Consider the following 71,474-nt stretch of genomic DNA (forward strand, 5'->3'; position numbering starts at 1 on the left):
TAAATTAAAAAAATGGGGGTGTTCTGAGGATGCTGTCCATATTGTTCTTTGGCAAGTTGAATGTGTTCTAAGAACACTCGCGGTGTCCTGAAATGTTCGTAAATAAACAAAAAGGGGGAGTCCTGAGAACGCTGTCCATATTGTTCGATGGCAAGTTGAAGGTGTTCTAAGAACACTCGCGGTGTCCGGAAATGTTCGTAAATAAACAAAATGGGGGTGTTCTGAGGACGCTGTCCATATTGTTCTTTGGCAAGTTGAATGTGTTATAAGAACACTCGCGGTGTCCTGAAATGTTCGTAAATAAACAAAAAGGGGGTGTCCTGAGGACGCTGTCCATATTGTTCGATGGCAAGTTGAAGGTGTTCTAAGAACACTCACGGTGTCCTGAAATGTTCGTAAATAAACAAAAAGGGGGTGTCCTGAGGACGCTGTCCGTATTGTTCGGTGGCAAGTTGAAGGTGTTCTAAGAACACTCACGGTGTCTTGAAATGTTCGTAAATAAACAAAATGGGGGTGTCCCGAGGAGGCTGTCCGTATTGTTCGGTGGCAAGTTGAATGTGCTCTAAGAACACTCGCAGTGTCCTGAAATGTTCGTAAATAAACAAAATGGGGGTGTCCTGAGGACGCTGTCCGCATTGTTCGCTGGCAAGTTGAATGTGTTCTAAGAACACTTGCGGTGTACTGAAATGTTCGTAAATGAACAAAAAGGGGGTGTCCTGAGGACGCAGTCCATATTGTTCGATGGCAAGTTGAAGGTGTTCTAAGAACACTCACGGTGTCCTGAAATGTTCGTAAATAAACAAAAAGGGGGTGTCCTGAGGACGCTGTCCGTATTGTTCGGTGGCAAGTTGAAGGTGTTCTAAGAACACTCACGGTGTCTTGAAATGTTCGTAAATAAACAAAATGGGGGTGTCCCGAGGAGGCTGTCCGTATTGTTCGGTGGCAAGTTGAATGTGCTCTAAGAACACTCGCAGTGTCCTGAAATGTTCGTAAATAAACAAAATGGGGGTGTCCTGAGGACGCTGTCCGCATTGTTCGCTGGCAAGTTGAATGTGTTCTAAGAACACTTGCGGTGTACTGAAATGTTCGTAAATGAACAAAAAGGGGGTGCCCTGAGAACGCTGTCCATATTGTTCGATGGCAAGTTGAAGGTGTTCTAAGAACACTCGCGGTGTCCGGAAATGTTCGTAAATAAACAAAATGGGGGTGTCCCGAGGAGGCTGTCCGTATTGTTCGGTGGCAAGTTGAATGTGCTCTAAGAACACTCGCAGTGTCCTGCAATGTTCGTAAATAAACAAAATGGGGGTGTTCTGAGGACGCTGTCCATATTGTTCTTTGGCAAGTTGAATGTGTTCTAAGAACACTCGCGGTGTCCTGAAATGTTCGTAAATAAACAAAAAGGGGGTGTCCTGAGAACGCTGTCCATATTGTTCGATGGCAAGTTGAAGGTGTTCTAAGAACACTCACGGTGTCCTGAAATGTTCGTAAATAAACAAAAAGGGGGTGTCCTGAGGACGCTGTCCGTATTGTTCGGTGGCAAGTTGAAGGTGTTCTAAGAACACTCACGGTGTCTTGAAATGTTCGTAAATAAACAAAATGGGGGTGTCCTGAGGACGCTGTCCGTATTGTTCTCTGGCAAGTTGAAGGTGTTCTAAGAACACTCGCGTTGTCCTGAAATGTTCGTAAATAAACAAAATGGGGGTGTCCTGAGGACGCTGTCCGTATTGTTCTCTGGCAAGTTGAATATGTTCTAAGAACACTCACGGTGTCCTGAAATGTTCGTAAATAAACAAAATGGGCGTGTCCCGAGGAGGCGGTCCGTATTGTTTGGTGGCAAGTTGAATGTGCTCTAAGAACACTCGCAGTGTCCTGAAATGTTTGTAAATAAACAAAATGGAGGTGTCCTGAGGACGCTGTCCGCATTGTTCGCTGGCAAGTTGAATTTGTTCTAAGAACACTCGCGGTGTCCTGAAATGTTCGTAAATAAACAAAATGGGGGTGTCCTGAGGACGCTGTCCGTATTGGTCTCTGGCAAGTTCAATGTGTTCTAAGAACACTTGCGGTGTCCTGAAATGTTCGTAAATAAACAAAATGGGGGTGTCCTGAGGACGCTGTCCGTATTGTTCGATGGCAGTTGAATGTGTTCTAAGAACACTCGCGGTGTCCTGAAATGTTCGCAAATAAACAAAATGGTGGTGTCCTGAGGACGCTGTCCATATTGTTTGATGGTAAGTTCAATGTGTTCTAAGAACACTTGCGGTGTCCTGAAATGTTCGTAAATAAACAAAATGGGGGTGTCCTAAGGACGCTGTCCGTATTGTTCGATGGCACGTTGAATGTGTTCTAAGAACACTTGCAGGGTTTTGAAATGTCTGTAAATAAACAAAATGGGGGTGTCCTGAGGACGATTTCCGTATTGTTCGCACGAAAGCTGAGACTGTTCTAAGAACACTCGCGGTGTCCTGAAATGTACGCAAATAAACAAAATGGGGGTGTTCTGAGGATGGTGTCCGTATTGTTCGCTGGCAAGTTGAATGTGATCTAAGAACACTCGCGGTGTCCTAAAATGTTCGTAAATAAACAAAATGGGTTGTTCTGAGGACGCTGTCCGGATTGTTCGCTGGCAAGTTGAATGTGTTCTAAGAACACTTGCGGTGTCCTGAAATGTTCGTAAATAAACAAAATGGGGGTGTTCTGAGGATGCTGTGCGTATTGTTCTCTGGCAAGTTGAATGTGTTCTAAGAACACTTGCGGTGTCCTGAAATGTTCGTAAATGAACAAAATCGGGGTGTCCTGAAGACGCTGTCCGTATTGTTCTCTGGCAAGTTGAATGTGTTCTAAGAACACTCGCGTTGTCCTGAAATGTTCGTAAATAAACAAAATGGGGGTGTCCTGAGGACGCTGTCCGTATTGTTCTCTGGCAAGTTGAATATGTTCTAAGAACACTCATGGTGTCCTTAAATGTTCGTAAATAAACAAAATGGTGGTGTCCTGAGGACGCTGTCCGTATTGTTCGATGGCAAGTTGAATGTGTTCTAAGAACACTCGCTGTGTCCTGAAATGTTCGTAAATAAACAAAATAGGGGTGTTCTGAGGACGCTGTCCGTATTGTTCTTTGGCAAGTTGAATGTGTTATAAGAACACTTGCAGTGTCCTGAAATGTTCGTAAATAAACAAAATGGGGGTGTCCCAAGGAGGCTGTCCGTATTGTTCGCTGGCAAGTTGAATGTGTTCTAAGAACACTTGCGGAGTCCGTTAAATGTTTGTAAATTAAAAAAATGGGGGTGTTCTGAGGATGCTGTCCATATTGTTCTTTGGCAAGTTGAATTTGTTCTAAGAACACTCGCGGTGTCCTGAAATGTTCGTAAATAAACAAAAAGGGGGTGTCCTGAGAACGCTGTCCATATTGTTCGATGGCAAGTTGAAGGTGTTCTAAGAACACTCGCGGTGTCCGGAAATGTTCGTAAATAAACAAAATGGGGGTGTCCCGAGGAGTCTGTCCGTATTGTTCGGTGGCAAGTTGAATGTGCTCTAAGAACACTCGCAGTGTCCTGAAATGTTCGTAAATAAACAAAATGGGGGTGTTCTCAGGACGCTGTCCATATTGTTCTTCGGCAAGTTGAATGTGTTCTAAGAACACTCGCGGTGTCCTGAAATGTTCGTAAATAAACAAAAAGGGGGTGTCCTGAGGACGCTGTCCATATTGTTCGATGGCAAGTTGAAGGTGTTCTAAGAACACTCACAGTGTCCTGAAATGTTCGTAAATAAACAAAAAGGGGGTGTCCTGAGGACGCTGTCCGTATTGTTCGGTGGCAAGTTGAAGGTGTTCTAAGAACACTCACGGTGTCTTGAAATGTTCGTAAATAAACAAAATGGGGGTGTCCCGAGCAGGCTGTCCATATTGTTCGGTGGCAAGTTGAATGTGCTCTAAGAACACTCGCAGTGTCCTGAAATGTTCGTAAATAAACAAAATGGGGGTGTCCTGAGGACGCTGTCCGCATTGTTCGCTGGCAAGTTGAATGTGTTCTAAGAACACTTGCGGTGTCCTGAAATGTTCGTAAATAAACAAAATGGGGGTGTCCTGAGGACGCTGTCCATATTGTTCGATGGCAAGTTGAATGTGTTCTAAGAACACTCGTGGTGTCCTGAAATGTTCGTAAATAAACAAAATGGGGGTGTTTTGAGGACGCTGTCTGTATTGTTCTATGGCAAGTTCAATGTCTTCTAAGAACACTCGCGGTGTCCTGAAATGTTCGTAAATAAACAAAATGGGGGTGTCCTAAGGATGCTGTCCGTATTGTTCGATGGCACGTTGAATGTGTTCTAAGAACATTCGCAGTGTTTTGAAATGTTTGTAAATAAACAAAATGGGGGTGTCCAAGGACGCTGTCCGTATTGTTCTCTGGCAAGTTGAATGTGTTCTAAGAACACTCGTGGTGTCCTGAAATGTCCGTAAATAAACAAAATGGGGGTGTCCTGAGGACGCTGTCCGTATTGTTCGATGGCAAGTTGAATGTGTTCTAAGAACACTCGCTGTGTCCTGAAATGTTCGTAAATAAACAAAATAGGGGTGTTCTGAGGACGCTGTCCGTATTGTTCTTTGGCAAGTTGAATGTGTTATAAGAACACTTGCAGTGTCCTGAAATGTTCGTAAATAAACAAAATGGGGGTGTCCCAAGGAGGCTGTCCGTATTGTTCGCTGGCAAGTTGAATGTGTTCTAAGAACACTTGCGGAGTCCGTTAAATATTTGTAAATTAAAAAAATGGGGGTGTTCTGAGGATGCTGTCCATATTGTTCTTTGGCAAGTTGAATGTGTTCTAAGAACACTCGCGGTGTCCTGAAATGTTCGTAAATAAACAAAAAGGGGGTGTCCTGAGGACGCTGTCCATATTGTTCGATGGCAAGTTGAAGGTGTTCTAAGAACACTCACGGTGTCCTGAAATGTTCGTAAATAAACAAAAAGGGGGTGTCCTGAGGACGCTGTCCGTATTGTTCAGTGGCAAGTTGAAGGTGTTCTAAGAACACTCACGGTGTCTTGAAATGTTCGTAAATAAACAAAATGGGGGTGTCCCGAGGAGGCTGTCCGTATTGTTCGGTGGCAAGTTGAATGTGCTCTAAGAACACTCGCAGTGTCCTGAAATGTTCGTAAATAAACAAAATGGGGGTGTCCTGAGGACGCTGTCCGCATTGTTCGCTGGCAAGTTGAATGTGTTCTAAGAACACTTGCGGTGTACTGAAATGTTCGTAAATGAACAAAAAGGGGGTGTCCTGAGGACGCAGTCCATATTGTTCGATGGCAAGTTGAAGGTGTTCTAAGAACACTCACGGTGTCCTGAAATGTTCGTAAATAAACAAAAAGGGGGTGTCCTGAGGACGCTGTCCGTATTGTTCGGTGGCAAGTTGAAGGTGTTCTAAGAACACTCACGGTGTCTTGAAATGTTCGTAAATAAACAAAATGGGGGTGTCCCGAGGAGGCTGTCCGTATTGTTCGGTGGCAAGTTGAATGTGCTCTAAGAACACTCGCAGTGTCCTGAAATGTTCGTAAATAAACAAAATGGGGGTGTCCTGAGGACGCTGTCCGCATTGTTCGCTGGCAAGTTGAATGTGTTCTAAGAACACTTGCGGTGTACTGAAATGTTCGTAAATGAACAAAAAGGGGGTGCCCTGAGAACGCTGTCCATATTGTTCGATGGCAAGTTGAAGGTGTTCTAAGAACACTCGCGGTGTCCGGAAATGTTCGTAAATAAACAAAATGGGGGTGTCCCGAGGAGGCTGTCCGTATTGTTCGGTGGCAAGTTGAATGTGCTCTAAGAACACTCGCAGTGTCCTGCAATGTTCGTAAATAAACAAAATGGGGGTGTTCTGAGGACGCTGTCCATATTGTTCTTTGGCAAGTTGAATGTGTTCTAAGAACACTCGCGGTGCCCTGAAATGTTCGTAAATAAACAAAAAGGGGGTGTCCTGAGAACGCTGTCCATATTGTTCGATGGCAAGTTGAAGGTGTTCTAAGAACACTCACGGTGTCCTGAAATGTTCGTAAATAAACAAAAAGGGGGTGTCCTGAGGACGCTGTCCGTATTGTTCGGTGGCAAGTTGAAGGTGTTCTAAGAACACTCACGGTGTCTTGAAATGTTCGTAAATAAACAAAATGGGGGTGTCCTGAGGACGCTGTCCGTATTGTTCTCTGGCAAGTTGAAGGTGTTCTAAGAACACTCGCGTTGTCCTGAAATGTTCGTAAATAAACAAAATGGGGGTGTCCTGAGGACGCTGTCCGTATTGTTCTCTGGCAAGTTGAATATGTTCTAAGAACACTCACGGTGTCCTGAAATGTTCGTAAATAAACAAAATGGGCGTGTCCCGAGGAGGCGGTCCGTATTGTTCGGTGGCAAGTTGAATGTGCTCTAAGAACACTCGCAGTGTCCTGAAATGTTTGTAAATAAACAAAATGGAGGTGTCCTGAGGACGCTGTCCGCATTGTTCGCTGGCAAGTTGAATTTGTTCTAAGAACACTCGCGGTGTCCTGAAATGTTCGTAAATAAACAAAATGGGGGTGTCCTGAGGACGCTGTCCGTATTGGTCTCTGGCAAGTTCAATGTGTTCTAAGAACACTTGCGGTGTCCTGAAATGTTCGTAAATAAACAAAATGGGGGTGTCCTGAGGACGCTGTCCGTATTGTTCGATGGCAGTTGAATGTGTTCTAAGAACACTCGCGGTGTCCTGAAATGTTCGCAAATAAACAAAATGGTGGTGTCCTGAGGACGCTGTCCATATTGTTTGATGGTAAGTTCAATGTGTTCTAAGAACACTTGCGGTGTCCTGAAATGTTCGTAAATAAACAAAATGGGGGTGTCCTAAGGACGCTGTCCGTATTGTTCGATGGCACGTTGAATGTGTTCTAAGAACACTTGCAGGGTTTTGAAATGTCTGTAAATAAACAAAATGGGGGTGTCCTGAGGACGATTTCCGTATTGTTCGCACGAAAGCTGAGACTGTTCTAAGAACACTCGCGGTGTCCTGAAATGTACGCAAATAAACAAAATGGGGGTGTTCTGAGGATGGTGTCCGTATTGTTCGCTGGCAAGTTGAATGTGATCTAAGAACACTCGCGGTGTCCTAAAATGTTCGTAAATAAACAAAATGGGTTGTTCTGAGGACGCTGTCCGGATTGTTCGCTGGCAAGTTGAATGTGTTCTAAGAACACTTGCGGTGTCCTGAAATGTTCGTAAATAAACAAAATGGGGGTGTTCTGAGGATGCTGTGCGTATTGTTCTCTGGCAAGTTGAATGTGTTCTAAGAACACTTGCGGTGTCCTGAAATGTTCGTAAATGAACAAAATCGGGGTGTCCTGAAGACGCTGTCCGTATTGTTCTCTGGCAAGTTGAATGTGTTCTAAGAACACTCGCGTTGTCCTGAAATGTTCGTAAATAAACAAAATGGGGGTGTCCTGAGGACGCTGTCCGTATTGTTCTCTGGCAAGTTGAATATGTTCTAAGAACACTCATGGTGTCCTTAAATGTTCGTAAATAAACAAAATGGTGGTGTCCTGAGGACGCTGTCCGTATTGTTCGATGGCAAGTTGAATGTGTTCTAAGAACACTCGCTGTGTCCTGAAATGTTCGTAAATAAACAAAATAGGGGTGTTCTGAGGACGCTGTCCGTATTGTTCTTTGGCAAGTTGAATGTGTTATAAGAACACTTGCAGTGTCCTGAAATGTTCGTAAATAAACAAAATGGGGGTGTCCCAAGGAGGCTGTCCGTATTGTTCGCTGGCAAGTTGAATGTGTTCTAAGAACACTTGCGGAGTCCGTTAAATGTTTGTAAATTAAAAAAATGGGGGTGTTCTGAGGATGCTGTCCATATTGTTCTTTGGCAAGTTGAATTTGTTCTAAGAACACTCGCGGTGTCCTGAAATGTTCGTAAATAAACAAAAAGGGGGTGTCCTGAGAACGCTGTCCATATTGTTCGATGGCAAGTTGAAGGTGTTCTAAGAACACTCGCGGTGTCCGGAAATGTTCGTAAATAAACAAAATGGGGGTGTCCCGAGGAGTCTGTCCGTATTGTTCGATGGCAAGTTGAAGGTGTTCTAAGAACACTCACGGTGTCCTGAAATGTTCGTAAATAAACAAAAAGGGGGTGTCCTGAGGACGCTGTCCATATTGTTCTTCGGCAAGTTGAATGTGTTCTAAGAACACTCGCGGTGTCCTGAAATGTTCGTAAATAAACAAAATGGGGGTGTCCTGAGGACGCTGTCCGTATTGTTCTCTGGCAAGTTGAAGGTGTTCTAAGAACACTCGCGTTGTCCTGAAATGTTCGTAAATAAACAAAATGGGGGTGTCCTGAGGACGCTGTCCGTATTGTTCTCTGGCAAGTTGAATATGTTCTAAGAACACTCACGGTGTCCTGAAATGTTCGTAAATAAACAAAATGGGCGTGTCCCGAGGAGGCGGTCCGTATTGTTCGGTGGCAAGTTGAATGTGCTCTAAGAACACTCGCAGTGTCCTGAAATGTTTGTAAATAAACAAAATGGAGGTGTCCTGAGGACGCTGTCCGCATTGTTCGCTGGCAAGTTGAATTTGTTCTAAGAACACTCGCGGTGTCCTGAAATGTTCGTAAATAAACAAAATGGGGGTGTCCTGAGGACGCTGTCCGTATTGGTCTCTGGCAAGTTCAATGTGTTCTAAGAACACTTGCGGTGTCCTGAAATGTTCGTAAATAAACAAAATGGGGGTGTCCTGAGGACGCTGTCCGTATTGTTCGATGGCAGTTGAATGTGTTCTAAGAACACTCGCGGTGTCCTGAAATGTTCGCAAATAAACAAAATGGTGGTGTCCTGAGGACGCTGTCCATATTGTTTGATGGTAAGTTCAATGTGTTCTAAGAACACTTGCGGTGTCCTGAAATGTTCGTAAATAAACAAAATGGGGGTGTCCTAAGGACGCTGTCCGTATTGTTCGATGGCACGTTGAATGTGTTCTAAGAACACTTGCAGGGTTTTGAAATGTCTGTAAATAAACAAAATGGGGGTGTCCTGAGGACGATTTCCGTATTGTTCGCACGAAAGCTGAGACTGTTCTAAGAACACTCGCGGTGTCCTGAAATGTACGCAAATAAACAAAATGGGGGTGTTCTGAGGATGGTGTCCGTATTGTTCGCTGGCAAGTTGAATGTGATCTAAGAACACTCGCGGTGTCCTAAAATGTTCGTAAATAAACAAAATGGGTTGTTCTGAGGACGCTGTCCGGATTGTTCGCTGGCAAGTTGAATGTGTTCTAAGAACACTTGCGGTGTCCTGAAATGTTCGTAAATAAACAAAATGGGGGTGTTCTGAGGATGCTGTGCGTATTGTTCTCTGGCAAGTTGAATGTGTTCTAAGAACACTTGCGGTGTCCTGAAATGTTCGTAAATGAACAAAATCGGGGTGTCCTGAAGACGCTGTCCGTATTGTTCTCTGGCAAGTTGAATGTGTTCTAAGAACACTCGCGTTGTCCTGAAATGTTCGTAAATAAACAAAATGGGGGTGTCCTGAGGACGCTGTCCGTATTGTTCTCTGGCAAGTTGAATATGTTCTAAGAACACTCATGGTGTCCTTAAATGTTCGTAAATAAACAAAATGGTGGTGTCCTGAGGACGCTGTCCGTATTGTTCGATGGCAAGTTGAATGTGTTCTAAGAACACTCGCTGTGTCCTGAAATGTTCGTAAATAAACAAAATAGGGGTGTTCTGAGGACGCTGTCCGTATTGTTCTTTGGCAAGTTGAATGTGTTATAAGAACACTTGCAGTGTCCTGAAATGTTCGTAAATAAACAAAATGGGGGTGTCCCAAGGAGGCTGTCCGTATTGTTCGCTGGCAAGTTGAATGTGTTCTAAGAACACTTGCGGAGTCCGTTAAATGTTTGTAAATTAAAAAAATGGGGGTGTTCTGAGGATGCTGTCCATATTGTTCTTTGGCAAGTTGAATTTGTTCTAAGAACACTCGCGGTGTCCTGAAATGTTCGTAAATAAACAAAAAGGGGGTGTCCTGAGAACGCTGTCCATATTGTTCGATGGCAAGTTGAAGGTGTTCTAAGAACACTCGCGGTGTCCGGAAATGTTCGTAAATAAACAAAATGGGGGTGTCCCGAGGAGTCTGTCCGTATTGTTCGGTGGCAAGTTGAATGTGCTCTAAGAACACTCGCAGTGTCCTGAAATGTTCGTAAATAAACAAAATGGGGGTGTTCTCAGGACGCTGTCCATATTGTTCTTCGGCAAGTTGAATGTGTTCTAAGAACACTCGCGGTGTCCTGAAATGTTCGTAAATAAACAAAAAGGGGGTGTCCTGAGGACGCTGTCCATATTGTTCGATGGCAAGTTGAAGGTGTTCTAAGAACACTCACAGTGTCCTGAAATGTTCGTAAATAAACAAAAAGGGGGTGTCCTGAGGACGCTGTCCGTATTGTTCGGTGGCAAGTTGAAGGTGTTCTAAGAACACTCACGGTGTCTTGAAATGTTCGTAAATAAACAAAATGGGGGTGTCCCGAGCAGGCTGTCCATATTGTTCGGTGGCAAGTTGAATGTGCTCTAAGAACACTCGCAGTGTCCTGAAATGTTCGTAAATAAACAAAATGGGGGTGTCCTGAGGACGCTGTCCGCATTGTTCGCTGGCAAGTTGAATGTGTTCTAAGAACACTTGCGGTGTCCTGAAATGTTCGTAAATAAACAAAATGGGGGTGTCCTGAGGACGCTGTCCATATTGTTCGATGGCAAGTTGAATGTGTTCTAAGAACACTCGTGGTGTCCTGAAATGTTCGTAAATAAACAAAATGGGGGTGTTTTGAGGACGCTGTCTGTATTGTTCTATGGCAAGTTCAATGTCTTCTAAGAACACTCGCGGTGTCCTGAAATGTTCGTAAATAAACAAAATGGGGGTGTCCTAAGGACGCTGTCCGTATTGTTCGATGGCACGTTGAATGTGTTCTAAGAACATTCGCAGTGTTTTGAAATGTTTGTAAATAAACAAAATGGGGGTGTCCAAGGACGCTGTCCGTATTGTTCTCTGGCAAGTTGAATGTGTTCTAAGAACACTCGTGGTGTCCTGAAATGTCCGTAAATAAACAAAATGGGGGTGTCCTGAGGACGCTGTCCGTATTGTTCGATGGCAAGTTGAATGTGTTCTAAGAACACTCGCTGTGTCCTGAAATGTTCGTAAATAAACAAAATAGGGGTGTTCTGAGGACGCTGTCCGTATTGTTCTTTGGCAAGTTGAATGTGTTATAAGAACACTTGCAGTGTCCTGAAATGTTCGTAAATAAACAAAATGGGGGTGTCCCAAGGAGGCTGTCCGTATTGTTCGCTGGCAAGTTGAATGTGTTCTAAGAACACTTGCGGAGTCCGTTAAATATTTGTAAATTAAAAAAATGGGGGTGTTCTGAGGATGCTGTCCATATTGTTCTTTGGCAAGTTGAATGTGTTCTAAGAACACTCGCGGTGTCCTGAAATGTTCGTAAATAAACAAAAAGGGGGTGTCCTGAGAACGCTGTCCATATTGTTCGATGGCAAGTTGAAGGTGTTCTAAGAACACTCGCGGTGTCCGGAAATGTTCGTAAATAAACAAAATGGGGGTGTCCCGAGGAGTCTGTCCGTATTGTTCGGTGGCAAGTTGAATGTGCTCTAAGAACACTCGCAGTGTCCTGAAATGTTCGTAAATAAACAAAATGGGGGTGTTCTGAGGACGCTGTCCATATTGTTCTTCGGCAAGTTGAATGTGTTCTAAGAAGACTCGCGGTGTCCTGAAATGTTCGTAAATAAACAAAAAGGGGGTGTCCTGAGGACGCTGTCCATATTGTTCGATGGCAAGTTGAAGGTGTTCTAAGAACACTCACAGTGTCCTGAAATGTTCGTAAATAAACAAAAAGGGGGTGTCCTGAGGACGCTGTCCGTATTGTTCGGTGGCAAGTTGAAGGTGTTCTAAGAACACTCACGGTGTCTTGAAATGTTCGTAAATAAACAAAATGGGGGTGTCCCGAGCAGGCTGTCCATATTGTTCGGTGACAAGTTGAATGTGCTCTAAGAACACTCGCAGTGTCCTGAAATGTTCGTAAATAAACAAAATGGGGGTGTCCTGAGGACGCTGTCCGCATTGTTCGCTGGCAAGTTGAATGTGTTCTAAGAACACTTGCGGTGTCCTGAAATGTTCGTAAATAAACAAAATGGGGGTGTCCTGAGGACGCTGTCCATATTGTTCGATGGCAAGTTGAATGTGTTCTAAGAACACTCGTGGTGTCCTGAAATGTTCGTAAATAAACAAAATGGGGGTGTTTTGAGGAGGCTGTCTGTATTGTTCTATGGCAAGTTCAATGTCTTCTAAGAACACTCGCGGTGTCCTGAAATGTTCGTAAATAAACAAAATGGGGGTGTCCTAAGGACGCTGTCCGTATTGTTCGATGGCACGTTGAATGTGTTCTAAGAACATTCGCAGTGTTTTGAAATGTTTGTAAATAAACAAAATGGGGGTGTCCAAGGACGCTGTCCGTATTGTTCTCTGGCAAGTTGAATGTGTTCTAAGAACACTCGTGGTGTCCTGAAATGTCCGTAAATAAACAAAATGGGGGTGTCCTGAGGACGCTGTCCGTATTGTTCGATGGGAAGTTGAATGTGTTCTAAGAACACTTGCGGTGCTCTGAAATGTTCGTAAATAAAAAAAATGGGGGTGTCCTAAGGACGCTGTCCGTATTGTTCGATGGCACGTTGAATGTGTTCTAAGAACACTTGCAGGGTTTTGAAATGTCTGTAAATAAACAAAATGGGGGTGTCCTGAGGACGATGTCCGTATTGTTCGCAAGAAAGCTGAGACTGTTCTAAGAACACTCGCGGTGTCCTGAAATGTACGTAAATAAACAAAATGGGGGTGTTCTGAGGATGGTGTCCGTATTGTTCGCTGGAAAGTTGAATGTGATCTAAGAACACTCGCGGTGTCCTAAAATGTTCGTAAATAAACAAAATGGGTTGTTCTGAGGACGCTGTCCGTATTGTTCGCTGGCAAGTTGAATGTGTTCTAAGAACACTTGCGGTGTCCTGAAATGTTCGTAAATAAACAAAATGGGGGTGTTCTGAGGATGCTGTGCGTATTGTTCTCTGGCAAGTTGAATGTGTTCTAAGAACACTTGCGGTGTCCTGAAATGTTCGTAAATGAACAAAATGGGGGTGTCCTGAAGACGCTGTCCGTATTGTTCTCTGGCAAGTTGAATGTGTTCTAAGAACACTCGCGTTGTCCTGAAATGTTCGTAAATAAACAAAATGGAGGTGTCCTGAGGACGCTGTCCGTATTGTTCTCTGGCAAGTTGAATATGTTCTAAGAACACTCATGGTGTCCTGAAATGTTCGTAAATAAACAAAATGGGGGTGTCCTGAGGACGCTGTCCGTATTGTTCGATGGCAAGTTGAATGTGTTCTAAGAACACTCGCTGTGTCCTGAAATGTTCGTGAATAAACAAAATAGGGGTGTTCTGAGGACGCTGTCCGTATTGTTCTTTGGCAAGTTGAATGTGTTATAAGAACACTTGCAGTGTCCTGAAATATTCGTAAATAAACAAAATGGGGGTGTCCCAAGGAGGCTGTCCGTATTGTTCGCTGGCAAGTTGAATGTGTTCTAAGAACACTTGCGGAGTCCGTTAAATGTTTGTAAATTAAAAAAATGGGGGTGTTCTGAGGATGCTGTCCATATTGTTCTTTGGCAAGTTGAATGTGTTCTAAGAACACTCGCGGTGTCCTGAAATGTTCGTAAATAAACAAAAAGGGGGAGTCCTGAGAACGCTGTCCATATTGTTCGATGGCAAGTTGAAGGTGTTCTAAGAACACTCGCGGTGTCCGGAAATGTTCGTAAATAAACAAAATGGGGGTGTTCTGAGGACGCTGTCCATATTGTTCTTTGGCAAGTTGAATGTGTTATAAGAACACTCGCGGTGTCCTGAAATGTTCGTAAATAAACAAAAAGGGGGTGTCCTGAGGACGCTGTCCATATTGTTCGATGGCAAGTTGAAGGTGTTCTAAGAACACTCACGGTGTCCTGAAATGTTCGTAAATAAACAAAAAGGGGGTGTCCTGAGGACGCTGTCCGTATTGTTCGGTGGCAAGTTGAAGGTGTTCTAAGAACACTCACGGTGTCTTGAAATGTTCGTAAATAAACAAAATGGGGGTGTCCCGAGGAGGCTGTCCGTATTGTTCGGTGGCAAGTTGAATGTGCTCTAAGAACACTCGCAGTGTCCTGAAATGTTCGTAAATAAACAAAATGGGGGTGTCCTGAGGACGCTGTCCGCATTGTTCGCTGGCAAGTTGAATGTGTTCTAAGAACACTTGCGGTGTACTGAAATGTTCGTAAATGAACAAAAAGGGGGTGCCCTGAGAACGCTGTCCATATTGTTCGATGGCAAGTTGAAGGTGTTCTAAGAACACTCGCGGTGTCCGGAAATGTTCGTAAATAAACAAAATGGGGGTGTCCCGAGGAGGCTGTCCGTATTGTTCGGTGGCAAGTTGAATGTGCTCTAAGAACACTCGCAGTGTCCTGCAATGTTCGTAAATAAACAAAATGGGGGTGTTCTGAGGACGCTGTCCATATTGTTCTTTGGCAAGTTGAATGTGTTCTAAGAACACTCGCGGTGTCCTGAAATGTTCGTAAATAAACAAAAAGGGGGTGTCCTGAGAACGCTGTCCATATTGTTCGATGGCAAGTTGAAGGTGTTCTAAGAACACTCACGGTGTCCTGAAATGTTCGTAAATAAACAAAAAGGGGGTGTCCTGAGGACGCTGTCCGTATTGTTCGGTGGCAAGTTGAAGGTGTTCTAAGAACACTCACGGTGTCTTGAAATGTTCGTAAATAAACAAAATGGGGGTGTCCCGAGGAGGCTGTCCGTATTGTTCGGTGGCAAGTTGAATGTGCTCTAAGAACACTCGCGGTGTCCTGAAATGTTCGTAAATAAACAAAATGGGGGTGTCCTGAGGACGCTGTCTGCATTGTTCGCTGGCAAGTTGAATGTGTTCTAAGAACACTTGCGGTGTCCTGAAATGTTCGTAAATAAACAAAATGGGGGTGTCCTGAGGACGCTGTCCGTATTGTTCGCTGGCAAGTTGAATGTGTTCTAAGAACACTTGCGGTGTCCTGAAATGTTCGTAAATAAACAAAATGGGGGTGTTTTGAGGACGCTGTCTGTATTGTTCTACGGCAAGTTGAATGTGTTCTAAGAACACTCGTGGTGTCCTGAAATGTTCGTAAATTAACAAAATGGGGGTGTTCTCAGGACGCTGTCCGTATTGTTCTTTGGCAAGTTGAATGTGTTCAAAGAACACTCGCGGTGTCCTGAAATGTTTGTAAATAAACAAAATGGGGGTGTCCTGAGGACGCTGTCCGTATTGTTCGATGGTAAGTTCAATGTCTTCTAAGAACACTCGCGGTGTCCTGAAATGTTCGTAAATAAACAAAATGGGGGTGTCCTAAGGACGCTGTCCGTATTGTTCGATGGCACGTTGAATGTGTTCTAAGAACATTCGCAGTGTTTTGAAATGTTTGTAAATAAACAAAATGGGAGTGTCCAAGGACGCTGTCCGTATTGTTCTCTGGCAAGTTGAATGTGTTCTAAGAACACTTGCGGTGCTCTGAAATGTTCGTAAATAAAAAAAATGGGGGTGTCCTAAGGACGCTGTCCGTATTGTTCGATGGCACGTTGAATGTGTTCTAAGAACACTTGCAGGGTTTTGAAATGTCTGTAAATAAACACAATGGGGGTCTCCTGAGGACGATGTCCGTATTGTTCGCAAGAAAGCTGAGACTGTTCTAAGAACACTCGCGGTGTCCTGAAATGTTCGTAAATAAACAAAATGGGGGTGTCCTGAGGACGCTGTCCGTATTGTTCTCTGGCAAGTTGAATATGTTCTAAGAACACTCATGGTGTCCTGAAATGTTCGTAAATAAACAAAATGGGGGTGTCCTGAGGACGCTGTCCGTATTGTTCTCTGGCAAGTTGAATATGTTCTAAGAACACTCATGGTGTCCTGAAATGTTCGTAAATAAACAAAATGGGGGTGTCCTGAGGACGCTGTCCGTATTGTTCGATGGCAAGTTGATGTGTTCTAAGAACACTCGCTGTGTCCTGAAATGTTCGTAAATAAACAAAATAGGGGTGTTCTGAGGACGCTGTCCGTATTGTTCTTTGGCAAGTTGAATGTGTTATAAGAACACTTGCAGTGTCCTGAAATATTCGTAAATAAACAAAATGGGGGTGTCCCAAGGAGGCTGTCCGTATTGTTCGCTGGCAAGTTGAATGTGTTCTAAGAACACTTGCGGAGTCCGTTAAATGTTTGTAAATTAAAAAAATGGGGGTGTTCTGAGGATGCTGTCCATATTGTTCTTTGGCAAGTTGAATGTGTTCTAAGAACACTCGCGGTGTCCTGAAATGTTCGTAAATAAACAAAAAGGGGGTGTCCTAAGAACGCTGTCCATATTGTTCGATGGCAAGTTGAAGGTGTTCTAAGAACACTCGCGGTGTCCGGAAATGTTCGTAAATAAACAAAATGGGGGTGTCCCGAGGAGGCTGTCCGTATTGTTCGGTGGCAAGTTGAATGTGCTCTAAGAACACTCGCAGTGTCCTGAAATGTTCGTAAATAAACAAAATGGGGGTGTTCTGAGGACGCTGTCCATATTGTTCTTGGGCAAGTTGAATGTGTTCTAAGAACACTCGCAGTGTCCTGAAATGTTCGTAAATAAACAAAAAGGGGGTGTCCTGAGGACGCTGTCCATATTGTTCGATGGCAAGTTGAAGGTGTTCTAAGAACACTCACGGTGTCTTGAAATGTTCGTAAATAAACAAAATGGGGGGTGTCCCGAGGAGGCTGTCCGTATTGTTCGGTGGCAAGTTGAATGTGCTCTAAGAACACTCGCAGTGTCCTGAAATGTTCGTAAATAAACAAAATGGGGGTGTCCTGAGGACGCTGTCCGCATTGTTCGCTGGCAAGTTTAATGTGTTCTAAGAACACTTGCGGTGTCCTGAAATGTTTGTAAATAAACAAAATGGGGGTGTCCTGAGGACGCTGTCCGTATTGTTCGATGGCAAGTTGAATGTGTTCTAAGAACACTCGTGGTGTCCTGAAATGTTCGTAAATAAACAAAATGGGGGTGTTTTGAGGACGCTGTCTGTATTGTTCTATGGCAAGTTGAATGTGTTCTAAGAACACTCGTGGTGTCCTGAAATGTTCGTAAATTAACAAAATGGGGGTGTTCTCAGGACGCTGTCCGTATTGTTCTTTGGCAAGTTGAATGTGTTCAAAGAACACTCGCGGTGTCCTGAAATGTTTGTAAATAAACAAAATGGGGGTGTCCTGAGGACGCTGTCCGTATTGTTCGATGGTAAGTTCAATGTCTTCTAAGAACACTCGCGGTGTCCTGAAATGTTTGTAAATAAACAAAATGGGGGTGTCCTGAGGACGCTGTCCGCATTGTTCGATGGCACATTGAATGTGTTCTAAGAACACTCGCGGTGTTTTCAAATGTTCGTAAATAAACAAAAAAAGAGGCTGTTCTGAGGACGCTGTCCGTATTGTTCTTTGGCAAGTTGAATGTGTTCTAAGAACACTTGCGGTGTCCTGAAATGTTGGTAAATAAAAAAAATGGGGTTGTTCTGAGGACGCTGTCCGTATTGTTCTTTGGCAAGTTGAATGTGTTCTAAGAACACTCACGGTGTCCTGAAATGTTCGTAAATAAACAAAATGGAGGTGTCCTGAGGATGCTGTCCATATTGTTCGATGGCAAGATGAATGTTTTCTAAGAAAACTCGCGGTGTCCTGAAATGTTCGTAAATAAACAAAAAACAGGCTGTTCTGAGGACGCTGTCCGTATTGTTCTTTGGCAAGTTGAATGTGTTCTAACAACACTCGCGGTGTCCTGAAATGTTGGTAAATAAAAAAAATGGGGGTGTCCTGAGGACACTGTCCGTATTGTTCGGTGGTAAGTTCAATGTGATCTAAGAACACTCGGGGTATCCTGAAATGTTCGTAAATAAACAAAATGGGGCTGTTCTGAGGACGCTGTCCGTATTGTTCTTTGGCAAGTTGAATGTGTTCTAAGAACACTCACGGTGTCCTGAAATGTTCGTAAATAAACAAAATTGGGGTGTCCTGAGGACGCTGTCCGTATTGTTCGATGGTAAGTTCAATGTGTTCTAAGAACACTTGCGGTATCCTGAAATGTTCGTAAATAAACAAAATGGGGGTGTCCCAAGGAGGCTGTCCGTATTGTTCGCTGGAAAGTTGAATGTGTTCTAAGAACACTTGCGGTGTCCGTTAAATGTTCGTAAATTAAAAAAATGGGGGTGTTCTGAGGATGCTGTCCATATTGTTCTTTGGCAAGTTGAATGTGTTCTAAGAACACTCGCGGTGTCCTGAAATGTTCGTAAATAAACAAAAAGGGGGTGTCCTGAGGATGCTGTCCATATTGTTCGATGGCAAGTTGAAGGTGTTCTAAGAACACTCGCGGTGTCCGGAAATGTTCGTAAATAAACAAAATGGGGGTGTCCCGAGGAGGCTGTCCGTATTGTTCGGTGGCAAGTTGAATGTGCTCTAAGAACACTCGCAATGTCCTGAAATGTTCGTAAATAAACAAAATGAGGGTGTTCTGAGTACGCTGTCCATATTGTTCTTTGGCAAGTTGAATGTGTTCTAAGAACACTCGCGGTGTCCTGAAATGTTCGTAAATAAACAAAAAGGGGGTGTCCTGAGGACGCTGTCCATATTGTTCGATGGCAAGTTGAAGGTGTTCTAAGAACACTCACGGTATCCTGAAATGTTCGTAAATAAACAAAAAGGGGGTGTACTGAGGACGCTGTCCGTATTGTTCGGTGGCAAGTTGAAGGTGTTCTAAGAACACTCACGGTGTCCTGAAATGTTCGTAAATAAACAAAATGAGGGTGTCCCGAGGAGGCTGTCCGTATTGTTCGGTGGCAAGTTGAATGTGCTCTAAGAACACTCGCAGTGTCCTGAAATGTTCGTAAATAAACAAAATGGAGGTGTCCTGACGACGCTGTCCGCATTGTTCGCTGGCAAGTTGAATTTGTTCTAAGAACACTCGCGGTGTCCTGAAATGTTTGTAAATAAACAAAATGGGGGTGTCCTGAGGACGCTGTCCATATTGTTCTCTGGCAAGTTCAATGTGTTCTAAGAACACTTGCGGTGTCCTGAAATGTTCGTAAATAAACAAAATGGGGGTGTCCTGAGGACGCTGTCTATATTGTTCGATGGCAAGTTGAAGGTGTTCTAAGAACACTCGCGGTGTCCTGAAATGTTCGTAAATAAACAAAATGGGGGTGTCCCGAGGAGGCTGTCCGTATTGTTCGGTGGCAAGTTGAATGTGCTCTAAGAACACTCGCAGTGTCGTGAAATGTTCGTAAATAAACAAAATGGGGGTGTTCTGAGGTCGCTGTCCATATTGTTCTTTGGCAAGTTGAATGTGTTCTAAGAACACTCGCGGTGTCCTGAAATGTTCGTAAATAAACAAAAAGGTGGTGTCCTGAGGACGCTGTCCATATTGTTCGATGGCAAGTTGAAGGTGTTCTAAGAACACTCGCGTTGTCCTGAAATGTTCGTAAATAAACAAAATGGGGGTGTCCTGAGAAAGCTGTCCGTATTGTTCGGTGGCAAGTTGAATGTGCTCTAAGAACACTCGCAGTGTCCTGAAATGTTCGTAAATAAACAAAATGGGGGTGTCCTGAGGACGCTGTCCGCATTGTTCGCTGGCAAGTTGAATGTGTTCTAAGAACACTCGCGGTGTCCTGAAATGTTCGTAAATAAACAAAATGGGGGCTGTCCTGAGTAAGCTGTCTGTATTTTTCTCTGGCAAGTTGAATGTGTTCTAAGAACACTTGCGGTGTCCTGAAATGTTCGTAAATAAACAAAATGGGGGTGTCCTGAGGACGCTGTCCGTATTGTTCGATGGCAAGTTGAATGTGTTCCAAGAACACTCGTGGTGTCCTGAAATGTTCATAACTAAACAAAATGGGGGTGTTTTGAGGACGCTGTCTGTATTGTTCGATGGCAAGTTGAATGTGTTCTAAGAACACTCGTGGTGTCCTGAAATGTCCGTAAATAAACAAAATGGGGGTGTCCTGAGGACGCTGTCCGTATTGTTCGATGGTAAGTTGAATGTGTTCTAAAAACACTCGCGGTGTCTGTTAAATGTTTGTAAATTAACAAAATGGGGGTGTTCTGAGGACGCTGTCCGTATTGTTCTTTGGCAAGTTGAATGTGTTCAAAGAACACTTGCGGTGTCCTGAAATGTTCGTAAATAAACAAAATGGGGGTGTCCTAAGGACGCTGTCCGTATTGTGCGATGGTAAGTTCAATGTGTTATAAGAACACTCACGGTGTCCTGAAATGTTCGTAAATAAACAAAATGGGGGTGTCCTAAGTACGCTGTCCGTATTGTTCGATGGCACTTTGAATGTGTTCTAAGAACACTCGCGGTGTTTTGAAATGTTCGTAAATAAACAAAATGGGGGTTTCCAAGGACGCTGTCCGTATTGTTCTCTGGCAAGTTGAATGTGTTCTAAGAACACTCGTGGTGTCCTGAAATGTCCGTAAATAAACAAAAAGGGGGTGTCCTGAGGACGCTGTCCGTATTGTTCGGTGGCAAGTTGAAGGTGTTCTAAGAACATTCACGGTGTCTTGAAATGTTCGTAAATAAACAAAATGGGGGTGTCCCGAGGAGGCTGTCCGTATTGTTCGGTGGCAAGTTGAATGTGCTCTAAGAACACTCGCAGTGTCCTGAAATGTTCGTAAATAAACAAAATGGGGGTGTCCTGAGGACGCTGTCCGTATTGTTCGATGGCAAGTTGAATGTGTTCTAAGAACACTCGTGGTGTCCTGAAATGTTCGTAAATAAACAAAATGGGTTGTTCTGAGGATGCTGTCCGTATTGTTCGCTGGCAAGTTGAATGTGTTCTAAGAACACTTGCGGTGTCCTGAAATGTTCGTAAATAAACACAATGGGGGTGTTCTGAGGATGCTGTGCGTATTGTTCTCTGGCAAGTTGAATGTGTTCTAAGAACACTCGCGTTGTCCTGAAATGTTCGTAAATAAACAAAATAGGGGTGTTCTGAGGACGCTGTCCGTATTGTTCTTTGGCAAGTTGAATGTGTTATAAGAACACTTGCAGTGTCCTGAAATATTCGTAAATAAACAAAATGGGGGTGTCCCAAGGAGGCTGTCCGTATTGTTCGCTGGCAAGTTGAATGTGTTCTAGGAACACTTGCGGAGTCCGTTAAATGTTTGTAAATAAACAAAATGGGGGTGTCCTGAGGACGCTGTCCGTATTGTTCTCTGGCAAGTTGAATATGTTCTAAGAACACTCATGGTGTCCTGAAATGTTCGTAAATAAACAAAATGGGGGTGTCCTGAGGACGCTGTCCGTATTGTTCGATGGCAAGTTGATGTGTTCTAAGAACACTCGCTGTGTCCTGAAATGTTCGTAAATAAACAAAATAGGGGTGTTCTGAGGACGCTGTCCGTATTGTTCTTTGGCAAGTTGAATGTGTTATAAGAACACTTGCAGTGTCCTGAAATATTCGTAAATAAACAAAATGGGGGTGTCCCAAGGAGGCTGTCCGTATTGTTCGCTGGCAAGTTGAATGTGTTCTAGGAACACTTGCGGAGTCCGTTAAATGTTTGTAAATTAAAAAAATGGGGGTGTTCTGAGGATGCTGTCCATATTGTTCTTTGGCAAGTTGAATGTGTTCTAAGAACACTCGCGGTGTCCTGAAATGTTCGTAAATAAACAAAAAGGGGGTGTCCTAAGAACGCTGTCCATATTGTTCGATGGCAAGTTGAAGGTGTTCTAAGAACACTCGCGGTGTCCGGAAATGTTCGTAAATAAACAAAATGGGGGTGTCCCGAGGAGGCTGTCCGTATTGTTCGGTGGCAAGTTGAATGTGCTCTAAGAACACTCGCAGTGTCCTGAAATGTTCGTAAATAAACAAAATGGGGGTGTTCTGAGGACGCTGTCCATATTGTTCTTGGGCAAGTTGAATGTGTTCTAAGAACACTCGCAGTGTCCTGAAATGTTCGTAAATAAACAAAAAGGGGGTGTCCTGAGGACGCTGTCCATATTGTTCGATGGCAAGTTGAAGGGGTTCTAAGAACACTCACGGTGTCCTGAAATGTTCAGAAATAAACAAAAAGGGGGTGTCCTGAGGACGCTGTCCGTATTGTTCGGTGGCAAGTTGAAGGTGTTCTAAGAACATTCACGGTGTCTTGAAATGTTCGTAAATAAACAAAATGGGGGTGTCCCGAGGAGGCTGTCCGTATTGTTCGGTGGCAAGTTGAATGTGCTCTAAGAACACTCGCAGTGTCCTGAAATGTTCGTAAATAAACAAAATGGGGGTGTCCTGAGGACGCTGTCCGCATTGTTCGCTGGCAAGTTGAATGTGTTCTAAGAACACTTGCGGTGTCCTGAAATGTTCGTAAATAAACAAAATGGGGGTGTCCTGAGGACGCTGTCCGTATTGTTCGATGGCAAGTTGAATGTGTTCTAAGAACACTCGTGGTGTCCTGAAATGTTCGTAAATAAACAAAATGGGGGTGTTTTGAGGACGCTGTCTGTATTGTTCTATGGCAAGTTGAATGTGTTCTAAGAACACTCGTGGTGTCCTGAAATGTTCGTAAATTAACAAAATGGGGGTGTTCTCAGGACGCTGTCCGTATTGTTCTTTGGCAAGTTGAATGTGTTCAAAGAACACTCGCGGTGTCCTGAAATGTTTGTAAATAAACAAAATGGGGGTGTCCTGAGGATGCTGTCCGTATTGTTCGATGGTAAGTTCAATGTCTTCTAAGAACACTCGCGGTGTCCTGAAATGTTTGTAAATAAACAAAATGGGGGTGTCCTGAGGACGCTGTCCGCATTGTTCGATGGCACATTGAATGTGTTCTAAGAACACTCGCGGTGTTTTCAAATGTTCGTAAATAAACAAAAAAAGAGGCTGTTCTGAGGACGCTGTCCGTATTGTTCTTTGGCAAGTTGAATGTGTTCTAAGAACACTTGCGGTGTCCTGAAATGTTGGTAAATAAAAAAAATGGGGTTGTTCTGAGGACGCTGTCCGTATTGTTCTTTGGCAAGTTGAATGTGTTCTAAGAACACTCACGGTGTCCTGAAATGTTCGTAAATAAACAAAATGGAGGTGTCCTGAGGATGCTGTCCATATTGTTCGATGGCAAGATGAATGTTTTCTAAGAAAACTCGCGGTGTCCTGAAATGTTCGTAAATAAACAAAAAACAGGCTGTTCTGAGGACGCTGTCCGTATTGTTCTTTGGCAAGTTGAATGTGTTCTAACAACACTCGCGGTGTCCTGAAATGTTGGTAAATAAAAAAAATGGGGGTGTCCTGAGGACACTGTCCGTATTGTTCGGTGGTAAGTTCAATGTGATCTAAGAACACTCGCGGTATCCTGAAATGTTCGTAAATAAACAAAATGGGGCTGTTCTGAGGACGCTGTCCGTATTGTTCTTTGGCAAGTTGAATGTGTTCTAAGAACACTCACGGTGTCCTGAAATGTTCGTAAATAAAACAAATTGGGGTGTCCTGAGGACGCTGTCCGTATTGTTCGATGGTAAGTTCAATGTGTCCTAAGAACACTTGCGGTATCCTGAAATGTTCGTAAATAAACAAAATGGGGGTGTCCCAAGGAGGCTGTCCGTATTGTTCGCTGGAAAGTTGAATGTGTTCTAAGAACACTTGCGGTGTCCGTTAAATGTTCGTAAATTAAAAAAATGGGGGTGTTCTGAGGATGCTGTCCATATTGTTCTTTGGCAAGTTGAATGTGTTCTAAGAACACTCGCGGTGTCCTGAAATGTTCGTAAATAAACAAAAAGGGGGTGTCCTGAGGACGCTGTCCATATTGTTCGATGGCAAGTTGAAGGTGTTCTAAGAACACTCGCGGTGTCCGGAAATGTTCGTAAATAAACAAAATGGGGGTGTCCCGAGGAGGCTGTCCGTATTGTTCGGTGGCAAGTTGAATGTGCTCTAAGAACACTCGCAATGTCCTGAAATGTTCGTAAATAAACAAAATGAGGGTGTTCTGAGTACGCTGTCCATATTGTTCTTTGGCAAGTTGAATGTGTTCTAAGAACACTCGCGGTGTCCTGAAATGTTCGTAAATAAACAAAAAGGGGGTGTCCTGAGGACGCTGTCCATATTGTTCGATGGCAAGTTGAAGGTGTTCTAAGAACACTCACGGTATCCTGAAATGTTCGTAAATAAACAAAAAGGGGGTGTACTGAGGACGCTGTCCGTATTGTTCGGTGGCAAGTTGAAGGTGTTCTAAGAACACTCACGGTGTCCTGAAATGTTCGTAAATAAACAAAATGAGGGTGTCCCGAGGAGGCTGTCCGTATTGTTCGGTGGCAAGTTGAATGTGCTCTAAGAACACTCGCAGTGTCCTGAAATGTTCGTAAATAAACAAAATGGAGGTGTCCTGACGACGCTGTCCGCATTGTTCGCTGGCAAGTTGAATTTGTTCTAAGAACACTCGCGGTGTCCTGAAATGTTTGTAAATAAACAAAATGGGGGTGTCCTGAGGACGCTGTCCGTATTGTTCTCTGGCAAGTTCAATGTGTTCTAAGAACACTTGCGGTGTCCTGAAATGTTCGTAAATAAACAAAATGGGGGTGTCCTGAGGACGCTGTCCATATTGTTCGATGGCAAGTTGAAGGTGATCTAAGAACACTCGCGGTGTCCTGAAATGTTCGTAAATAAACAAAATGGGGTGTCCCGAGGAGGCTGTCCGTATTGTTCGGTGGCAAGTTGAATGTGCTCTAAGAACACTCGCAGTGTTGTGAAATGTTCGTAAATAAACAAAATGGGGGTGTTCTGAGGTCGCTGTCCATATTGTTCTTTGGCAAGTTGAATGTGTTCTAAGAACACTCGCGGTGTCCTGAAATGTTCGTAAATAAACAAAAAGGTGGTGTCCTGAGGACGCTGTCCATATTGTTCGATGGCAAGTTGAAGGTGTTCTAAGAACACTCGCGTTGTCCTGAAATGTTCGTAAATAAACAAAATGGGGATGTCCTGAGAAAGCTGTCCGTATTGTTCGGTGGCAAGTTGAATGTGCTCTAAGAACACTCGCAGTGTCCTGAAATGTTCGTAAATAAACAAAATGGGGTGTCCTGAGGACGCTGTCCGCATTGTTCGCTGGCAAGTTGAATGTGTTCTAAGAACACTCGCGGTGTCCTGAAATGTTCGTAAATAAACAAAATGGGGGCTGTCCTGAGTAAGCTGTCTGTATTTTTCTCTGGCAAGTTGAATGTGTTCTAAGAACACTTGCGGTGTCCTGAAATGTTCGTAAATAAACAAAATGGGGGTGTCCTGAGGACGCTGTCCGTATTGTTCGATGGCAAGTTGAATGTGTTCCAAGAACACTCGGGGTGTCCTGAAATGTTCATAACTAAACAAAATGGGGGTGTTTTGAGGACGCTGTCTGTATTGTTGGATGGCAAGTTGAATGTGTTCTAAGAACACTTGTGGTGTCCTGAAATGTCCGTTAATAAACAAAATGGGGGTGTCCTGAGGACGCTGTCCGTATTGTTCGATGGTAAGTTGAATGTGTTCTAAAAACACTCGCGGTGTCTGTTAAATGTTTGTAAATTAACAAAATGGGGGTGTTCTGAGGACGCTGTCCGTATTGTTCTTTGGCAAGTTGAATGTGTTCAAAGAACACTCGCGGTTTCCTGAAATGTTCGTAAATAAACAAAATGGGGGTGTCCTAAGGACGCTGTCCGTATTGTGCGATGGTAAGTTCAATGTGTTCTAAGAACACTCGCGGTGTCCTGAAATGTTCGTAAATAAACAAAATGGGGGTGTCCTAAGTACGCTGTCCGTATTGTTCGATGGTAAATTGAATGAGTTCTAAAAACACTTGCGGTGTCCATTAAATGTTCGTAAATAAACAAAATGGGGGTGTCCTAAGGACGCTGTCCGTATTGTTCGATGGCACGTTGAATGTGTTCTAAGAACACTTGCAGGGTTTTGAAATGTCTGTAAATAAACAAAATGGGGGTGTCCTGAGGATGATGTCCGTATTGTTTGTAAGAAAGCTGAGACTGTTCTAAGAACACTCGCGGTGTCCTGAAATGTTCATAAATGAACAAAATGGGGGTGTTCTGAAGACGCTGTCCGTATTGTTCTCTGGCAAGTTGAATGTGTTCTAAGAACACTCGCGTTGTCCTGAAATGTTCGTAAATAAACAAAATGGGGGTGTCCTGAGGACGCTGTCCGTATTGTTCTCGGGCAAGTTGAATATGTTCTAAGAACACTCACGGTGTCCTGAAATGTTCGTAAATAAACAAAATGGGCGTACCCCGAGGAGGCTGTCTGTATTGTTCGGTGGCAAGTTGAATGTGCTCTAAGAACACTCGCAGTGTCCTGAAATGTTTGTAAATAAACAAAATGGAGGTGTCCTGAGGACGCTGTCCGCATTGTTCGCTGGCAAGTTGAATTTGTTCTAAGAACACTCGCGGTGTCCTGAAATGTTCGTAAATAAACAAAATGGGGGTGTCCTGAGGACGCTGTCCGTATTGGTCTCTGGCAAGTTCAATGTGTTCTAAGAACACTTGCGGTGTCCTGAAATGTTCGTAAATAAACAAAATGGGGGTGTCCTGAGGACGCTGTCCGTATTGTTCGATGGCAGTTGAATGTGTTCTAAGAACACTCGCGGTGTCCTGAAATGTTCGCAAATAAACAAAATGGTGGTGTCCTGAGGACGCTGTCCATATTGTTTGATGGTAAGTTCAATGTGTTCTAAGAACACTTGCGGTGTCCTGAAATGTTCGTAAATAAACAAAATGGGGGTGTCCTAAGGACGCTGTCCGTATTGTTCGATGGCACGTTGAATGTGTTCTAAGAACACTTGCAGGGTTTTGAAATGTCTGTAAATAAACAAAATGGGGGTGTCCTGAGGACGATGTCCGTATTGTTCGCACGAAAGCTGAGACTGTTCTAAGAACACTCGCGGTGTCCTGAAATGTACGCAAATAAACAAAATGGGGGTGTTCTGAGGATGGTGTCCGTATTGTTCGCTGGCAAGTTGAATGTGATCTAAGAACACTTGCGGTGTCCTAAAATGTTCGTAAATAAACAAAATGGGTTGTTCTGAGGACGCTGTCCGTATTGTTCGCTGGCAAGTTGAATGTGTTCTAAGAACACTTGCGGTGTCCTGAAATGTTCGTAAATAAACAAAATGGGGGTGTTCTGAGGATGCTGTCCGTATTGTTCTCTGGCAAGTTGAATGTGTTCTAAGAACACTTGCGGTGTCCTGAAATGTTCGTAAATGAACAAAATCGGGGTGTCCTGAAGACGCTGTCCGTATTGTTCTCTGGCAAGTTGAATGTGTTCTAAGAACACTCGCGTTGTCCTGAAATGTTCGTAAATAAACAAAATGGGGGTGTTCTGAGGACGCTGTCCGTATTGTTCTTTGCCAAGTTGAATGTGTTATAAGAACACTTGCAGTGTCCTGAAATGTTCGTAAATAAACAAAATGGGGGTGTCCCAAGGAGGCTGTCCGTATTGTTCGCTGGCAAGTTGAATGTGTTCTAAGAACACTTGCGGAGTCCGTTAAATGTTTGTAAATTAAAAAAATGGGGGTGTTCTGAGGATGCTGTCCATATTGTTCTTTGGCAAGTTGAATGTGTTCTAAGAACACTCGCGGTTTCCTGAAATGTTCGTAAATAAACAAAAAGGGGGTGTCCTGAGAACGCTGTCCATATTGTTCGATGGCAAGTTGAAGGTGTTCTAAGAACACTCGCGGTGTCCGGATATGTTCGTAAATAAACAAAATGGGGGTGTCCCGAGGAGGCTGTCCGTATTGTTCGGTGGCAAGTTGAATGTGCTCTAAGAACACTCGCAGTGTCCTGAAATGTTCGTAAATAAACAAAATGGGGGTGTTCTGAGGACGCTGTCCATATTGTTCTTCGGCAAGTTGAATGTGTTCTAAGAACACTCGCGGTGTCCTGAAATGTTCGTAAATAAACAAAAAGGGGGTGTCCTGAGGACGCTGTCCATATTGTTCGATGGCAAGTTGAAGGTGTTCTAAGAACACTCACAGTGTCCTGAAATGTTCGTAAATAAACAAAAAGGGGGTGTCCTGAGGACGCTGTCCGTATTGTTCGGTGGCAAGTTGAAGGTGTTCTAAGAACACTCACGGTATCTTGAAATGTTCGTAAATAAACAAAATGGGGGTGTCCCGAGCAGGCTGTCCATATTGTTCGGTGGCAAGTTGAATGTGCTCTAAGAACACTCGCAGTGTCCTGAAATGTTCGTAAATAAACAAAATGGGGGTGTCCTGAGGACGCTGTCCGCATTGTTCGCTGGCAAGTTGAATGTGTTCTAAGAACACTTGCGGTGTCCTGAAATGTTCGTAAATAAACAAAATGGGGGTGTCCTGAGGACGCTGTCCATATTGTTCGATGGCAAGTTGAATGTGTTCTAAGAACACTCGTGGTGTCCTGAAATGTTCGTAAATAAACAAAATGGGGGTGTTTTGAGGACGCTGTCTGTATTGTTCTATGGCAAGTTCAATGTCTTCTAAGAACACTCGCGGTGTCCTGAAATGTTCGTAAATAAACAAAATGGGGGTGTCCTAAGGACGCTGTCCGTATTGTTCGATGGCACGTTGAATGTGTTCTAAGAACATTCGCAGTGTTTTGAAATGTTTGTAAATAAACAAAATGGGGGTGTCCAAGGACGCTGTCCGTATTGTTCTCTGGCAAGTTGAATGTGTTCTAAGAACACTCGTGGTGTCCTGAAATGTCCGTAAATAAACAAAATGGGGGTGTCCTGAGGACGCTGTCCGTATTGTTCGATGGGAAGTTGAATGTGTTCTAAGAACACTTGCGGTGCTCTGAAATGTTCGTAAATAAAAAAAATGGGGGTGTCCTAAGGACGCTGTCCGTATTGTTCGATGGCACGTTGAATGTGTTCTAAGAACACTTGCAGGGTTTTGAAATGTTTGTAAATAAACAAAATGGGGGTGTCCTGAGGACGATGTCCGTATTGTTCGCAAGAAAGCTGAGACTGTTCTAAGAACACTCGCGGTGTCCTGAAATGTACGTAAATAAACAAAATGGGGGTGTTCTGAGGATGGTGTCCGTATTGTTCGCTGGCAAGTTGAATGTGATCTAAGAACACTCGCGGTGTCCTAAAATGTTCGTAAATAAACAAAATGGGTTGTTCTGAGGACGCTGTCCGTATTGTTCGCTGGCAAGTTGAATGTGTTCTAAGAACACTTGCGGTGTCCTGAAATGTTCGTAAATAAACAAAATGGGGGTGTTCTGAGGATGCTGTGCGTATTGTTCTCTGGCAAGTTGAATGTGTTCTAAGAACACTTGCGGTGTCCTGAAATGTTCGTAAATGAACAAAATGGGGGTGTCCTGAAGACGCTGTCCGTATTGTTCTCTGGCAAGTTGAATGTGTTCTAAGAAAACTCGCGTTGTCCTGAAATGTTCGTAAATAAACAAAATGGGGGTGTCCTGAGGACGCTGTCCGTATTGTTCTCTGGCAAGTTGAATATGTTCTAAGAACACTCATGGTGTCCTGAAATGTTCGTAAATAAACAAAATGGGGGTGTCCTGAGGACGCTGTCCGTATTGTTCGATGGCAAGTTGAATGTGTTCTAAGAACACTCGCTGTGTCCTGAAATGTTCGTGAATAAACAAAATAGGGGTGTTCTGAGGACGCTGTCCGTATTGTTCTTTGGCAAGTTGAATGTGTTATAAGAACACTTGCAGTGTCCTGAAATATTCGTAAATAAACAAAATGGGGGTGTCCCAAGGAGGCTGTCCGTATTGTTCGCTGGCAAGTTGAATGTGTTCTAAGAACACTTGCGGAGTCCGTTAAATGTTTGTAAATTAAAAAAATGGGGGTGTTCTGAGGATGCTGTCCATATTGTTCTTTGGCAAGTTGAATGTGTTCTAAGAACACTCGCAGTGTCCTGAAATGTTCGTAAATAAACAAAATGGGGGTGTTCTGAGGACGCTGTCCATATTGTTCTTTGGCAAGTTGAATGTGTTCTAAGAACACTCGCGGTGTCCTGAAATGTTCGTAAATAAACAAAAAGGGGGTGTCCTGAGGACGCTGTCCATATTGTTCGATGGCAAGTTGAAGGTGTTCTAAGAACACTCACGGTGTCCTGAAATGTTCGTAAATAAACAAAAAGGGGGTGTCCTGAGGACGCTGTCCGTATTGTTCGGTGGCAAGTTGAAGGTGTTCTAAGAACACTCACGGTGTCTTGAAATGTTCGTAAATAAACAAAATGGGGGTGTCCCGAGGAGGCTGTCCGTATTGTTCGGTGGCAAGTTGAATGTGCTCTAAGAACACTCGCAGTGTCCTGAAATGTTCGTAAATAAACAAAATGGGGGTGTCCTGAGGACGCTGTCCGCATTGTTCGCTGGCAAGTTGAATGTGTTCTAAGAACACTTGCGGTGTACTGAAATGTTCGTAAATGAACAAAAAGGGGGTGCCCTGAGAACGCTGTCCATATTGTTCGATGGCAAGTTGAAGGTGTTCTAAGAACACTCGCGGTGTCCGGAAATGTTCGTAAATAAACAAAATGGGGGTGTCCCGAGGAGGCTGTCCGTATTGTTCGGTGGCAAGTTGAATGTGCTCTAAGAACACTCGCAGTGTCCTGAAATGTTCGTAAATAAACAAAATGGGGGTGTTCTGAGGACGCTGTCCATATTGTTCTTTGGCAAGTTGAATGTGTTCTAAGAACACTCGCGGTGTCCTGAAATGTTCGTAAATAAACAAAAAGGGGGTGTCCTGAGAACGCTGTCCATATTGTTCGATGGCAAGTTGAAGGTGTTCTAAGAACACTCACGGTGTCCTGAAATGTTCGTAAATAAACAAAAAGGGGGTGTCCTGAGGACGCTGTCCGTATTGTTCGGTGGCAAGTTGAAGGTGTTCTAAGAACACTCACGGTGTCTTGAAATGTTCGTAAATAAACAAAATGGGGGTGTCCCGAGGAGGCTGTCCGTATTGTTCGGTGGCAAGTTGAATGCGCTCTAAGAACACTCGCAGTGTCCTGAAATGTTCATAAATAAACAAAATGGGGGTGTCCTGAGGACGCTGTCCGCATTGTTCGCTGGCAAGTTGAATGTGTTCTAAGAACACTTGCGGTGTCCTGAAATGTTCGTAAATAAACAAAATGGGGGTGTCCTGAGGACGCTGCCCGTATTGTTCGATGGCAAGTTGAATGTGTTCTAAGAACACTCGTGGTGTCCTGAAATGTTCGTAAATAAACAAAATGGGGGTGTTTTGAGGACGCTGTCTGTATTGTTCTATGGCAAGTTGAATGTGTTCTAAGAACACTCGTGGTGTCCTGAAATGTTCGTAAATTAACAAAATGGGGGTGTTCTCAGGACGCTGTCCGTATTGTTCTTTGGCAAGTTGAATGTGTTCAAAGAACACTCGCGGTGTCCTGAAATGTTTGTAAATAAACAAAATGGGGGTGTCCTGAGGACGCTGTCCGTATTGTTCGATGGTAAGTTCAATGTCTTCTAAGAACACTCGCGGTGTCCTGAAATGTTCGTAAATAAACAAAATGGGGGTGTCCTAAGGACGCTGTCCGTATTGTTCGATGGCACGTTGAATGTGTTCTAAGAACATTCGCAGTGTTTTGAAATGTTTGTAAATAAACAAAATGGGGGTGTCCAAGGACGCTGTCCGTATTGTTCTCTGGCAAGTTGAATGTGTTCTAAGAACACTTGCGGTGCTCTGAAATGTTCGTAAATAAAAAAAATGGGGGTGTCCTAAGGACGCTGTCCGTATTGTTCGATGGCACGTTGAATGTGTTCTAAGAACACTTGCAGGGTTTTGAAATGTCTGTAAATAAACAAAATGGGGGTGTCCTGAGGACGATGTCCGTATTGTTCGCAAGAAAGCTGAGACTGTTCTAAGAACACTCGCGGTGTCCTGAAATGTACGTAAATAAACAAAATGGGGGTGTTCTGAGGATGGTGTCCGTATTGTTCGCTGGCAAGTTGAATGTGATCTAAGAACACTCGCGGTGTCCTAAAATGTTCGTAAATAAACAAAATGGGTTGTTCTGAGGATGCTGTCCGTATTGTTCGCTGGCAAGTTGAATGTGTTCTAAGAACACTTGCGGTGTCCTGAAATGTTCGTAAATAAACAAAATGGGGGTGTTCTGAGGATGCTGTGCGTATTGTTCTCTGGCAAGTTGAATGTGTTCTAAGAACACTCGCGTTGTCCTGAAATGTTCGTAAATAAACAAAATGGGGGTGTCCTGAGGACGCTGTCCGTATTGTTCTCTGGCAAGTTGAATATGTTCTAAGAACACTCATGGTGTCCTGAAATGTTCGTAAATAAACAAAATGGGGGTGTCCTGAGGACGCTGTCCGTATTGTTCGATGGCAAGTTGATGTGTTCTAAGAACACTCGCTGTGTCCTGAAATGTTCGTAAATAAACAAAATAGGGGTGTTCTGAGGACGCTGTCCGTATTGTTCTTTGGCAAGTTGAATGTGTTATAAGAACACTTGCAGTGTCCTGAAATATTCGTAAATAAACAAAATGGGGGTGTCCCAAGGAGGCTGTCCGTATTGTTCGCTGGCAAGTTGAATGTGTTCTAAGAACACTTGCGGAGTCCGTTAAATGTTTGTAAATTAAAAAAATGGGGGTGTTCTGAGGATGCTGTCCATATTGTTCTTTGGCAAGTTGAATGTGTTCTAAGAACACTCGCGGTGTCCTGAAATGTTCGTAAATAAACAAAAAGGGGGTGTCCTGAGAACGCTGTCCATATTGTTCGATGGCAAGTTGAAGGTGTTCTAAGAACACTCGCGGTGTCCGGAAATGTTCGTAAATAAACAAAATGGGTGTGTCCCGAGGAGGCTGTCCGTATTGTTCGGTGGCAAGTTGAATGTGCTCTAAGAACACTCGCAGTGTCCTGAAATGTTTGTAAATAAACAAAATGGGGGTGTTCTGAGGACGCTGTCCATATTGTTCTTCGGCAAGTTGAATGTGTTCTAAGAACACTCGCGGTGTCCTGAAATGTTCGTAAATAAACAAAAAGGGGGTGTCCTGAGGACACTGTCCATATTGTTCGATGGCAAGTTGAAGGTGTTCTAAGAACACTCACGGTGTCCTGAAATGTTCATAAATAAACAAAAAGGGGGTGTCCTGAGGACGCTGTCCGTATTGTTCGGTGGCAAGTTGAAGGTGTTCTAAGAACACTCGCAGTGTCCTGAAATGTTCGTAAATAAACAAAATGGGGGTGTCCTGAGGACGCTGTCCGCATTGTTCGCTGGCAAGTTGAATGTGTTCTAAGAACACTTGCGGTGTCCTGAAATGTTCGTAAATAAACAAAATGGGGGTGTCCTGAGGACGCTGTCCGTATTGTTCGATGGCAAGTTGAATGTGTTCTAAGAACACTCGTGGTGTCCTGAAATGTTCGTAAATAAACAAAATGGGGGTGTTTTGAGGACGCTGTCTGTATTGTTCTATGGCAAGTTGAATGTGTTCTAAGAACACTCGTGGTGTCCTGAAATGTTCGTAAATTAACAAAATGGGGGTGTTCTCAGGACGCTGTCCGTATTGTTCTTTGGCAAGTTGAATGTGTTCAAAGAACACTCGCGGTGTCCTGAAATTTTTGTAAATAAACAAAATGGGGGTGTCCTGAGGACGCTGTCGGTATTGTTCGATGGTAAGTTCAATGTCTTCTAAGAACACTCGCGGTGTCCTGAAATGTTTGTAAATAAACAAAATGGGGGTGTCCTGAGGACGCTGTCCGCATTGTTCGATGGCACATTGAATGTGTTCTAAGAACACTCGCGGTGTTTTCAAATGTTCGTAAATAAACAAAAAAAGAGGCTGTTCTGAGGACGCTGTCCGTATTGTTCTTTGGCAAGTTGAATGTGTTCTAAGAACACTTGCGGTGTCCTGAAATGTTGGTAAATAAAAAAAATGGGGTTGTTCTGAGGACGCTGTCCGTATTGTTCTTTGGCAAGTTGAATGTGTTCTAAGAACACTCACGGTGTCCTGAAATGTTCGTAAATAAACAAAATGGAGGTGTCCTGAGGATGCTGTCCATATTGTTCGATGGCAAGTTGAATGTGTTCTAAGAACACTCGTGGTGTCCTGAAATGTTCGTAAATTAACAAAATGGGGGTGTTCTCAGGACGCTGTCCGTATTGTTCTTTGGCAAGTTGAATGTGTTCAAAGAACACTCGCGGTGTCCTGAAATGTTTGTAAATAAACAAAATGGGGGTGTCCTGAGGACGCTGTCCGTATTGTTCGATGGTAAGTTCAATGTCTTCTAAGAACACTCGCGGTGTCCTGAAATGTTCGTAAATAAACAAAATGGGGGTGTCCTAAGGACGCTGTCCGTATTGTTCGATGGCACGTTGAATGTGTTCTAAGAACATTCGCAGTGTTTTGAAATGTTTGTAAATAAACAAAATGGGGGTGTCCAAGGACGCTGTCCGTATTGTTCTCTGGCAAGTTGAATGTGTTCTAAGAACACTTGCGGTGCTCTGAAATGTTCGTAAATAAAAAAAATGGGGGTGTCCTAAGGACGCTGTCCGTATTGTTCGATGGCACGTTGAATGTGTTCTAAGAACACTTGCAGGGTTTTGAAATGTCTGTAAATAAACAAAATGGGGGTGTCCTGAGGACGATGTCCGTATTGTTCGCAAGAAAGCTGAGACTGTTCTAAGAACACTCGCGGTGTCCTGAAATGTACGTAAATAAACAAAATGGGGGTGTTCTGAGGATGCTGTCCGTATTGTTCGCTGGCAAGTTGAATGTGTTCTAAGAACACTTGCGGTGTCCTGAAATGTTCGTAAATAAACAAAATGGGGGTGTTCTGAGGATGCTGTGCGTATTGTTCTCTGGCAAGTTGAATGTGTTCTAAGAACACTCGCGTTGTCCTGAAATGTTCGTAAATAAACAAAATGGGGGTGTCCTGAGGACGCTGTCCGTATTGTTCTCTGGCAAGTTGAATATGTTCTAAGAACACTCATGGTGTCCTGAAATGTTCGTAAATAAACAAAATGGGGGTGTCCTGAGGACGCTGTCCGTATTGTTCGATGGCAAGTTGATGTGTTCTAAGAACACTCGCTGTGTCCTGAAATGTTCGTAAATAAACAAAATAGGGGTGTTCTGAGGACGCTGTCCGTATTGTTCTTTGGCAAGTTGAATGTGTTATAAGAACACTTGCAGTGTCCTGAAATTTTCGTAAATAAACAAAATGGGGGTGTCCCAAGGAGGCTGTCCGTATTGTTCGCTGGCAAGTTGAATGTGTTCTAAGAACACTTGCGGAGTCCGTTAAATGTTTGTAAATTAAAAAAATGGGGGTGTTCTGAGGATGCTGTCCATATTGTTCTTTGGCAAGTTGAATGTGTTCTAAGAACACTCGCGGTGTCCTGAAATGTTCGTAAATAAACAAAAAGGGGGTGTCCTGAGAACGCTGTCCATATTGTTCGATGGCAAGTTGAAGGTGTTCTAAGAACACTCGCGGTGTCCGGAAATGTTCGTAAATAAACAAAATGGGGGTGTCCCGAGGAGGCTGTCCGTATTGTTCGGTGGCAAGTTGAATGTGCTCTAAGAACACTCGCAGTGTCCTGAAATGTTCGTAAATAAACAAAATGGGGGTGTTCTGAGGACGCTGTCCATATTGTTCTTGGGCAAGTTGAATGTGTTCTAAGAACACTCGCGGTGTCCTGAAATGTTCGTAAATAAACAAAAAGGGGGTGTCCTGAGGACACTGTCCATATTGTTCGATGGCAAGTTGAAGGTGTTCTAAGAACACTCACGGTGTCCTGAAATGTTCATAAATAAACAAAAAGGGGGTGTCCTGAGGACGCTGTCCGTATTGTTCTGTGGCAAGTTGAAGGTGTTCTAAGAACACTCGCAGTGTCCTGAAATGTTCGTAAATAAACAAAATGGGGGTGTCCTGAGGACGCTGTCCGCATTGTTCGCTGGCAAGTTGAATGTGTTCTAAGAACACTTGCGGTGTCCTGAAATGTTCGTAAATAAACAAAATGGGGGTGTCCTGAGGACGCTGTCCGTATTGTTCGATGGCAAGTTGAATGTGTTCTAAGAACACTCGTGGTGTCCTGAAATGTTCGTAAATAAACAAAATGGGGGTGTTTTGAGGACGCTGTCTGTATTGTTCTATGGCAAGTTGAATGTGTTCTAAGAACACTCGTGGTGTCCTGAAATGTTCGTAAATTAACAAAATGGGGGTGTTCTCAGGACGCTGTCCGTATTGTTCTTTGGCAAGTTGAATGTGTTCAAAGAACACTCGCGGTGTCCTGAAATTTTTGTAAATAAACAAAATGGGGGTGTCCTGAGGACGCTGTCCGTATTGTTCGATGGTAAGTTCAATGTCTTCTAAGAACACTCGCGGTGTCCTGAAATGTTTGTAAATAAACAAAATGGGGGTGTCCTGAGGACGCTGTCCGCATTGTTCGATGGCACATTGAATGTGTTCTAAGAACACTCGCGGTGTTTTCAAATGTTCGTAAATAAACAAAAAAAGAGGCTGTTCTGAGGACGCTGTCCGTATTGTTCTTTGGCAAGTTGAATGTGTTCTAAGAACACTTGCGGTGTCCTGAAATGTTGGTAAATAAAAAAAATGGGGTTGTTCTGAGGACGCTGTCCGTATTGTTCTTTGGCAAGTTGAATGTGTTCTAAGAACACTCACGGTGTCCTGAAATGTTCGTAAATAAACAAAATGGAGGTGTCCTGAGGATGCTGTCCATATTGTTCGATGGCAAGATGAATGTTTTCTAAGAACACTCACGGTGTCCTGAAATGTTCGTAAATAAACAAAAAACAGGCTGTTCTGAGGACGCTGTCCGTATTGTTCTTTGGCAAGTTGAATGTGTTCTAACAACACTCGCGGTGTCCTGAAATGTTGGTAAATAAAAAAAATGGGGGTGTCCTGAGGACACTGTCCGTATTGTTCGGTGGTAAGTTCAATGTGATCTAAGAACACTCGCGGTATCCTGAAATGTTCGTAAATAAACAAAATGGGGCTGTTCTGAGGACGCTGTCCGTATTGTTCTTTGGCAAGTTGAATGTGTTCTAAGAACACTCACGGTGTCCTGAAATGTTCGTAAATAAACAAAATTGGGGTGTCCTGAGGACGCTGTCCGTATTGTTCGATGGTAAGTTCAATGTGTTCTAAGAACACTTGCGGTATCCTGAAATGTTCGTAAATAAACAAAATGGGGGTGTCCCAAGGAGGCTGTCCGTATTGTTCGCTGGAAAGTTGAATGTGTTCTAAGAACACTTGCGGTGTCCATTAAATGTTCGTAAATTAAAAAAATGGGGGTGTTCTGAGGATGCTGTCCATATTGTTCTTTGGCAAGTTGAATGTGTTCTAAGAACACTCGCGGTGTCCTGAAATGTTCGTAAATAAACAAAAAGGGGGTGTCCTGAGGACGCTGTCCATATTGTTCGATGGCAAGTTGAAGGTGTTCTAAGAACACTCGCGGTGTCCGGAAATGTTCGTAAATAAACAAAATGGGGGTGTCCCGAGGAGGCTGTCCGTATTGTTCGGTGGCAAGTTGAATGTGCTCTAAGAACACTCGCAATGTCCTGAAATGTTCGTAAATAAACAAAATGGGGGTGTCCTGAGGACGCTGTCCGCATTGTTCGCTGGCAAGTTGAATGTGTTCTAAGAACACTCGCGGTGTCCTGAAATGTTCGTAAATAAACAAAAAGGGGGTGTCCTGAGGACGCTGTCCATATTGTTCGATGGCAAGTTGAAGGTGTTCTAAGAACACTCACGGTATCCTGAAATGTTCGTAAATAAACAAAAAGGGGGTGTACTGAGGACGCTGTCCGTATTGTTCGGTGGCAAGTTGAAGGTGTTCTAAGAACACTCACGGTGTCCTGAAATGTTCGTAAATAAACAAAATGAGGGTGTCCTGACGACGCTGTCCGCATTGTTCGCTGGCAAGTTGAATTTGTTCTAAGAACACTCGCGGTGTCCTGAAATGTTTGTAAATAAACAAAATGGGGGTGTCCTGAGGACGCTGTCCGTATTGTTCTCTGGCAAGTTCAATGTGTTCTAAGAACACTTGCGGTGTCCTGAAATGTTCGTAAATAAACAAAATGGGGGTGTCCTGAGGACGCTGTCCATATTGTTCGATGGCAAGTTGAAGGTGTTCTAAGAACACTCGCGGTGTCCTGAAATGTTCGTAAATAAACAAAATGGGGGTGTCCCGAGGAGGCTGTCCGTATTGTCCGGTGGCAAGTTGAATGTGCTCTAAGAACACTCGCAGTGTCGTGAAATGTTCGTAAATAAACAAAATGGGGGTGTTCTGAGGTCGCTGTCCATATTGTTCTTTGGCAAGTTGAATGTGTTCTAAGAACACTCGCGGTGTCCTGAAATGTTCGTAAATAAACAAAAAGGTGGTGTCCTGAGGACGCTGTCCATATTGTTCGATGGCAAGTTGAAGGTGTTCTAAGAACACTCGCGTTGTCCTGAAATGTTCGTAAATAAACAAAATGGGGGTGTCCTGAGAAAGCTGTCCGTATTGTTCGTTTGCAAGTTGAATGTGCTCTAAGAACACTCGCAGTGTCCTGAAATGTTCGTAAATAAACAAAATGGGGGTGTCCTGAGGACGCTGTCCGCATTGTTCGCTGGCAAGTTGAATGTGTTCTAAGAACACTCGCGGTGTCCTGAAATGTTCGTAAATAAACAAAATGGGGGCTGTCCTGAGTAAGCTGTCTGTATTTTTCTCTGGCAAGTTGAATGTGTTCTAAGAACACTTGCGGTGTCCTGAAATGTTCGTAAATAAACAAAATGGGGGTGTCCTGAGGACGCTGTCCGTATTGTTCGATGGCAAGTTGAATGTGTTCCAAGAACACTCGTGGTGTCCTGAAATGCTCATAACTAAACAAAATGGGGGTGTTTTGAGGACGCTGTCTGTATTGTTCGATGGCAAGTTGAATGTGTTCTAAGAACACTCGTGGTGTCCTGAAATGTCCGTAAATAAACAAAATGGGGGTGTCCTGAGGACGCTGTCCGTATTGTTCGATGGTAAGTTGAATGTGTTCTAAAAACACTCGCGGTGTCTGTTAAATGTTTGTAAATTAACAAAATGGGGGTGTTCTGAGGACGCTGTCCGTATTGTTCTTTGGCAAGTTGAATGTGTTCAAAGAACACTCGCGGTGTCCTGAAATGTTCGTAAATAAACAAAATGGGGGTGTCCTAAGGACGCTGTCCGTATTGTGCGATGGTAAGTTCAATGTGTTCTAAGAACACTCGCGGTGTCCTGAAATGTTCGTAAATAAACAAAATGGGGGTGTCCTAAGTACGCTGTCCGTATTGTTCGATGGCACTTTGAATGTGTTCTAAGAACACTCGCAGTGTTTTGAAATGTTCGTAAATAAACAAAATGGGGGTTTCCAAGGACGCTGTCCGTATTGTTCTCTGGCAAGTTGAATGTGTTCTAAGAACACTCGTGGTGTCCTGAAATGTCCGTAAATAAACAAAATGGGGGTGTCCTGAGGACGCTGTCTGTATTGTTCGATGGGAAGTTGAATGTGTTCTAAGAACACTTGCGGTGCTCTGAAATGTTCGTAAATAAAAAAAATGGGGGTGTCCTGAGGACGCTGTCCGTATTGTTCGATGGCACATTGAATGTGTTCTAAGAACACTCGCAGTGTTTTCAAATGTTCGTAAATAAACAAAATGGGGGTGTCCAAGGACGCTGTCCGTATTGTGCGATGGTAAGTTCAATGTGTTCAAAGAACACTCGCGGTGTCCTGAAATGTTCGTAAATAAACAAAATGGGGGTGTCCTAAGGACGCTGTCCGTATTGTGCGATGGTAAGTTCAATGTGTTCTAAGAACACTCGCGGTGTCCTGAAATGTTCGTAAATAAACAAAATGGGGGTGTCCTAAGTACGCTGTCCGTATTGTTCGATGGTAAATTGAATGAGTTCTAAAAACACTTGCGGTGTCCATTAAATGTTCGTAAATAAACAAAATGGGGGTGTCCTAAGGACGCTGTCCGTATTGTTAGATGGCACGTTGAATGTGTTCTAAGAACACTTGCAGGGTTTTGAAATGTCTGTAAATAAACAAAATGGGGGTGTCCTGAGGATGATGTCCGTATTGTTCGTAAGAAAGCTGAGACTGTTCTAAGAACACTCGCGGTGTCCTGAAATGTTCATAAATGAACAAAATGGGGGTGTCCTGAAGACGCTGTCCGTATTGTTCTCTGGCAAGTTGAATGTGTTCTAAGAACACTCACGTTCTCCTGAAATGTTCGTAAATAAACAAAATGGGGGTGTCCTGAGGACGCTGTCCGTATTGTTCTCTGGCAAGTTGAATATGTTCTAAGAACACTCACGGTGTCCTGAAATGTTCGTAAATAAACAAAATGGGCGTGTCCCGAGGAGGCTGTCCGTATTGTTCGGTGGCAAGTTGAATGTGCTCTAAGAACACTCGCAGTGTCCTGAAATGTTTGTAAATAAACAAAATGGAGGTGTCCTGAGGACGCTGTCGGCATTGTTCGCTGGCAAGTTGAATTTGTTCTAAGAACTCTCGCGGTGTCCTGAAATGTTCGTAAATAAACAAAATGGGGGTGTCCTGAGGACGCTGTCCGTATTGGTCTCTGGCAAGTTCAATGTGTTCTAAGAACACTTGCGGTGTCCTGAAATGTTCGTAAATAAACAAAATGGGGGTGTCCTGAGGACGCTGTCCGTATTGTTCGATGGCAGTTGAATGTGTTCTAAGAACACTCGCGGTGTCCTGAAATGTTCGTAAATAAACAAAATGGGGGTGTCCTAAGGACGCTGTCCGTATTGTTCGATGGCACGTTGAATGTGTTCTAAGAACACTTGCAGGGTTTTGAAATGTCTGTAAATAAACAAAATGGGGGTGTCCTGAGGACGATGTCCGTATTGTTCGCACGAAAGCTGAGACTGTTCTAAGAACACTCGCGGTGTCCTGAAATGTACGTAAATAAACAAAATGGGGGTGTTCTGAGGATGGTGTCCGTATTGTTCGCTGGCAAGTTGAATGTGATCTAAGAACACTTGCGGTGTCCTAAAATGTTCGTAAATAAACAAAATGGGTTGTTCTGAGGACGCTGTGCGTATTGTTCGCTGGCAAGTTGAATGTGTTCTAAGAACACTTGCGGTGTCCTGAAATGTTCGTAAATAAACAAAATGGGGGTGTTCTGAGGATGCTGTGCGTATTGTTCTCTGGCAAGTTGAATGTGTTCTAAGAACACTTGCGGTGTCCTGAAATGTTCGTAAATGAACAAAATCGGGGTGTCCTGAAGACGCTGTCCGTATTGTTCTCTGGCAAGTTGAATGTGTTCTAAGAACACTCGCGTTGTCCTGAAATGTTCGTAAATAAACAAAATGGGGGTGCCCTGAGGACGCTGTCCGTATTGTTCTCTGGCAAGTTGAATATTTTCTAAGAACACTCATGGTGTCCTTAAATGTTCGTAAATAAACAAAATGGGGGTGTCCTGAGGACGCTGTCCGTATTGTTCGATGGCAAGTTGAATGTGTTCTAAGAACACTCGCTGTGTCCTGAAATGTTCGTAAATAAACAAAATAGGGGTGTTCTGAGGACGCTGTCCGTATTGTTCTTTGGCAAGTTGAATGTGTTATAAGAACACTTGCAGTGTCCTGAAATGTTCGTAAATAAACAAAATGGGGGTGTCCCAAGGAGGCTGTCCGTATTGTTCGCTGGCAAGTTGAATGTGTTCTAAGAACACTTGCGGAGTCCGTTAAATGTTTGTAAATTAAAAAAATGGGGGTGTTCTGAGGATGCTGTCCATATTGTTCTTTGGCAAGTTGAATGTGTTCTAAGAACACTCGCGGTGTCCTGAAATGTTCGTAAATAAACAAAAAGGGGGTGTCCTGAGAACGCTGTCCATATTGTTCGATGGCAAGTTGAAGGTGTTCTAAGAACACTCGCGGTGTCCGGAAATGTTCGTAAATAAACAAAATGGGGGTGTCCCGAGGAGGCTGTCCGTATTGTTCGGTGGCAAGTTGAATGTGCTCTAAGAACACTCGCAGTGTCCTGAAATGTTCGTAAATAAACAAAATGGGGGTGTTCTGAGGACGCTGTCCATATTGTTCTTCGGCAAGTTGAATGTGTTCTAAGAACACTCGCGGTGTCCTGAAATGTTCGTAAATAAACAAAAAGGGGGTGTCCTGAGGACGCTGTCCATATTGTTCGATGGCAAGTTGAAGGTGTTCTAAGAACACTCACAGTGTCCTGAAATGTTCGTAAATAAACAAAAAGGGGGTGTCCTGAGGACGCTGTCCGTATTGTTCGGTGGCAAGTTGAAGGTGTTCTAAGAACACTCACGGTGTCTTGAAATGTTCGTAAATAAACAAAATGGGGGTGTCCTGAGCAGGTTGTCCATATTGTTCGGTGGCAAGTTGAATGTGCTCTAAGAACACTCGCAGTGTCCTGAAATGTTCGTAAATAAACAAAATGGGGGTGTCCTGAGGACGCTGTCCGCATTGTTCGCTGGCAAGTTGAATGTGTTCTAAGAACACTTGCGGTGTCCTGAAATGTTCGTAAATAAACAAAATGGGGGTGTCCTGAGGACGCTGTCCATATTGTTCGATGGCAAGTTGAATGTGTTCTAAGAACACTCGTGGTTTCCTGAAATGTTCGTCAATAAACAAAATGGGGGTGTTTGGAGGACGCTGTCTGTATTGTTCGATGGCACGTTGAATGTGTTCTAAGAACATTCGCAGTGTTTTGAAATGTTTGTAAATAAACAAAATGGGGGTGTCCAAGGACGCTGTCCGTATTGTTCTCTGGCAAGTTGAATGTGATCTAAGAACACTCGCGGTGTCCTAAAATGTTCGTAAATAAACAAAATGGGTTGTTCTGAGGACGCTGTCCCTATTGTTCGCTGGCAAGTTGAATGTGTTCTAAGAACACTTGCGGTGTCCTGAAATGTTCGTAAATAAACAAAATGGGGGTGTTCTGAGGATGCTGTGCGTATTGTTCTCTGGCAAGTTGAATGTGTTCTAAGAACACTTGCGGTGTCCTGAAATGTTCGTAAATGAACAAAATCGGGGTGTCCTGAAGACGCTGTCCGTATTGTTCTCTGGCAAGTTGAATGTGTTCTAAGAACACTAGCGTTGTCCTGAAATGTTCGTAAATAAACAAAATGGGGGTGTCCTGAGGACGCTGTCCGTATTGTTCTCTGGCAAGTTGAATATGTTCTAAGAACACTCATGGTGTCCTTAAATGTTCGTAAATAAACAAAATGGGGGTGTCCTGAGGACGCTGTCCGTATTGTTCGATGGCAAGTTGAATGTGTTCTAAGAACACTCGCTGTGTCCTGAAATGTTCGTAAATAAACAAAATAGGGGTGTTCTGAGGACGCTGTCTGTATTGTTCTTTGGCAAGTTGAATGTGTTATAAGAACACTTGCAGTGTCCTGAAATGTTCGTAAATAAACAAAATGGGGGTGTCCCAAGGAGGCTGTCCGTATTGTTCGCTGGCAAGTTGAATGTGTTCTAAGAACACTTGCGGAGTCCGTTAAATGTTTGTAAATTAAAAAAATGGGGGTGTTCTGAGGATGCTGTCCATATTGTTCTTTGGCAAGTTGAATGTGTTCTAAGAACACTCGCGGTGTCCTGAAATGTTCGTAAATAAACAAAAAGGGGGTGTCCTGAGAACGCTGTCCATATTGTTCGATGGCAAGTTGAAGGTGTTCTAAGAACACTCGCGGTGTCCGGAAATGTTCGTAAATAAACAAAATGGGGGTGTCCCGAGGAGGCTGTCCGTATTGTTCGGTGGCAAGTTGAATGTGCTCTAAGAACACTCGCAGTGTCCTGAAATGTTCGTAAATAAACAAAATGGGGGTGTTCTGAGGACGCTGTCCATATTGTTCTTGGGCAAGTTGAATGTGTTCTAAGAACACTCGCGGTGTCCTGAAATGTTCGTAAATAAACAAAAAGGGGGTGTCCTGAGGACGCTGTCCATATTGTTCGATGGCAAGTTGAAGGTGTTCTAAGAACACTCACAGTGTCCTGAAATGTTCGTAAATAAACAAAAAGGGGGTGTCCTGAGGACGCTGTCCGTATTGTTCGGTGGCAAGTTGAAGGTGTTCTAAGAACACTCACGGTGTCTTGAAATGTTCGTAAATAAACAAAATGGGGGTGTCCTGAGCAGGCTGTCCATATTGTTCGGTGGCAAGTTGAATGTGCTCTAAGAACACTCGCAGTGTCCTGAAATGTTCGTAAATAAACAAAATGGGGGTGTCCTGAGGACGCTGTCCGCATTGTTCGCTGGCAAGTTGAATGTGTTCTAAGAACACTTGCGGTGTCCTGAAATGTTCGTAAATAAACAAAATGGGGGTGTCCTGAGGACGCTGTCCATATTGTTCGATGGCAAGTTGAATGTGTTCTAAGAACACTCGTGGTGTCCTGAAATGTTCGTAAATAAACAAAATGGGGGTGTTTTGAGGACGCTGTCTGTATTGTTCTATGGCAAGTTCAATGTCTTCTAAGAACACTCGCGGTGTCCTGAAATGTTCGTAAATAAACAAAATGGGGGTGTCCTAAGGACGCTGTCCGTATTGTTCGATGGCACGTTGAATGTGTTCTAAGAACATTCGCAGTGTTTTGAAATGTTTGTAAATAAACAAAATGGGGGTGTCCAAGGACGCTGTCCGTATTGTTCTCTGGCAAGTTGAATGTGTTCTAAGAACACTCGTGGTGTCCTGAAATGTCCGTAAATAAACAAAATGGGGGTGTCCTGAGGACGCTGTCCGTATTGTTCGATGGGAAGTTGAATGTGTTCTAAGAACACTTGCGGTGCTCTGAAATGTTCGTAAATAAAAAAAATGGGGGTGTCCTAAGGACGCTGTCCGTATTGTTCGATGGCACGTTGAATGTGTTCTAAGAATACTTGCAGGGTTTTGAAATGTCTGTAAATAAACAAAATGGGGGTGTCCTGAGGACGATGTCCGTATTGTTCGCAAGAAAGCTGAGACTGTTCTAAGAACACTCGCGGTGTCCTGAAATGTACGTAAATAAACAAAATGGGGGTGTTCTGAGGATGGTGTCCGTATTGTTCGCTGGCAAGTTGAATGTGATCTAAGAACAATCGCGGTGTCCTAAAATGTTCGTAAATAAACAAAATGGGTTGTTCTGAGGACGCTGTCCGTATTGTTCGCTGGCAAGTTGAATGTGTTCTAAGAACACTTGCGGTGTCCTGAAATGTTCGTAAATAAACAAAATGGGGGTGTTCTGAGGATGCTGTGCGTATTGTTCTCTGGCAAGTTGAATGTGTTCTAAGAACACTTGCGGTGTCCTGAAATGTTCGTAAATGAACAAAATGGGGGTGTCCTGAAGACGCTGTCCGTATTGTTCTCTGGCAAGTTGAATATGTTCTAAGAACACTCATGGTGTCCTGAAATGTTCGTAAATGAACAAAATCGGGGTGTCCTGAAGACGCTGTCCGTATTGTTCTCTGGCAAGTTGAATGTGTTCTAAGAACACTCGCGTTGTCCTGAAATGTTCGTAAATAAACAAAATGGGGGTGTCCTGAGGACGCTGTCCGTATTGTTCTCTGGCAAGTTGAATATGTTCTAAGAACACTCATGGTGTCCTTAAATGTTCGTAAATAAACAAAATGGGGGTGTCCTGAGGACGCTGTCCGTATTGTTCGATGGCAAGTTGAATGTGTTCTAAGAACACTCGCTGTGTCCTGAAATGTTCGTAAATAAACAAAATAGGGGTGTTCTGAGGACGCTGTCCGTATTGTTCTTTGGCAAGTTGAATGTGTTATAAGAACACTTGCAGTGTCCTGAAATGTTCGTAAATAAACAAAATGGGGGTGTCCCAAGGAGGCTGTCCGTATTGTTAGCTGGCAAGTTGAATGTGTTCTAAGAACACTTGCGGAGTCCGTTAAATGTTTGTAAATTAAAAAAATGGGGGTGTTCTGAGGATGCTGTCCATATTGTTCTTTGGCAAGTTGAATGTGTTCTAAGAACACTCGCGGTGTCCTGAAATGTTCGTAAATAAACAAAAAGGGGGTGTCCTGAGAACGCTGTCCATATTGTTCGATCGCAAGTTGAAGGTGTTCTAAGAACACTCGCGGTGTCCGGAAATGTTCGTAAATAAACAAAATGGGGGTGTCCCGAGGAGGCTGTCCGTATTGTTCGGTGGCAAGTTGAATGTGCTCTAAGAACACTCGCAGTGTCCTGAAATGTTCGTAAATAAACAAAATGGGGGTGTTCTGAGGACGCTGTCCGCATTGTTCGCTGGCAAGTTGAATGTGTTCTAAGAACACTTGCGGTGTCCTGAAATGTTCGTAAATAAACAAAATGGGGGTGTCCTGAGGACGCTGTCCATATTGTTCGATGGCAAGTTGAATGTGTTCTAAGAACACTCGTGGTGTCCTGAAATGTTCGTAAATAAACAAAATGGGGGTGTTTTGAGGACGCTGTCTGTATTGTTCTATGGCAAGTTCAATGTCTTCTAAAAACACTCGCGGTGTCCTGAAATGTTCGTAAATAAACAAAATGGGGGTGTCCTAAGGACGCTGTCCGTATTGTTCTATGGCACGTTGAATGTGTTCTAAGAACATTCGCAGTGTCCTGAAATGTTCGTAAATAAACAAAATGGGGGTGTCCAAGGACGCTGTCCGTATTGTTCTCTGGCAAGTTGAATGTGTTCTAAGAACACTCGTGGTATCCTGAAATGTCCGTAAATAAACAAAATGGGGGTGTCCTGAGGACGCTGTCCGTATTGTTCGATGGGAAGTTGAATGTGTTCTAAGAACACTTGCGGTGCTCTGAAATGTTCGTAAATAAAAAAATGGGGGTGTCCTAAGGACGCTGTCCGTATTGTTCGATGGCACGTTGAATGTGTTCTAAGAACACTTGCAGGGTTTTGAAATGTCTGTAAATAAACAAAATGGGGGTGTCCTGAGGACGATGTCCGTATTGTTCGCAAGAAAGCTGAGACTGTTCTAAGAACACTCGCGGTGTCCTGAAATGTACGTAAATAAACAAAATGGGGGTGTTCTGAGGATGGTGTCCGTATTGTTCGCTGGCAAGTTGAATGTGATCTAAGAACACTTGCGGTGTCCTAAAATGTTCGTAAATAAACAAAATGGGTTGTTCTGAGGACGCTGTCCGTATTGTTCGCTGGCAAGTTGAATGTGTTCTAAGAACACTTGCGGTGTCCTGAAATGTTCATAAATAAACAAAATGGGGGTGTTCTGAGGATGCTGTGCGTATTGTTCTCTGGCAAGTTGAATGTGTTCTAAGAACACTTGCGGTGTCCTGAAATGTTCGTAAATGAACAAAATGGGGGTGTCCTGAAGACGCTGTCCGTATTGTTCTCTGGCAAGTTGAATGTGTTCTAAGAACACTCGCGTTGTCCTGAAATGTTCGTAAATAAACAAAATGGGGGTGTCCTGAGGACGCTGTCCGTATTGTTCTCTGGCAAGTTGAATATGTTCTAAGAACACTCATGGTGTCCTGAAATGTTCGTAAATAAACAAAATGGGGGTGTCCTGAGGACGCTGTCCATATTGTTCGATGGCAAGTTGAATGTGTTCTAAGAACACTCGCTGTGTCCTGAAATGTTCGTGAATAAACAAAATAGGGGTGTTCTGAGGACGCTGTCCGTATTGTTCTTTGGCAAGTTGAATGTGTTATAAGAACACTTGCAGTGTCCTGAAATATTCGTAAATAAACAAAATGGGGGTGTCCCAAGGAGGCTGTCCGTATTGTTCGCTGGCAAGTTGAATGTGTTCTAAGAACACTTGCGGAGTCCGTTAAATGTTTGTAAATTAAAAAAATGGGGGTGTTCTGAGGATGCTGTCCATATTGTTCTTTGGCAAGTTGAATGTGTTCTAAGAACACTCGCGGTGTCCTGAAATGTTCGTAAATAAAAAAAAAGAGGCTGTTCTGAGGACGCTGTCCGTATTGTTCTTTGGCAAGTTGAATGTGTTCTAAGAACACTCACGGTGTCCTGAAATGTTGGTAAATAAAAAAAATGGGGGTGTCCTGAGGGCGCTGTCCGTATTGTTCGGTGGTAAGTTCAATGTGATCTAAGAACACTCGCGGTGTCCTGAAATGTTCGTAAATAAACAAAATGGGGCTGTTCTGAGGACGCTGTCCGTGTTGTTCTTTGGCAAGTTGAATGTGTTCTAAGAACACTCACGGTGTCCTGAAATGTTGGTAAATAAAAAAAATGGGGGTGTCCTGAGGGCGCTGTCCGTATTGTTCGGTGGTAAGTTCAATGTGATCTAAGAACACTCGCGGTGTCCTGAAATGTTCGTAAATAAACAAAATGGGGGTGTCCCAAGGAGGCTGTCCGTATTGTTCGCTGGCAAGTTGAATGTGTTCTAAGAACACTTGCGGTGTCCGTTAAATGTTCGTAAATTAAAAAAATGGGGGTGTTCTGAGGATGCTGTCCATATTGTTCTTTGGCAAGTTGAATGTGCTCTAAGAACACTCGCAATGTCCTGAAATGTTCGTAAATAAACAAAATGAGGGTGTTCTGAGGACGCTGTCATTATTGTTCTTTGGCAAGTTGAATGTGTTCTAAGAACACTCGCGGTGTCCTGAAATGTTCGTAAATAAACAAAAAGGGGGTGTCCTGAGGACGCTGTCCATATTGTTTGATGGCAAGTTGAAGGTATTCTAAGAACACTCACGGTGTCCTGAAATGTTCGTAAATAAACAAAAAGGGGGTGTACTGAGGACGCTGTCCGTATTATTCGGTTGCAAGTTGAAGGTGTTCTAAGAACACTCACGGTGTCCTGAAATGTTCGTAAATAAACAAAATGAGGGTGTCCCGAGGAGGCTGTCCATATTGTTCGGTGGCAAGTTGAATGTGCTCTAAGAACACTCGCAGTGTCCTGAAATGTTCGTAAATAAACAAAATGGAGGTGTCCTGACGACGCTGTCCGCATTGTTCTCTGGCAAGTTCAATGTGTTCTAAGAACACTTGCGGTGTCCTGAAATGTTCGTAAATAAACAAAATGGGGGTGTCCTGAGGACGCTGTCCGTATTGTTCGATGGCAGTTGAATGTGTTCTAAGAACACTCGTGGTGTCCTGAAATGTTCGTAAATAAACAAAATGGGGGTGTTTTGAGGACGCTGTCTGTATTGTTCGATGGCAAGTTGTATGTGTTCTAAGAACACTCGTGGTGTCCTGAAATTTTCGTAAATAAACAAAATGGTGGTGTCCTAAGGACGCTGTCCGTATTGTTCGATGGTAAGTTGAATGAGTTCTAAAAACACTTGCGGTGTCCGTTAAATGTTCGTAAATTAACAAAATTGGGGTGTTCTGAGGACGCTGTCCGTATTGTTCTTTGGCAAGTTCAATGTGTTCTAAGAACACTCGCGGTGTCCTGAAATGTTTGTAAATAAACAAAATGGGGGTGTCCTGAGGACGCTGTCCATATTGTTTGATGGTAAGTTCAATGTGTTCTAAGAACACTTGCGGTGTCCTGAAATGTTCGTAAATAAACAAAATGGGGGTGTCCTAAGGACGCTGTCCGTATTGTTCGATGGCACGTTGAATGTGTTCTAAGAACACTCGCGGTGTCCGTTAAATGTTCGTAAATTAACAAAATGGGGGTGTTCTGAGGACGCTGTCCATATTGTTCTTTGGCAAGTTGAATGTGTTCTAAGAACACTCGCGGTGTCCTGAAATGTTCGTAAATAAACAAAATGGGGGTGTCCTGAGGACGCTGTCCGTATTGTTTGATGGTAAGTTCAATGTGTTCTAAGAGCACTTGCGGTGTCCTGAAATGTTCGTAAATAAACAAAATGGGGGTGTCCTAAGGACGCTGTCCGTATTGTTCAATGGCACGTTGAATGTGTTCTAAGAACACTCGCAGTGTTTTGAAATGTTCGTAAATAAACAAAATGGGGGTGTCCTGAGGACGCTGTCCGTATTGTTCGGTGGTAAATTCAATGTGATCTAAGAACACTCGCGGTGTCCTGAAATGTTCGTAAATAAACAAAATGGGGCTGTTCTGAGGACGCGGTCCGTATTGTTCTTTGGCAAGTTGAATGTGTTCTAAGAACACTCACGGTGTCCTGAAATGTTCGTAAATAAACAAAATTGGAATGTCCTGAGGACGCTGTCCGTATTGTTCGATGGTAAGTTCAATGTGTTCTAAGAACACTCGCGGTATCCTGAAATGTTCGTAAATAAACAAAATGGGGGTGTCCCAAGGAGGCTGTCCGTATTGTTCGCTGGCAAGTTGAATGTGTTCTAAGAACACTTGCGGTGTCCGTTTAATGTTCGTAAATTAAAAAAATGGGGGTGTTCTGAGGATGCTGTCCATATTGTTCTTTGGCAAGTTGAATGTGTTCTAAGAACACTCGCGGTGTCCTGAAATGTTCGTAAATAAACAAAAAGGGGGTGTCCTGAGTATGCTGTCCATATTGTTCGATGGCAAGTTGAAGGTGTTCTAAGAACACTCGCGGTGTCCGGAAATGTTCGTAAATAAACAAAATGGGGGTGTCCAGAGGAGGCTGTCCGTATTGTTCGGTGGCAAGTTGAATGTGCTCTAAGAACACTCGCAATGTCCTGAAATGTTCGTAAATAAACAAAATGAGGGTGTTCTGAGGACGCTGTCCATATTGTTCTTTGGCAAGTTGAATGTATTCTAAGAACACTTGCGGTGTCCTGAAATGTTCGTAAATAAACAAAAAGGGGGCGTCCTGAGGAAGCTGTCCATATTGTTCGATGGCAAGTTGAAGGTGTTCTAAGAACACTCACGGTGTCCTGAAATGTTCGTAAATAAACAAAAAGGGGGTGTACTGAGGACGCTGTCCGTATTGTTCGGTGGCAAGTTGAAGGTGTTCTAAGAACACTCACGGTGTCCTGAAATGTTCGTAAATAAACAAAATGAGGGTGTCCCGAGGAGGCTGTCCGTATTTTTCGGTGGCAAGTTGAATGTGCTCTAAGAACACTCGCAGTGTCCTGAAATGTTCGTAAATAAACAAAATGGGGGTGTGCTGAGGACGCTGTCCGTATTGTTCTCTGGCAAGTTCAATGTGTTCTAAGAACACTTGCGGTGCCCTGAAATGTTCGTAAATAAACAAAATGGGGGTGTCCTGAGGACGCTGTCCGTATTGTTCGATGGCAGTTGAATGTGTTCTAAGAACACTGGTGGTGTCCTGAAATGTTCGTAAATAAGCAAAATGGGGGTGTTTTGAGGACGCTGTCTGTATTGTTCGATGGCAAGTTGAATGTGTTCTAAGAACACTCGTGGTGTCCTGAAATGTTCGTAAATAAACAAAATGCGGGTGTCCTAAGGACGCTGTCCGTATTGTTCGATGGTAAGTTGAATGAGTTCTAAAAACACTCGCGGTGTCCGTTAAATGTTCGTAAATTAACAAAATGGGGGTGTTCTGAGGACGCTCTCCGTATTGTTCTTTGGCAAGTTGAATGTGTTCTAAGAACACTCGCGATGTCCTGAAATGTTCGTAAATAAACAAAATGGGGGTGTCCTGAGGACGCTGTCCGTATTGTTTGATGGTAAGTTCAATGTGTTCTAAGAACACTTGCGGTGTCCTGAAATGTTCATAAATAAACAAAATGGGGGTGTCCTAAGGACGCTGTCCGTATTGTTCGATGGCACATTGAATGTGTTCTAAGAACACTCGCGGTGTTTTGAAATGTTCGTAAATAAACAAAATGGGGGTGTCCAAGGACGCTGTCCGTATTGTTTTCTGGCAAGTTGAATGTGTTCTAAGAACACTCGTGATTTCCTGAAATGTCCGTAAATAAACAAAATGGGGGTGTCCTGAGGACGATGTCCGTATTGTTCGCAAGAAAGCCGAAACTGTTCTAAGAACACTCGCGGTGTCCTGAAATGTACGTAAATAAACAAAATGGGGGTGTTCTGAGGATGGTGTCCCTATTGTTTGCTGGCAAGTTGAATGTGATCTAAGAACACTTGCGGTGTCCTGAAATGTTCGTAAATAAACAAAATGGGCTGTTCTGAGGACGCTGTCCGTATTGTTCGCTGGCAAGTTGAATGTGTTCTAAGAACACTTGCGGTGTCCTTAAATGTTCGTAAATAAACAAAATGGGGGTGTTCTGAGGATGCTGTGCGTATTGTTCTCTGGCAAGTTGAATGTGTTCTAAGAACACTCGCGGTGTCCTGAAATGTTCGTAAATAAACAAAATGGGGGTGTCCTGAGGACGCTGTCCGTATTGTTCTCTAGCAAGTTGAATATGCTCTAAGAACACTCATGGTGTCCTGAAATGTTCGTAAATAAACAAAATGGGGGTGTCCTGAGGACGCTGTCCGTATTGTTCGATGGCAAGTTGAATGTGTTCTAAGAACACTCGCTGTGTCCTGAAATGTTCGTAAATAAACAAAATAGGGGTGTTCTGAGGACGCTGTCCGTATTGTTCTTTGGCAAGTTGAATGTGTTATAAGAACACTTGCAGTGTCTTGAAATGTTCGTAAATAAACAAAATGGGGGTGTCCCAAGGAGGCTGTCCGTATTGTTCGCTGTCAAGTTGAATGTGTTCTAAGAACACTTGCGGTGTCCGTTAAATGTTCGTAAATTAAAAAAATGGGGGTGTTCTGAGGATGCTGTCCATATTGTTCTTTGGCAAGTTGAATGTGTTCTAGGAACACTTGCGGTGTCCTGAAATGTTCGTAAATAAACAAAAAGGGGGTGTCCTGAGGACGCTGTCCATATTGTTCGATGGCAAGTTGAAGGTGTTCTAAGAACACTCGCGGTGTCCGGAAATGTTCGTAAATAAACAAAATGGGGGTGTCCCGAGGAGGCTGTCCGTATTGTTCGGTGGCAAGTTGAATGTGCTCTAAGAACACTCGCAGTTTCCTGAAATGTTCGTAAATAAACAAAATGGAGGTGTCCTGAGGACGCTGTCCGCATTGTTCGCTGGCAAGTTGAATTTGTTCTAAGAACACTCGCGGTCTCCTGAAATGTTCGTAAATAAACAAAATGGGGGTGTCCTGAGGACGCTGTCCGTATTGTTCTCTGGCAACCTCAATGTGTTCTAAGAACACTAGCGGTGTCCTGAAATGTTCGTAAATAAACAAAATGGGGGTGTCCTGAGGACGCTGTCTGTATTGTTCGATGGCAAGTTGAATGTGTTCTAAGAACACTCACGGTGTCCTGAAATGTTCGTAAATAAACAAAATGGGGGTGTGCCGAGGAGGCTGTCCGTATTGTTCGGTGGCAAGTTGAATGTGCTCTAAGAGCACTCGCAGTGTCCTGAAATGTTCGTAAATAAACAAAATGGGGGTGTCCTGAGGACGCTGTCCGCATTGTTCGCTGGCAAGTTGAATGTGTTCTAAGAACACTTGCGGTGTCCTGAAATGTTGGTAAATAAACAAAATGGGGGTGTCCTGAGGACGCTGTCTGTAGTGTTCGAAGGTAAGTTGAATGTGTTCTAAGAACACCCGTGGTGTCCTGAAATGTTCGTAAATAAACAAAATGGGGGTGTTTTGAGGACGCTGTCTGTATTGTTCTATGGCAAGTTGAATGTGTTCTAAGAACACTCGTGGTGTCCTGAAATGTTCATAAATTAACAAAATGGGGGTGTTCTGAGGGCGCTGTCCGTATTGTTCTTTGGCAAGTTGAATGTGTTCAAAGAACACTCGCGGTGTCCTGAAATGTTCGTAAATAAACAAAATGGGGGTGTCCTGAGGACGCTGTCCGTATTGTTCGATGGTAAGTTCAATGTGTTCTAAGAACACTCACGGTGTCCTGAAATGTTCGTAAATAAACAAAATGGGGGTGTCCTAAAGACGCTGTCCGTATTGTTCGATGGCACGTTGAATGTGTTCTAAGAACACTCGCAGTGTTTTGAAATGTTCGTAAATAAACAAAATGGGGGTGTCCAAGGACGCTGTCCATATTATTCTCTGGCAAGTTGAATGTGTTCTAAGAACACTCGTGGTGTCCTGAAATGTCCGTAAATAAACAAAATGGGGGTGTCCTGAGGACGCTGTCCGTATTGTTCGATGGGATGTTGAATGTGTTCTAAGATCACTTGCGGTGCTCTGAAATGTTCGTAAATAAAAAAAATGGGGGTGTCCTGAGGACGCTGTCCGTATTGTTCGATGGCAAGTTGAATGTGTTCTAAGAACACTCGCGGTGTCCTGAAATGTTTGTAAATAAACAAAATGGGGGTGTCCTGAGGACGCTGTCCGTATTGTTCGATGGCTCATTGAATGTGTTCTGAGAACACTCGCGGCGTTTTGAAATGTTCGTAAATAAACAAAATGGGGGTGTCCAAGGACGCTGTCCGTATTGTTCTCTGGCAAGTTGAATGTGTTCTAAGAACACTCGTGGTGTACTGAAATGTTCGTAAATAAACAAAATGATGGTGTCGTGAGGACGCTGTCCATATTGTTCGATGAGAAGTTGAATGTGTTCAAAGAACACTCGCGGTGTCCTGAAATGTTCGTAAATAAACAAAATGGGGGTGTCCTGAGGACAATGTCTGTATTGTTCTCTGGCAAGTTGAATGTGTTCTAAGAATACTTGTGGTGTCCTGAAATGTTCGTAAATGAACAAAATAGGGGTGTTCCTAGGACGCGCTCCGTATTGTTCTTTGGCAAGTTGAATGTGTTCTAAGAACACTTTCGGTGTCCTGAAATGTTCGTAAATAAACAAAATGGGGGTGTCCTGAGGATGCTGTCCATATTGTTGGATGGCAAGATGAATGTGTTCTAAGAACACTCGCGGTGTCCTGAAATGTTGGTAAATAAACAAAATATGGGTGTCCTGAGGACGCTGTCCGTATTGTTCGATGGTAAGTTCAATGTGTTCTAAGAACACTCGCGGTGTCCTGAAATGTTGGTAAATAAACAAAATGGGGATGTCCTGAGGACGCTGTCCGTATTGTTCGATGGTAAATTCAATGTGTTCTAAGAACACTTGTGGTGTCCTGAAATGTTCGTAAATAAACAAAATGGGGCTGTTGTGAGGACGCTGTCCGTTTTGTTCTTTGGCAAGATGAATGTGTTCTAAGAACACTCACGGTGTCCTGAAATGTTCGTAAATAAACAAAATTGGGGTGTCCTGAGGACCCTGTCCGTATTGTTCCATTGTAAGTTCAATGTGTTCTAAGAACACTCGCGGTGTCCTGAAATGTTCGTAAATAAACAAAATGGCTGTGTCCCAAGGAGGCTGCCCGTATTGTTCGCTGGCAAGTTGAATGTGTTCTAAGAACATTTGCGGTGTCCGTTAAATGTTCGTAAATTAAAAAAATGGGGGTGTTCTGAGGATGCTGTCCATATTGTTCTTTGGCAAGTTGAATGTGTTCTAAGAACACTCGCGGTGTCCTGAAATGTTCGTAAATAAACAAAAAGGGGGTGTCCTGAGGACGCTGTCCATATTGTTCGATGGCAAGTTGAAGGTGTTCTAAGAACACTCGCGGTGTCCGGAAATGTTAGTAAATAAACAAAAAGGTGGTTTCCTGAGGACGCTGTCCGTATTGTTCGGTGGCAAGTTGAAGGTGTTCTAAGAACACTCACGGTGTCCTGAAATGTTCGTAAATAAACAAAATGGGAGTGTCCCGAGGAGGCTGTCCGTATTGTTCGGTGGCAAGTTGAATGTGCTCTAAGAACACTCGCAGTGTCCTGAAATGTTCGTAAATAAACAAAATGGACGTGTCCTCAGGACGCTGTCTGCATTGTTCGCTGGCAAGTTGAATTTGTTCTAAGAACACTTGCGGTCTCCTGAAATGTTCGTAAATAAACAAAATGGGGGTGTCCTGAGGACGCTGTCTGTATTGTTCGTTGGCAAGTTGAATGTGTTCTAAGAACACTCGTGGTGTCCTGAAATGTTCGTAAATAAACAAAATGGGGGTGTCCTAAGCACGCTGTCCGTATTGTTCGATGGTAAGTTGAATGTGTTCTAAAAACACTTGCGGTGTCCGTTAAATGTTCGTAAATTAACAAAATGGGGGTGTTCAGAGGACGCTGTCCGTATTGTTCTTTGGCAAGTTGAATGTGTTCTAAGAACACTCGCGGTGTCCTGAAATGTTCGTAAATAAACAAAATGGGGGTGTCCTGAGGACGCTGTCCGTATTGTTTGATGGTAAGTTCAATGTGTTCTAAGAACACTTGCGGTGTCCTGAAATGTTCTTAAATAAACAAAATGGGGGTGTCCTAAGGACGCTGTCCGTATTGTTCAATGGCACGTTGAATGTGTTCTAAGAACACTTGCAGTGTTTTGAAATGTTCGTAAATAAACAAAATGGGGGTGTCCTGAGGACGCTGTCCGTATTGTTTGGTGGTAAATTCAATGTGATCTAATAACACTCGCGGTGTCCTGAAATGTTCGTAAATAAACAAAATGGGGCTGTTCTGAGGACGCTGTCCGTATTGTTCTTTGGCAAGTTGAATGTGTTCTAAGAACACTCACGGTGTCCTGAAATGTTCGTAAATAAACAAAATTGGGGTGTCCTGAGGACGCTGTCCGTATTGTTCGATGGTAAGTTCAATGTGTTCTAAGAACACTCGCGGTATCCTGAAATGTTCGTAAATAAACAAAATGGGGGTGTCCCAAGGAGGCTGTCCGTATTGTTCGCTGGCAAGTTGAATGTGTTCTAAGAACACTTGCGGTGTCCGTTAAATGTTCATAAATTAAAAAATGGGGGTGTTCTGAGGATGCTGTCCATATTGTTCTTTGGCAAGTTGAATGTGTTCTAAGAACACTCGCGGTGTCCTGAAATGTTCATAAATAAACAAAAAGGGGGTGTCCTGAGGACGCTGTCCATATTGTTCGATGGCAAGTTGACAGTGTTCTAAGAACACTTGCGGTGTCCTGAAATGTTCGTAAATAAACAAAAAGGGGGCGTCCTGAGGACGCTGTCCATATGGTTCGATGGCAAGTTGAAGGTGTTCTAAGAACACTCACGGTGTCCTGAAATGTTCGTAAATAAACAAAAAGGGGGTGTACTGAGGACGCTGTCCGTATTGTTCGGTGGCAAGTTGAAGGTGTTCTAAGAACACTCACGGTGTCCTGAAATGTTCGTAAATAAACAAAATGAGGGTGTCCCGAGGAGGCTGTCCGTATTGTTCGGTGGCAAGTTGAATGTGCTCTAAGAACACTCGCAGTGTCCTGAAATGTTCGTAAATAAACAAAATGGAGGTGTCCTGAGGACGCTGTCCGCATTGTTCGCTGGCAAGTTGAATTTGTTCTAAGAACACTCGCGGTGTCCTGAAATGTTCGTAAATAAACAAAATGGGCTGTTCTGAGGATGCTGTGCGTATTGTTCTCTGGCAAGTTGAATGTGTTCTAAGAACACTCGCGGTGTCCTGAAATGTTCGTAAATGAACAAAATGGGGGTGTCCTGAAGACGCTGTCCGTATTGTTCTCTGGCAAGTGGAATGTGTTCTAAGAACACTCGCGTTGTCCTGAAATGTTCGTAAATAAACAAAATGGGGGTGTCCTGAGGGCGCTGTCCGTATTGTTCTCTGGCAAGTTGAATATGTTCTAAGAACACTCATGGTGTCCTGAAATGTTCGTAAATAAACACAATGGGGGTGTCCTGAGGACGCTGTCCGTATTGTTCGATGGCAAGTTGAATGTGTTCTAAGAACACTCGCTGTGTCCTGAAATGTTCGTAAATAAACAAAATAGGGGTGTTCTGAGGACGCTGTCCGCATTGTTCTTTGGCAAGTTGAATGTGTTATAAGAACACTTGCAGTGTCTTGAAATGTTCGTAAATAAAGAAAATGGGGGTGTCCCAAGGAGGCTGTCCGTATTGTTCACTGGCAAGTTGAATGTGTTCTAAGAACACTTGCGGTGTCCGTTAAATGTTCGTAAATTAAAAAAATGGGGGTGTTCTGAGGATGCTGTCCATATTGTTCTTTGGCAAGTTGAATGTGTTCTAAGAACACTCGCGGTGTCCTGAAATGTTCGTAAATAAACAAAAAGGGGGTGTCCTGAGGACGCTTTCCATATTGTTCGATGGCAAGTTGAAGGTGTTCTAAGAACACTCGCGGTGTCCGTAAATGTTCGTAAATAAACAAAATGGGGGTGTCCCGAGGAGGCTGTCTGTATTGTTTGGTGGCAAGTTGAATGTGCTCTAAGAACACTCGCAGTGTCCTGAAATGTTCGTAAATAAACAAAATGGAGGTGTCCTGAGGACGCTGTCCGCATTGTTCGCTGGCAAGTTGAATTTGTTCTAAGAACACTCGCTGTCTCCTGAAATGTTCGTAAATAAACAAAATGGGGGTGTCCTGAGGACACTGTCCGCATTGTTCGCTGGCAAGTTGAATGTGTTCTAAGAACACTTGCGGTGTCCTGAAATGTTCGTAAATAAACAAAATGGGGGTGTCCTGAGGACGCTGTCCGCATTGTTCGAAGGCAAGTTGAATGTGTTCTAAGAACACTCGTGGTGTCCTGAAATGTTCGTAAATAAACAAAATGGGGGTGTTTTGAGGACGCTGTCTGTATTGTTCTATGGCAAGTTGAATGTGTTCTAAGAACACTCGTGGTGTCCTGAAATGTTCGTAAATTAACAAAATGGGGGTGTTCCGAGGGCGCTGTCCGTATTGTTCTTTGGCAAGTTGAATGTGTTCAAAGAACACTCGCGGTGTCCTGAAATGTTCGTAAATAAACAAAATGGGGGTGTCCTGAGGACGCTGTCCGTATTGTTCGATGGTAAGTTCAATGTGTTCTAAGAACACTCGCGGTGTCCTGGAATGTTCGTAAATAAACAAAATGGGGGTGTCCTAAGGACGCTGTCCGTATTGTTCGATGGCACGTTGAATGTGTTGTAAGAACACTCGCAGTGTTTTGAAATGTTCATAAATAAACAAAATGGGGGTGTCCAAGGACGCTGTCCGTATTATAATCTGGCAATTTGAATGTGTTCTAAGAACACTCGTGGTGTCCTGAAATGTCCGTAAATAAACAAAATGGGGCTGTTGTGAGGACGCTGTCCGTATTGTTCTTTGGCAAGTTGAATGTGTTCTAAGAACACTCACGGTGTCCTGAAATGTTCGTAAATAAACAAAATGGGGGTGTCCTGAGGACGCTGTCCGTATTGTTCGATGGCACATTGAATGTGTTCTAAGAACACTCGCGGTGTTTTGAAATGTTTGTAAATAAACAAAATGGGGGTGTCCTGAGGACGCTGTCCGTATTGTTCGATGGCACATTGAATGTGTTCTAAGAACACTCGCGGTGTTTTGAAATGTTCGTAAATAAACAAAATGGGGGTGTCCAAGGACGCTGTCCGTATTGTTCTCTGGCAAGTTGAATGTGTTCTAAGAACACTCGTGGTGTGCTGTAATGTTCGTAAATAAACAAAATGAGGGTGTCGTGAGGACGCTGTCCATATTGTTCGATGAGAAGTTGAATGTGTTCAAAGAACACTCGCGGTGTCCTGAAATGTTCGTAAATAAACAAAATGGGGGTGTCCTGAGGATGCTGTCCATATTGTTGGATGGCAAGATGAATGTGTTCTAAGAACACTCGCGGTGTCCTGAAATGTTGGTAAATAAACAAAATGGGGGTGTCCTGAGGACGCTGTCCGTATTGTTCGATGGTAAATTCAATGTGTTCTAAGAACACTCGCGGTGTCCTTAAATGTTCGTAAATAAACAAAATGGGGCTGTTGTGAGGACGCTGTCCGTATTGTTCTTTGGCAAGTTGAATGTGTTCTAAGAACACTCACGGTGTCCTGAAATGTTCGTAAATAAACAAAATTGGGGTGTCCTGAGGACGCTGTCCGTATTGTTCGATGGTAAGTTCAATGTGTTCTAAGAACACTCGCGGTGTCCTGAAATGTTCGTAAATAAACAAAATGGGGGTATCCCAAGGAGGCTGCCCGTATTGTTCGCTGGCAAGTTGAATGTGTTCCAAGAACACTTGCGGTGTCAGTTAAATGTTCGTAAATTAAAAAAATGGGGGTGTTCTGAGGATGCTGTCCATATTGTTCTTTGGCAAGTTGAATGTGTTCTAAGAACACTCGCGGTGGCCTTGAAATGTTCGTAAATAAACAAAAAGGGGGTGTCCCCAGGACGCTGTCCATATTGTTCGATGTCAAGTTGAAGGTGTTCTAAGAACACTCGCGGTGTCCGGAAATTTTAGTAAATAAACAAAAAGGTGGTATCCTGAGGACGCTGTCCGTATTGTTCGGTGGCAAGTTGAAGGTGTTCTAAGAACACTGACGGTGTCCTCAAATGTTCGTAAATAAACAAAATGGGCGTGTCCCGAGGAGGCTGTCCGTATTGTTCGGTGGCAAGTTGAATGTGCTCTAAGAACACTCGCAGTGTCCTGAAATGTTCGTAAATTAACAAAATGGAGGTGTCCTGAGGACGCTGTCTGCATTGTTCGCTGGCAAGTTGAATTTGTTCTAAGAACACTCGCGGTCTCCTGAAATGTTCGTAAGTAAACAAAATGGGGGTGTCCTGAGGACCCTGTCCGTATTGTTCTCTGGCAACTTCAATGTGTTCTAAGAACACTTGCGGTGTCCTGAAATGTTCGTAAATAAACAAAATGGCGGTGTCCTGACGACGCTGTCTGTATTGTTCGTTGGCAAGTTGAAGGTGTTCTAAAAACACTCACAGTGTCCTGAAACGTTCGTAAATAAACAAAATGGGGGTGTCCTGAGGACTCTGTCCGTATTGTTTGATGGTAAGTTCAATGTGTTCTAAGAACAATCACGGTGTCCTGAAATGTTCGTAAATAAACAAAATGGGGGTGTCCTAAGGACGCTGTCCGTATTGTTCGATGGCACGTTGAATGTGTTCTAAGAACACTCGCAGTGTTTTGAAATGTTCGTAAATAAACAAAATGGGGGTGTCCAAGGACACTGTCCGTATTGTTCTCTGGCAAGTTGAATGTGTTCTAAGAACACTCGTGATGTCCTGAAATGTCCGTAAATAAACAAAATGGGGGTGTCCTGAGGAAGCTGTCCCTATTGTTCTATGGGAAGTTGAATGTGTTCTAAGAACACTTGCGGTGTCCTGAAATGTTCGTAAATAAACAAAATGGGGGTATCCTGAGGACGCTGTCCGTATTGTTCGATGGCAAGTTGAATGTGTTCTAACACTCGTGGTGTCCTGAAATGTTTGTAAATAAACAAAACGGGGGTGTTCTGAGGACGCTGTCCGTATTGGTCGATGGCACATTGAATGTATTCTAAGAACACTCGTGGTGTCCTGAAATGTTCGTAAATTAACAAAATGGGGGTGTTCTGAGGGCGCTGTCCGTATTGTTCTTTGGCAAGTTGAATGTGTTCAAAGAACACTCGCGGTGTCCTGAAATGTTCGTAAATAAACAAAATGGGGGTGTCCTGAGGACGCTGTCCGTATTGTTCGATGGTAAGTTCAATGTGTTCTAAGAACACTCGCAGTGTCCTGAAATGTTTGTAAATAAACAAAATGGGGGTGTCCTAAGGACGCTGTCCGTATTGTTCGATGGCACGCTGAATGTGTTCTAAGAACACTCGCAGTGTTTTGAAATGTTCGTAAATAAACAAAATGGGGGTGTCCAAGGACGCTGTCCGTATTATAATCTGGCAAGTTGAATGTGTTCTAAGAACACTCGTGGTGTCCTGAAATGTCCGTAAATAAACAAAATGGGGGTGTCCTGAGGACGCTGTCCGTATTGTTCTCTGGCAAGTTCAATGTGTTCTAAGAACACTCGTGGTGTCCTGAAATGTTCGTAAATAAACAAAATGGGGGTGTTTTTAGGACGCTGTCTGTATTGTTCGATGGCAAGTTGAATGTGTTCTAAGAACACTCGTGGTGTCCTGAAATGTTCGTAAATAAACAAAATGGGGGTGTCCCAAGGAGGCTGCCCGTATTGTTCGCTGGCAAGTTGAATGTGTTCCAAGAACACTTGCGGTGTCCGTTAAATGTTCGTGAATTAAAAAAATGGGGGTGTTCTGAGGATGCTATCCATATTGTTCTTTGGCAAGTTGAATGTGTTCTAAGAACACTCGCGGTGTCCTGAAATGTTCGTAAATAAACAAAAAGGGGGTGTCCTGAGGACGCTGTCCATATTGTTCGATGGCAAGTTGAAGGTGTTCTAAGAACACTTGCGGTGTCCGGAAATGTTAGTAAATAAACAAAAAGGTGGTATCCTGAGGACGCTGTCCGTATTGTTCGGTGGCAAGTTGAATTTGTTCTAAGAACACTCACGGTGTCGTGAAATGTTCATAAATAAACAAATTGGGAGTGTCCCGAAGAGGCTGTCCATATTGTTCGGTGGCAAGTTGAATGTGCTCTAAGAACACTCGCAGTGTCCTGAAATGTTCGTAAATAAACAAAATGGAGGTGTCCTGAGGACGCTGTCTGCATTGTTCGCTGGCAAGTTGAATTTGTTCTAAGAACACTCGCGGTCTCCTGAAATATTCGTAAATAAACAAAATGGGGGTGTCCTGAGGACGCTGTCCGTATTGTTCTCTGGCAACTTCAATGTGTTCTAAGAACACTCGCGGTGTTTTGTGATGTTTGTAAATAAACAAAATGGGGGTGTCCTGAGGACGCTATCCGTATTGTTCGATGGCACATTGAATGTGTTCTAAGAACACTCGCGGTGTCCTTAAATGTTCGTAAATAAACAAAATGGGGCTGTTGTGAGGACGCTGTCCGTATTGTTCTTTGGCAAGTTGAATGTGTTCTAAGAACACTCACGGTGTCCTGAAATGTTCGTAAATAAACAAAATGGGGGTGTCCTGAGGACGCTGTCCGTATTGTTCGATGGCACATTGAATGTGTTCTAAGAACACTCGCGGTGTTTTGAAATGTTTGTAAATAAACAAAATGGGGGTGTCCTGAGGACGCTGTCCGTATTGTTCGATGGCACATTGAATGTGTTCTAAGAACACTCGCGGTGTTTTGAAATGTTCGTAAATAAACAAAATGGGGGTGTCCAAGGACGCTGTCCGTATTGTTCTCTGGCAAGTTGAATGTGTTCTAAGAACACTCGTGGTGTGCTGTAATGTTCGTAAATAAACAAAATGAGGGTGTCGTGAGGACGCTGTCCATATTGTTCGATGAGAAGTTGAATGTGTTCAAAGAACACTCGCGGTGTCCTGAAATGTTCGTAAATAAACAAAATGGGGGTGTCCTGAGGATGCTGTCCATATTGTTGGATGGCAAGATGAATGTGTTCTAAGAACACTCGCGGTGTCCTGAAATGTTGGTAAATAAACAAAATGGGGGTGTCCTGAGGACGCTGTCCGTATTGTTCGATGGTAAATTCAATGTGTTCTAAGAACACTCGCGGTGTCCTTAAATGTTCGTAAATAAACAAAATGGGGCTGTTGTGAGGACGCTGTCCGTATTGTTCTTTGGCAAGTTGAATGTGTTCTAAGAACACTCACGGTGTCCTGAAATGTTCGTAAATAAACAAAATTGGGGTGTCCTGAGGACGCTGTCCGTATTGTTCGATGGTAAGTTCAATGTGTTCTAAGAACACTCGCGGTGTCCTGAAATGTTCGTAAATAAACAAAATGGGGGTATCCCAAGGAGGCTGCCCGTATTGTTCGCTGGCAAGTTGAATGTGTTCCAAGAACACTTGCGGTGTCCGTTAAATGTTCGTAAATTAAAAAAATGGGGGTGTTCTGAGGATGCTGTCCATATTGTTCTTTGGCAAGTTGAATGTGTTCTAAGAACACTCGCGGTGGCCTTGAAATGTTCGTAAATAAACAAAAAGGGGGTGTCCCCAGGACGCTGTCCATATTGTTCGATGGCAAGTTGAAGGTGTTCTAAGAACACTCGCGGTGTCCGGAAATTTTAGTAAATAAACAAAAAGGTGGTATCCTGAGGACGCTGTCCGTATTGTTCGGTGGCAAGTTGAAGGTGTTCTAAGAACACTCACGGTGTCCTCAAATGTTCGTAAATAAACAAAATGGGCGTGTCCCGAGGAGGCTGTCCGTATTGTTCGGTGGCAAGTTGAATGTGCTCTAAGAACACTCGCAGTGTCCTGAAATGTTCGTAAATTAACAAAATGGAGGTGTCCTGAGGACGCTGTCTGCATTGTTCGCTGGCAAGTTGAATTTGTTCTAAGAACACTCGCGGTCTCCTGAAATGTTCGTAAGTAAACAAAATGGGGGTGTCCTGAGGACGCTGTCCGTATTGTTCTCTGGCAACTTCAATGTGTTCTAAGAACACTTGCGGTGTCCTGAAATGTTCGTAAATAAACAAAATGGCGGTGTCCTGACGACGCTGTCTGTATTGTTCGTTGGCAAGTTGAAGGTGTTCTAAAAACACTCACAGTGTCCTGAAACGTTCGTAAATAAACAAAATGGGGGTGTCCTGAGGACTCTGTCCGTATTGTTTGATGGTAAGTTCAATGTGTTCTAAGAACAATCACGGTGTCCTGAAATGTTCGTAAATAAACAAAATGGGGGTGTCCTAAGGACGCTGTCCGTATTGTTCGATGGCACGTTGAATGTGTTCTAAGAACACTCGCAGTGTTTTGAAATGTTCGTAAATAAACAAAATGGGGGTGTCCAAGGACACTGTCCGTATTGTTCTCTGGCAAGTTGAATGTGTTCTAAGAACACTCGTGATGTCCTGAAATGTCCGTAAATAAACAAAATGGGGGTGTCCTGAGGAAGCTGTCCCTATTGTTCTATGGGAAGTTGAATGTGTTCTAAGAACACTTGCGGTGTCCTGAAATGTTCGTAAATAAACAAAATGGGGGTATCCTGAGGACGCTGTCCGTATTGTTCGATGGCAAGTTGAATGTGTTCTAACACTCGTGGTGTCCTGAAATGTTTGTAAATAAACAAAACGGGGGTGTTCTGAGGACGCTGTCCGTATTGGTCGATGGCACATTGAATGTATTCTAAGAACACTCGTGGTGTCCTGAAATGTTCGTAAATTAACAAAATGGGGGTGTTCTGAGGGCGCTGTCCGTATTGTTCTTTGGCAAGTTGAATGTGTTCAAAGAACACTCGCGGTGTCCTGAAATGTTCGTAAATAAACAAAATGGGGGTGTCCTGAGGACGCTGTCCGTATTGTTCGATGGTAAGTTCAATGTGTTCTAAGAACACTCGCAGTGTCCTGAAATGTTTGTAAATAAACAAAATGGGGGTGTCCTAAGGACGCTGTCCGTATTATTCGATGGCACGCTGAATGTGTTCTAAGAACACTCGCAGTGTTTTGAAATGTTCGTAAATAAACAAAATGGGGGTGTCCAAGGACGCTGTCCGTATTATAATCTGGCAAGTTGAATGTGTTCTAAGAACACTCGTGGTGTCCTGAAATGTCCGTAAATAAACAAAATGGGGGTGTCCTGAGGACGCTGTCCGTATTGTTCTCTGGCAAGTTCAATGTGTTCTAAGAACACTCGTGGTGTCCTGAAATGTTCGTAAATAAACAAAATGGGGGTGTTTTTAGGACGCTGTCTGTATTGTTCGATGGCAAGTTGAATGTGTTCTAAGAACACTCGTGGTGTCCTGAAATGTTCGTAAATAAACAAAATGGGGGTGTCCCAAGGAGGCTGCCCGTATTGTTCGCTGGCAAGTTGAATGTGTTCCAAGAACACTTGCGGTGTCCGTTAAATGTTCGTAAATTAAAAAAATGGGGGTGTTCTGAGGATGCTATCCATATTGTTCTTTGGCAAGTTGAATGTGTTCTAAGAACACTCGCGGTGTCCTGAAATATTCGTAAATAAACAAAAAGGGGGTGTCCTGAGGACGCTGTCCATATTGTTCGATGGCAAGTTGAAGGTGTTCTAAGAACACTTGCGGTGTCCGGAAATGTTAGTAAATAAACAAAAAGGTGGTATCCTGAGGACGCTGTCCGTATTGTTCGGTGGCAAGTTGAATTTGTTCTAAGAACACTCACGGTGTCGTGAAATGTTCATAAATAAACAAATTGGGAGTGTCCCGAAGAGGCTGTCCATATTGTTCGGTGGCAAGTTGAATGTGCTCTAAGAACACTCGCAGTGTCCTGAAATGTTCGTAAATAAACAAAATGGAGGTGTCCTGAGGACGCTGTCTGCATTGTTCGCTGGCAAGTTGAATTTGTTCTAAGAACACTCGCGGTCTCCTGAAATGTTCGTAAATAAACAAAATGGGGGTGTCCTGAGGACGCTGTCCGTATTGTTCTCTGGCAACTTCAATGTGTTCTAAGAACACTTGCGGTGTCCTGAAATGTTCGTAAATAAACAAAATGGGGGTGTCCTGAGGACGCTGTCTGTATTGTTCGTTGGCAAGTTGAATGTGTTCTAAAAACACTTGCGGTGTCCGTTAAATGTTCGTAAATTAACAAAATGGGGGTGTTCTGAGGACGCTGTCCGTATTGTTCTTTGGCAAGTTGAATGTGTTCTAAGAGCACTCGCGGTGTCCTGAAATGTTCGTAAATAAACAAAAAGGGGGTGTCCTGAGGACGCTGTCCATATTGTTCGATGGCAAGTTGAAGGTGTTCTAAGAACACTCGCGGTGTCCGGAAATGTTAGTAAATAAACAAAAAGGTGGTATCCTGAGGACGCTGTCCGTATTGTTCGGTGGCAAGTTGAAGGTGTTCTAAGAACACTCACGGTGTCCTGAAATGTTCATAAATAAACAAAATGGGAGTGTCCCGAGGAGGCTGTCCGTATTGTTCGGTGGCAAGTTGAATGTGCTCTAAGAACACTCGCAGTGTCCTGAAATGTTCGTAAATAAACAAAATGGGGGTGTCCTGAGGACGCTGTCCGTATTGTTCTCTGGCAACTTCAATGTGTTCTAAGAACACTTGCGGTGTCCTGAAATGTTCGTAAATAAACAAAATGGGGGTGTCCTGAGGACGCTGTCTGTATTGTTCGTTGGCAAGTTGAATGTGTTCTAAAAACACTTGCGGTGTCCGTTAAATGTTCAGAAATTAACAAAATGGGGGTGTTCTGAGGACGCTGTCCGTATTGTTCTTTGGCAAGTTGAATGTGTTCTAAGAACACTCACGGTGTCCTGAAACGTTGATAAATAAACAAAATGGGGGTGTCCTGAGGACTCTGTCCGTATTGTTTGATGGTAAGTTAAATGTGTTCTAAGAACAATCGCGGTGTCCTGAAATGTTCGTAAATAAACAAAATGGGGGTGTCCTAAGGACGCTGTCCGTATTGTTCGATGGCACGTTGAATATGTTCTAAGAACACTCGCAGTGTTTTGAAATGTTCGTAAATAAACAAAATGGGGGTGTCCAAGGACGCTGTCCGTATTGTTCTCTGGCAAGTTGAATGTGTTCTAAGAACACTCGTGATGTCCTGAAATGTCCGTAAATAAACAAAATGGGGGTGTCCTGAGGAAGCTGTCCGTATTGTTCTATGGGAAGTTGAATGTGTTCTAAGAACACTTGCGGTGTCCTGAAATGTTCGTAAATAAACAAAATGGGGGTATCCTGAGGACGCTGTCCGTATTGTTCGATGGCAAGTTGAATGTGTTCTAACACTCGTGGTGTCCTGAAATGTTTGTAAATAAACAAAATGGGGGTGTCCTGAGGACGCTGTCCGTATTGGTCGATGGCACATTGAATGTGTTCTAAGAACACTCGCGGTGTTTTGAAATGTTCATAAATAAACAAAATGGGGGTGTCCAAGAACACTGTCCGTATTGTTCTCTGGCAAGTTGAATGTGTTCTAAGAACACTCACGGCGTCCTGAAATGTTCGTAAATAAACAAAATTGGGGTGTCCTGAGGACGCTGTCCGTATTGTTCGATGGTCAGTTCAATGTGTTCTAAGAACACTTGCGGTGTCCTGAAATGTTCATAAATAAACAAAATGGGGGTGTCCCAAGGAGGCTGTCCGTATTGTTCGCTGGCAAGTTGAATGTGTTCTAAGAACACTTGCGGTGTCCGTTAAATGTTCGTAAATTAAAAAAATGGGGGTGTTCTGAGGATGCTGTCCATATTGTTCTTTGGCAAGTTGAATGTGTTCTAAGAACACTCGCAGTGTCCTGAAATGTTCGTAAATAAACAAAAAGGGGGTGTCCTGAGGACGCTGTCCATATTGATCGAAGGCAAGTTGAAGGTGTTCTAAGAACACTCGCGGTGTCCGGAAATGATCGTAAATAAACAAAATGGGGGTGTTCTGAGGACGCTGTCCATATTGTTCTTTGGCAAGTTGAATGTGTTCTAAGAACACTCGAGGTGTCCTGAAATGTTCGTAAATAAACAAAAAGGAGGTGTCCTGAGGACGCTGTCCGTATTGTTCGATGGCAAGTTGAAGGTGTTCTAAGAACACCACGGTGTCCTGAAATGTTCGTAAATAAACAAAATGGGGGTGTCCCGAGGAGGCTGGCCGTATTGTTCGGTGGCAAGTTGAATGTGCTCTAAGAACACTCGCAGTGTCCTGAAATGTTCGTAAATAAACAAAATGGAGGTGTCCTGAGGACGCTGTCCGCATTGTTCGCTGGCAAGTTGAATATGTTCTAAGAACACTCGCGGTGTCCTGAAATGTTCGTAAATAAACAAAATGGGGGTGTCCTTAGGACGCTGTCCGTATTGTTCTCTGGCAAGTTCAATGTGTTCTAAGAACACTCGTGGTGTCCTGAAATGTTCGTAAATAAACAAAATGGGGGTGTTTTGAGGACGCTGTCTGTATTGTTCGATGGCAAGTTGAATGTGCTCTAAGAACACTCGTGGTGTCCTGAAATGTTCGTAAATAAACAAAATGGGGGTGTCCTGAGGACGCTGTCCATATTGTTCGATGGTAAGTTGAATGTGTTCTAAAAACACTCGCGGTGTCCGTTAAATGTTCGTAAATTAACAAAATGGGGGTGTTCTGAGGACGCTGTCCGTATTGTTCTTTGACAAGTTGAATGTGTTCTAAGAACACTCGCGCTGTCCTGAAATGTTCGTAAATAAACAAAATGGGGGTGTCCTCAGGACGCTGTCCGTATTGTTTGATGGTAAGTTCAATGTGTTCTAAGAACACATGCGGTGTCCTGAAATGTTCGTAAATAAACCAAATGGGGGTGTCCTAAGGACGCTGTCCGTATTGTTCTCTGGCAAGTTGAATGTGTTCTAAGAACACTCGTGATGTCCTGAAATGTCTGTAAATAAACAAAATGGGGGTGTCCCGTGGACGCTGTCTGTATTGTTCGATGGGAAGTTGAATGTGTTCTAAGAACACTTGCGGTGTCCTGAAATGTTCGTAAATAAACAAAATGGGGGTGTCCTAAGGACGCTGTCCGTATTGTTCGATGGCAAGTTGAATGTGTTCTAACACTCGCGGTGCCCTGAAATGTTTGTAAATAAAAAAATGGGGGTGTCCTGAGGACGCTGTCCGTATTGTTCGATGAGAAGTTGAATGTGTTCTAAGAACACTCGCGGTGTCCTGAAATGTTCGTAAATAAACAAAATGGGGGTGTGCTGAGGACGCTGTCCGTATTGTTCGATGAGAAGTTAAATGTGTTCTAAGAACACCTGCGGTGTCCTGAAATGTTTGTAAATAAACAAAATGGGGGTGTCCTGAGGACGCTGTCTGTATTGTTCTCTGGCAAGTTGAATGTGTTCTAAGAACAGTCACACTGTCCTGAAATGTTCGTAAATAAACATAATGGGGGTGTCCCAAGGACGCTGTCCGTATTATTTGGTGGCAAGTTGAATGTGCTCTAAGAACACTTGCGGTGTCCTGAAATGTTCATAAATAAACAAAATGGGGGTGTCCTGAGGACGCTGTCCGTATTGTTCGCTGGCAAGTTGAATGTGTTCTAAGAACACTCGCGGTGTCCTGAAATGTTCGTAAATAAACAAAATGGGGGTGTCCTGAGGACGCTGTCCGTATTGTTCTCTGGCAAGTTGAATCGGTTCTAAGAACACTTGTGGTGTCCTGAAATGTTCGTAAATAAACAAAATGTGGTGTTTTGAGGACGCTGTCCGTTGAATATGTTCTAAGAACACTCGCGGTGTCCTGAAATGTTCGTAAATAAACAAAATGGGGGTGTCCTGAGGACGCTGTCCGTATTGTTCTCTGGCAAGTTCAATGTGTTCTAAGAACACTCGTGGTGTCCTGAAATGTTGGTAAATAAACAAAATGGGAGTGTTTTGAGGACGCTGGCTGTATTGTTCGATGGCAAGTTGAATGTGTTCTAAGAACACTCGTGGTGTCCTGAAATGTTCGTAAATAAACAAAATGGGGGTGTCCTGAGGACGCTGTCCGTATTGTTCGATGGTAAGTTGAATGTGTTCTAAAAACACTCGCGGTGTCTGTTAAATGTTCGTAAATTAACAAAATGGGGGTGTTGTGAGGACGCTGTCCGTATTGTTCTTTGACAAGTTGAATGTGTTCTAAGAACACTCGCGCTGTCCTGAAATGTTCGTAAATAAACAAAATGGGGGTGTCCTCAGGACGCTGTCCGTATTGTTTGATGGTAAGTTCAATGTGTTCTAAGAACACATGCGGTGTCCTGAAATGTTCGTAAATAAACCAAATGGGGGTGTCCTAAGGACGCTGTCCGTATTGTTCGATGGCACGTTGAATGTGTTCTAAGAACATTCGCGGTGTTTTGAAATGTTCGTAAATAAACAAAATGGGAGTGTCCAAGGACGCTGTCCGTATTGTTCTCTGGCAAGTTGAATGTGTTCTAAGAACACTCGTGATGTCCTGAAATGTCTGTAAATAAACAAAATGGGGGTGTCCTGTGGACGCTGTCCGTATTGTTCGATGGGAAGTTGAATGTGCTCTAAGAACACTTGCGGTGTCCTGAAATGTTCGTAAATAAACAAAATGGGGGTGTCCTGAGGACGCTGTCCGTATTGTTCGATGGCAAGTTGAATGTGTTCTAACACTCGCGGTGCCCTGAAATGTTTGTAAATAAAAAAAATGGGGGTGTCCTGAGGACGCTGTCCGTATTGTTCGATGAGAAGTTGAATGTGTTCTAAGAACACTCGCGGTGTCCTGAAATGTTCGTAAATAAACAAAATGGGGGTGTGCTGAGGACGCTGTCCGTATTGTTCGATGAGAAGTTACATGTGTTCTAAGAACACTTGCGGTGTCCTGAAATGTTCGTAAATAAACAAAATGGGGGTGTCCTGAGGACGCTGTCTGTATTGTTCTCTGGCAAGTTGAATGTGTTCTAAGAACAGTCACACTGTCCTGAAATGTTCGTAAATAAACATAATGGGGGTGTCCCAAGGACGCTGTCCGTATTATTTGGTGGCAAGTTGAATGTGCTCTAAGAACACTTGCGGTGTCCTGAAATGTTCATAAATAAACAAAATGGGGGTGTCCTGAGGACGCTGTCCGTATTGTTCGCTGGCAAGTTGAATGTGTTCTAAGAACACTCGCGGTGTCCTGAAATGTTCGTAAATAAACAAAATGGGGGTGTCCTGAGGACGCTGTCCGTATTGTTCTCTGGCAAGTTGAATCGGTTCTAAGAACACTTGTGGTGTCCTGAAATGTTCGTAAATAAACAAAATGTGGTGTTTTGAGGACGCTGTCCGTTGAATGTGTTCTAAGACCACTCACGGTGTCCTGAAATGTTCGTAAATTATCACAATGGGGGTGTTCTGAGGACGCTGTCCGTATT

Source organism: Ambystoma mexicanum, chromosome 2p (assembly GCF_040938575.1).
Source record: "Ambystoma mexicanum isolate Mex_15411 chromosome 2p, UKY_AmexF1_1, whole genome shotgun sequence".
Taxonomy (NCBI): Eukaryota; Metazoa; Chordata; class Amphibia; order Caudata; family Ambystomatidae; genus Ambystoma; species Ambystoma mexicanum.